Below are 57,778 nucleotides of genomic sequence, written 5' to 3' on the forward strand. Positions count from 1 at the left end.
ACCTAGGGCTTAGACAAAGGACTGCAACCCAGTGCATAGTTGAGGCAGGTGACTGGAGTGGACCCTCGTAATAATAATAATAATGGCATTTGTTAAGCGCTTACTATGTGCCAGGCACCGTACTAAGAACTGGGGAGGATACAAGCAAATCAAGCTGGACACAGTCCTTGTCTCCCGTGGGGCTCACCGTCCAGATGAGGTAATTGAGGCACAGAGAAGTGAAGCAACATGCCCAAAGTCACCCAGCAGACAAGTGGAGGAGCTGGATTAGAACCCATGACCTTCTGACTCCCAGGCCCTTGCTCAGCAGGGGGCAGGAGGAGGAGGGAGAATGTGGGGCAGGGGGATAGTAAATGTGGGAGAGGAAAGAGGCTGTCCCACCCCAAGCCGTGAGCAAGATGCTATTTCAGGAAGCATTCTGAGAAAGTTCTTAGCTGTTTTTTCCTCCCCCTGGCTGATGCAAGAGATAATCAATTCCTTCCCTTCCCCAGGGCCCAGGTTGGGGATTCCATCCCGGAGAGATTTAGAATCCTGGGACTTTCCGTGGGGTCACTTTATCACTCCCCCTGCCTCCTGACTGGGGGTGGGGGTGGGGGGGAATGGCTTCTACACCTAGACATATGGGCCAGATCGAAACTTATTCTTTACCATCTCTCAGGGAGGGGCCACTAGAACCTCCCTCAGTCACCTGCTCCACAGTCTAACTTATCTCTTGGAAAGTTTCTTCTTATTTCTAACCCAAATCCCTTGTCCTGCAGCATATGTCCTTTCATTCTATCCTCAGGAGGGGCCATCAACAGTCGGCCACTATGCTTCATACCAGGATTCTGTGGATGCTGGAAAACTCTTCAGCCTCTCCTCAGTCTTCTCTTTTTAATGATCATTAAGGCATTTATTCAGCATTTACTGGATGCTAAACTCAAGGGCAGTTACAAGATGATCAGATTGGACACATGACCCTCGTGGGGCCTCATGTTCTAAGAGGGAGGGAAAGCAGCAGTTTATCCCCATTTTGCAAATGAGGGAACTGAGGCCTGGAGACATTAATGAGTTGTTCAAGATCACACAATAGGCCAGGGGCAGAGCTGGGTCTAAAACCCAGTTCTTTTTTTTTTGGGGGGGGGGGAATGGTATTTGTTAAGTGCTTTAAATGTGCTGGGCACTCTACTAAACGCTGGGAAAGCTACCAGCTAATCAGGTTGGACACAGACTTTGTCCCATATAAGGCTCACAGTCACAATCCCCACTTTACAGATGGGGTAACTGAGGCACAGAGAAGTGAAGTGAGTTGCCCAAGGTCACATAGCAGATAAGTGGCAGAGCCAGGATTAGAACCCAGTCCCAGCCTGGGCTCTTTCCACTAGGCCTCGCTGATTCCCAGGTCCACGCTTCTTCCACCAGAACATTTGGCCTCCCAAGTTCCTTTAACCTTTCCCTGTAACTAGTCCTTTCTAAAGCTTTAAAAAGATCTCTGGGATCTGCGCCTCCTCAGGGCCTGGGTCTGAAAGGGACCATTTAGCACATGGCTGCAAATGGCTTGAACTGACTTCCTTCAGGTTTGGGGAAGAGACGTTTTCACAGAAAAATTGGTAGCCAAGAGTGATGATGACTCTTCAGGATCAGAAATGACAGCTGAGCCTCGGTTCTGTCATTCATCCATTCAGTCGTATTTACTGAGCGCTTATTGTGTACAGAGCACTGTACTAAGTGCTTGGAAGAGTACAATACAACACTAAACAGACACATTCCCTGCCCACAGTGAGCTTACAGTTTAGAGGGGGAGAGGTCCTGAGTTTTGGGAAAGAGAACTTCTCATAGAAAAATTTGTAGCCAAGAATGATGATGAGTGACTCTTCAGGATCAGAAATGACAGCTGAGACTCAGTCCTGAGATGACCATTCATTCAATCATATTTACTGAGCGCTTACTGTGTGCAAAGCACTGTACTAAGCACTTAAGACTAGTTGCTAGTCTATGGAATGAGTCAGATGCCATTAAGGGAGAGGCAGCAACACCCTAAAATACTGAGGAATGACTTGAGCCCCATGGGAGATGAAAACTCTGATTGCATCCCTGTGAGGTAAGAAGGAGTGGGCATTTTATATCCATTCTACCAATGGAGGAACTGAGGCATAGCAAAGGTAAGTGACTTGCCCGAGGTCACACACAAGGAGCTAGAAGCTAAGACATAGATTTCTTCCTCCAGGACCCCCTCTTCCCGATGTGGGGAGGGTCCTGGTAGTCTCCCCTCATCTATCTGCTTGTTGCAGTCTGGGAACGTGTCTGCCAACTGTTGTTTTGTTAATACAAAAGATTGGTACACACCTTCCCTGCCCAAAACGAGCTCACAGCCTAGAGGGAGAAACATAAATAAATAAATAATTTATAGATATGTACAGATGTGTGTAGATACAAATCTACGCAAACACAAGAGCTTGCCGGCCACAACCCCCAGAAGCGGGGCCCTCCCTGAGCTCTGCGTGCGTAACGGAAGGAACACTGTGGGGTTGGCACGGGGGTGGCTGGTCCCGCGTCTGGGAGAGTGGTTTATTGTTCTATTGTATTCGCCCAAGCGCTTAGTAGAGGGCTTTGCACGCAGTAAGCGCTCAATTAATACGATTGAATGAATTATTCAAGTAGGGCTGAGATCTGGAACACCACCAGTCCCTGGATTAGCCAGCAGGGGACGTTCTGGGCCTTTTAAAGGGACAGTCCCGCCTACAGGGGCTTTGATTGGCAGGTTGAGGTGGGGGTGCCAAAGGCCCCCAGCCCCCTCCCCAACCCTAGAGTGAGGGAAGAAGCAGAGCGCTTTTCAGAGCGCCCCGGGGAGGAGCCGGGCAAGGCCCCAAGTGCGATAGGGACCGTGTCCCATCTGATTGTTTTGTATCCACCCCAGAGTTTAGCACAGGGCTTGGCACATAATAATAATAATAATAATAATAATGGCATTTATTAAGCGCTTACTATGTGCAAAACACTGTTCTAAGCACTGGGGAGGTTACAAGGTGATCAGGTTGTCCCACAGGGGGCTTGCAGTCTTCATCCCCATTTTAAAGATGAGGTAACTGAGGCCCAGAGAACCTAAGTGCCTTACCCAAAGTCACATAGCTGGCAACTGGTGGAGCTGGGATTTGAACCCATGACCTCTGACTCCGTGCTCTTTCCACAGAGCCATGCAAGCATTTACCTGTTATTATTATTATAGTTATTATAATTGCGACTCTGCGCATACCTTGTCTGGTCAGCCCTGTGCTTTGGAGAAGGCCGGTAGGGAGGAGGGTCAGTGAATGTGTACACCTGCTAACTCTGTTGAATTCTACTCTTCCAAGTGCTCTGCACACTGAAAGTACTCAATAAATATCATTGATTGATTGATTGATGGAGGAAGGCCAGCGGGAAGAGGGCAGGGCAGGCCAGGGCTGGAAGCCAGAGAAGGAGCTGTGCCTGGAGCCACAGGCAAATTCTTTCTTCTCCATCGGTCTCAGTTTCCCCAGCTGGGAAATGGAGAGAGACCAGCTCGGGGAGAAGCCATGAGCCCCCGCAGGGAGAAAGAGGCCCCCACAGAGGCTGTTGGGGGGAGCCTGATGCCCCTTGATGGGACCTGGTGGGTTGGAAGAGGCAGGAGAGGTGCAGGGGCGGGGATTTCCCTTGCAAAGTTCATTCAAACGGGTCTGGGGAGAGGGGAGGAGCCATTGGGGTGGGGGCAGGACGGAGAGAAGTGGTGAGAAAATCAGAAAGAGGTGCAGAACTAGCAGGTGGGGCATGGCAGGAGGGGCTCAACCTCAGAGTGTAGCCTCCCCAGCCTGGCCCCTGATCCTGGGCCCTGATAATAATAATAATAGTAATTGTGATATTTGTTAAGCCCTTACCATTTGCTAGGCACTTTACTAAGTGTTAGGGTGGATTCAAGCAAGTCAAGTTGGACACAGTCCCTTTCCCACGTGTGGCTCAGTCTCAATCTCCATTTTACAGATGAGGAAACAGGTCTAGAGAAGTAAAGTGACTTACCCTAGGTCACACAGCAGACAATTGGCAGAGTTGGGATTAGAACACATGACCTTCTGACTCTCAGGCCTGGGCTGTATCCATTACGCCATGATCCCTCACCTGCAACTGCTGACACCTCTGGTTCCTTCTCTATTCCCTGCAGCATTTGGGGGGTAAAACCCCACTTTCCACCATCCCCCCGGGACATACGCCATTTTCTTGTGGATACTAGGCCACCTATTCCTTCCCTGCCCTATGACCCTGTGCCCCCACCCCCGCTGGCAAGGTCCAGGGTCTAAGGACCTCGTTTGCCATGGAGATGGGGTGTGGGGTGGGGGAATAGACCACTCCCCGATGAGGAGGCCAGGCCAGGGGCAGCCCTGGAAGGGAAGGAAGTGGCCACACAAAGTCCCTCCTTCCCCCAAGCTGTTTGGGAGGGAGATAAGGGGAGCAGATTAAGTAAGAGGAAGTGGGCTGGAAACTAGCCTCCTTGGGCAGAAGGCCTCGGACAGCCCTGAGGACGGGGTGGGGGCAATGGGGATGAGAGCCTGGGGCCTGGGCCAAAAGCAGTAGAAGGAGAGTGCTTAGTAGAGTGCTCTGCACACAGTAAGCACTCAATAAGTCCGACTGACCTACTCCAGTCGGGTGAAGCTGAAGATGCAGCTCAACCCAGAGGGGACTAGACTGTGAGCCCACTGCTGTGTAGGGACTGTCTCCATATGTTGCCAACTTGTACTTCCCAAGCGCTTAGTACAGTGCTCTGCACACAGTAAGCGCTCAATAAATACGATTGATTGATTGATTGGTTGATTGATTGATTGAGAGTGAAAGGGGGTTCTATTTGGGGCAGAGATCCTGGAGGCCCAGAAAAAGCCCCAGGGAGGGAGGCTGGAGTGGAGGCTGAATCCGGGAGGCCAGTGGGCCGGAGGGGAGCTTGGGAGCACAGTCCCTGAAAGGAGGAGGTCGGCCAGGGGAATGTTTGAAGGGTGGTGATTGCTTCATTTTCCTAGGGAGGAAGTGTTGAGAAAGGCGGGCAGCAAGCTTTGGTTATTCAAAGCACTCCGTGTCTCCAGCTGTCTGCTAGGCCCCGGCTCCCGGGCTTCCATCATTCCTGCCTCCTTCCCACCCCCCTACCCTCAACAGCTGTTCTGCCCTCCCCTGACCCCCCACCTCCCCCATTTCCACCCAGGATCCAAGCCCCCCAACCCAAGGATGGCTCTCTCTCCTCCCCACTCTGCTTACAAAGGGCCTCCCTCCCCACCCAACTCATCCTGGAGCCTGCAGAGGGTCAAAAATCTCAGGCGGGCCCCCAGTCTGGGACTCCCAGCCCGGTCCCCCCACCCCCGTCCCCGAGCCTGGCCCCATCCCTCTGAGGTTTACGAGGGAACAAGAAGGAAGTCTGAAAGACAGGAAGTGCAGCTGCTGTAGCAGTTCCTACTCTCTCCCCAGGCGACCTGGACTCCCCCCGACCCCATCCCCACACCAACCCCCAGCCCAGGTGCCCCCGGGCAGCTGATTTACAATGCAGATGGTTACCTGGCCGCCCCCTCGACGTTGCCCACCTGCCACTATAAGGAGAACTTGACTTCCGGACTGGGCAGCATAGGGCGGGCAGTGCAGTGTGTGCCAGCCCGGACGCCTCCTCCTACCCGCCCTCTGCTCCCCCTGGCTCAGCCTCCTGGCACCTCTCTTGCCCGCCTGCCCGCCGGCTTGTCCTGGGCCCCCGCCCTCTCTTCCCTTGCCTCTCCCGGCCCAGCCCGGGGTCCCCGAGCCCGCATGTCTCTCCTCAGCCCCATCCTGCTGCCCCTCGAGGTGAAGAGCTACCTGAGCCGGGGGGAGCGATTCATCAAGTGGGACGATGTGAGTATGGAACCGGGGGACCGGGGTGCGAGACACCAGGCCTAGGGCATCAGGGGTTGGGGGCTGGGGTGGACAGTGGGTTCTGCAGGTTGCGGAACTGAGGTCTGTGTGTTGCAGGGTGGGTGGTGAGCCTGAGTGCTTGGTGAGTGGGGGCGAGCGTGTACGGGCCATGTATGATTGATCTGTGGGGACACCTGGAGTGTCCGCACGTACCACTTTAAATGCATTTCAATTGATCGTATTTCTCGAGCGCTCACTGTGTGTGGCGCATCGTACTAAGCGAACACTGTACTAAGAGCACTTGTGTGTGCCAGGAGGTATCTGTGTTACAGGTGCCCCTCTGTGGGGTAGTGCTGTGAACTGAACTCCAGCCTCACTTATATTCCAGGTTTCTGAGTTTCCAGTCGGGGCTGAATCAATCTTATTTACAGAGCACTTCCTGGGTGCAGAGCGCCATACTAAAAATACCCAGGCTCATGGCTTTCTGGTCCGTGAGTCCTTTAGTCTGTCTCTTTCCAGTCCTCAAAAACCTGCCCCAAAATCCTCTTGTCACCCCAAAGCTTGACATGAAAAATTGGCCAGTGAGTGTGTGTCTATAGGTGTGTACATTTCTCTATAGGTATGAATGCAAGCATGCGCATGTGGGTTCAGGTCTGGGTGTGCACATGTTTAGGAACATTTGCACGTATGGGCAGACTTCTGGATGTGTGCAGTTGGTATACAGAGTTTCATAACGAGGGAGAGCTAATCCCTGCCCAGAGATCTCAAAACACCTGACAAATGTTGGCTCCTCCCCGGACTGAGGGGAAGGATGGGGCCTTTACTTTCTGCCCTGAGGAAGGCAGAGGGCTGAGGTTGAGTTGGAGTGGGGCCTGTTGATTCTGGGACAGACTCTCCGGAGGGAGATTCTCCTTGCAGGATTCTGTGGGGATTGAGCAGGAAGGGGGAGGGGGAGGGGAGGGAAATGGGAGGATCTGGAGCCTCTGTTTTCGCTTCCTCCAGGAGGGAGAGAGCAGGGCCTTGGCTCCCTCTGTATCACAAGCCTCCGCACCCTTCCCCTCCGGGTACCCGGCATAAGTTTGGCTTGCAGGCAGCTTCTCCACCGCCCTGCTGAACTGGCTGCAGAGAAGAAGGAAATGGGTGAAGAGGGGGAGGGGAGGGCGGGGGCCTGAGGAGAGGCCACTGTCCAGGGAAATGGGGCTGAGAGGCCACCGGCTTTGCCTGACCTGGCCCGGGCCTGCAGGCTGCTGGGGCCCAGAGTAGACTGACGGACCTGATCACTATGGTAATGCCATCCTGGCTAAGAGATTAGACCTCTGCCATCTTGCCCCACCCAAAGGGGACGAGGTGGCAGAGGAGTGGCCAATGAGAATAGAGTCAGGGTGGCCCAGAGCAGTTCTCCTGGCCCTGATGGGAGTCCTCTTCTCTGGATGAGAGCCACGCCCTGAGAACGCCAAGGGGAGAAACAGTTTCCTTTCAGTTCCTCTGGAAATAGTGCCTCACTGAGGCAGAGCCTGGGCCCCTAGGGCAGCCAGAGCCGACCTCCAGTTATCCAAACCCCAAGGATTCTGGAAAGGGGGCTCCAGGAGGATCCCAACCTTACTCTGTCTTTCCAGACAGCCCTGGAACTGCAGACCAGAGGAATTAATTCTCTTCTCCCTGTGGAATGGGCTTGGATGGCTGGAGGGGTTGGATGGGGTGAACTTGCTCAATCCTCCTCCCTCCTCACATTACCCCTTCCCTGCCAGCTTGGCCATGCCCTGACTGCTGTTGTGCCCTCCTCACTTGCCCCCCAGCAGGCCGGCCGCCCCTCGCCACTGGTCGCCGTGCCCTCCCTACTTCTGTGCCAGTGCCAGAGATGGGGATAGGGCAGAGTTGGGGGAGGGCCCCGGGGAGGGAGTTGTCAAGCTCAACTCAGAGCACGATTGCTTTCTCGCTCTCCAGGACACGACAGTGGCATCTCCTGTGATCCTGCGTGTGGACCCAAAGGGCTTCTACCTGTACTGGACCTACCAGAGCAAGGTGATAATAGTAGTCATAGGAATTATTGAGTGTCCACTGTATTAAGTTTGAAATCACAAAACAAACAACACAATTCCTGCCCAGAAGGAGCTTATGCTCTCCTGGGAGACAGACATAAACCATTTACGAGAGTAATCAAAACAAATGATTGAATGTACAATTGACTAAATATATATATATATATATATATATATATATATATATATATATATACATAGTATACATATATATATACATATATATACACATACATAGTATGTAAGTGCTTGGGGTCGGGGGGAAATCGAACAGCACATAAGTGCTATCGTGTGGCCTAGTAGAAGATTTCACACCTGGGAGTCAGAGGACCTGGCTTCTAATTGTGGCTGGCTGGGTAGGGCCGATATGGGGAAACTGAGGCTTGGACATCTAGAGAATAAGCCACCCAAGAGGTCTAGCCTTCATCTCCTCCAGCCAGGACAAGGGCTCTGAGGATGGAAAGAAGAAAGGGAGAACAGGAGGGGGTCATCCCAGGTCCCCCTGCAGGGCTGGGAGAGGAGCTGGGGGTAGGGAAGAGGTATCTGGAGCAGGTCTGGCTCACCTGGGGAGATCGCACTTGACCAAACCCCTGAGCCTCTCCCTCCGCACCTTTTCTCAGGAGATGGAGATCTTGGACATTACCAGTATCCGCGACACGCGCTTCGGAAAGTTTGCTAAGATGCCCAAGGTGAGCTTGGCGCAGGCGGGAAGAGGTTGACTGGGGCCTGGATGCCCATGCACTGCCCTCCTTCCATGAGGGGGCATCTGTCTACACCCCTTGTATTGGGGGTGGGTTGGGGGCGGGGGTGTCTCATGGGTTCTGCTGATGCCCTGCTTTACTTAGATTTGCCTGTTCCCTGACCCTATTTCGGCAGGTGAGACAGGTAGGGAAATTCAGGGAAGGGAGGATGGGGATGGGGGAATGTGGAGTTGAGGGTGAAGAGAAGGCAGAGCAGCAGAACACCCAACAGTTGGGTCCAGTCTCCTCCCACTGGCCCTGAGAAAGGGGTTGGTGTCCACTGGGACTTCCTGGGGGTTGGCTGGCAAGAAGGAAGGCTATCTCTCTGCCCAAGACTGGCTGTGTCTCTGCTTAAGACTGGCCGTCTCTCCTCCCAAGATTGACTGTCTCTCCACCTCCTCTCACACCTGGCTGTTTATCTAGCGAGAACTAGCTGTCTCTCCTCTCACAACTGGCTTTCTCTCCTCTCACACCTGGCTCTCTCACAGCTCACTGTCTCTCAAGAACTGGCTGTCTCTCCTCTCACCCCCGGCTGCCTCTCCACTGAGGACTGGCTGTTTCTCCTCTCACACCCAGCTGTCTCTCCACTGAAGACTGGCTGTCTCTCCTCTCACAAATAGATGTCTTTCCTCTCACAACTGGCTGTCTCTCCTCTCACAAATAGTTGTCTCTCCATTGAGGACAGGGTAACTCTCCTCTCACAACTCGCTGTTCCTCTGCCCAGGACTGACTGTCTCTCTGTACAGGACTAGCTGTCCCTCCACCCAAGATTGACTGTCTCTCCACCCAGGACTCACCTGGGTCTGTGGCAGCTGAGGAAGTTATACAGGGGTGAGGCTAGGCAGGGTACAGAACCAGAGACACCTAGTCCCTTGGTCACTGCCCCTCCCTCACCCACATTAATCCCTCTCTGACGGACCTCCTGCAGAGCCAGAAGCTACGGGAGGTTTTCAACTTGGATTTTCCAGACAACACCTTCCTGTTGAAGGCTCTGACTGTGGTGTCCGGCCCCGACATGGTTGACCTGACCTTCCACAATTTTGTCTCCTACAAAGAGAACGTCGGCCAGGTTTGTGGGGAGGCAGAAGGAGGGAGTCGGGGAGATGTAATCTCTGGGGCTTGGAGGGAAGGGGTCTAGGGTCTTAGCTGAGGTAATGAGCCCCCAACAATAAGCCTACCCTCTGTCCCCATGCCTGTTGTCCCCTGCAGAACTGGGCCAAGGACGTCCTGGCTCTGGCCAAGGACCCACTGACAGCCAATGCCTCCCGCAGTACCTTCCTGGAGAAGATGTGAGTTACCGCTGACTCCCAGCACTGACCCACAGCCTGGGCCCCTCACACCCTGCCCTCTTCCCCAGCATCTGCTGGACAATCCCCTACACTGTGGACAAGATCTCGGGGTCTGGGCCAGGGGGTGGTCCAGGGTGGGTGGAGGGCCTGGGCCAGGGTCCGGGACTGAAGAAGCCCGCACCTTCTCCTCCAGTCTGGTGAAACTGAAGATGCAGCTCAACCCAGAGGGGAAGATTCCAGTGAAAAAGTGAGCCTGGAGAGCCCAGTGTGACCCCCTGACTCTGCTCCCTCCCAAGACTCACACCGGCTAACCCTGATCTGAACCCTAAATCCCACCAGCACTAATCCTGACCCTGACCATAATGCTGACCGACAATCCTAACCCTCCCCTCTGCCCTCCTTTCCTTTGTTCTCCCCACCTGGTCTTACCCCTGGGCTGGCCCGGCCCCACTATGCCCCTTCCTTGCCCCTGCTCCATTCTCTCCAGGCCTGATCTCCCTCTCTCCATCAGCCTTCCCTTATACCCAACCCCACCTTATTCCATTTCCTCTTGGGCATCTCCTCTGGCCCCTTCCTCAGCTTCTTCCAGATGTTCCCAGCAGACCGGAAACGGGTAGAGGCTGCCCTCAGTGCCTGTCATCTCGCCAAGGGCAAGGTGAGCATATGCCCTGTTCCCATTTTGTCTCCCCTTCCTCCTCCTCTGCTTCCTCCTTCTTCTCTTCCACCTCCTCTTCCTCCCCTTCTCATTCCCACCTCCCTGCCCTACACCGTCACTCTCCTCAGGAGGTCCTTCCCAGAGGGCTGAGTCTTAGAATGGAACTAGAGAAATGCAACCTGGATGATCGATGGGGAAGGAGGTTACAGAAATGGACAACCAGTATGATCAGTCGAAAGGAGGTGTCAAAGAAATTAAGGCTAACTAGCGTGACCGGGGGAAGGAGCCTGGAAAGATGGACACTAAGTACGTTCAGGTTTGAAGCTTAGAAAATCACCAAGGGTATAGACAGGGCAAACATGGAATTGTTGTTCCTCAAATAGCAGAGGACAGGACCAGGGCGGCTTGTGGAACCTGAAAAATAGCAAGTTTTAAACAAATAATAGGAAGCACTACTCTCAGAGAGGGGGAAAGCAGTTGGAATTTGTATTCACAGGAGGTTGTACAGGGTGAACGGATCAGCAGGATCAAGAAACATGGATAAATCATAGGTGAAAAGGCACGTAAAGAATCCTAAGAGGGAAATTTAAGGATGTTAGAAGGTTCCAGAACGATTTGGATAGATTAATGGGTGAGACATCCATGATGGGTTACCGGGAGAGAGTCAGGGGTTTTGGATGGTCCGTGCTGGGTCACTGAGGGAGAGTCAGGGATGGAGAGGGGAGAGTCGGGGGTGGGGGCTGGACTCCATACTCAACCCAGCAGTTAGAGACCCCAGAAAATATTCCTTCCCGCTGGTCTTCTCTCTCTGGTGGTCGTGTTTGCTTCCTAACAATGGTGCCACTCGGTTGACAAGTTCATCTTGGGGGCCGCTATGACCCCCAAATCCAGGTACTTTGGTGTCTGTGGCAGAGCCCTCCCCCGGACAATTTTGGTGTGGATGAGCTGATGTGAATGGCATGTTCCCCCGCCCTTCTTTGCTTGTCCCTTTCATGCCATTCATGCCCAGTGGGAGGCTGGACAGCGGGGGTGCTGAAACCCTAACTTTCCCTACCCTCTTGGGTGCTCCCTCCCTGCCTCAAGCAGTGCAGCAGCTAAGGAGGGAGTCTGCTCCCCACTTTTACCAGCCCCTTGACATGACCCTGTCTTGGCCCTTTTCTGCCATCCTTGCTCTTTTGCCCACCTCTCTACCCATGCCCACGCCCACCCCACATCCAGGCAGCTTGGATTCCCCCACGTTTCCTGCCCTGCATGGTCGGCTTTGCCCACTTCTGAGGGCACTGTGGATGCCTATCCCTCTCCTGAGTATCCGCTCCATCCTGTGGCCTGTGACCCCTGCCCCCCGCTGCCCCTCACCGGTGCTGCTCTGGGGAGCCAAACGTGGGGGTGGAGTGGGGAAGAGGCCTAATGACCGACTCCTTGGCTCACCCAGAACGACTCCATCAACCCCGAGGATTTTCCGGAGCCCGTGTACCGAAGCTTCCTCATGAGCCTGTGTCCCCGGCCAGAGATCGATGAAATCTTCACCTCCTAGTGGGTGACGCAGGGGAGCAGGGGAGCCAAGGGGGTGGGGAGAGGCAGGGGGGCAGGGAGCCGAGGATTAACCGGCCCCTCCGGCCCACAGCCACGCCAAGGCCAAGCCCTACATGACCAAGGACCACCTGACTAAGTTCATCAACAAGAAGCAGCGACACTCGGGGCTCAACTCCATCCTGTTCCCGCCAGCCAGGCCCGAGCAGGTGCAGGGCCTCATTGACAAGTACGAGCCCAGCGGCCTCAATATCCAGCGGGGTGAGGACCCGGCCCCCGAGGCCCCCGGGGAACTTCCCCCAAGGCTCCTTGGTCCCCAGTTTCTCAGGCCCCCAGCCTCCACGGGGTAGTGACCTTTCCCCCACCCCCCCACCACCATGTCTGGCAGGTCAACTGTCCCCCGAGGGGATGGTGTGGTTTCTGTGTGGTCCTGAGAACAGCGTGGTGGACCAGGGCAAGCTGCTTCTTCACCAGGACATGAGCCAGCCCCTCAACCACTATTTCATCAACTCCTCCCACAACACCTACCTGACAGGTCAGATCCCCGTCCCCAGCCCAGCCCCCTCCCCAAACACCCACCTGACAGGGCAGGACTTCTCCTACCCAAGTCTGATGGGGGGACGAGCAGGCCGGACCCTGACTCTCCACTCCCCGATGTGTCCCGGCCTAGCGGGTCAGTTCTCGGGGATCTCGTCCCCCGAGATGTACCGCCAGGTGTTACTCTCCGGCTGTCGTTGCGTGGAACTCGACTGCTGGAAGGGGAAGCCCCCTGATGAAGAACCCATCATCACCCATGGCTTCACCATGACCACCGAGATCCCCTTCCGGGTAGGTAGCGTCAGGCATCGGGGGGCATCGGGGGAACACAATCAGGGGCCGGGGCCCAGGGTACCTGACGTGACGTGATGTCTGAAGTGAGCACAACTGGGGCCACAGTCCATCAGTTCATACTATTTACTGAGCTCCTAATGGGTGCAGAGCACTGTACTGCACTTGGGAGAGTACAAGAGAGTTTGAAAACACAATCCCTGCCCTCGAGGAGCTGACGGTTCAGCAACAGAGACAGACACAGATTAACGTACAGGTAGAAGAGAAAGGAAAGCGATTTTGTAGATGAGTAAGTGCTTAAATAATAGGGTGTGTAAGTAGATATGTAAAGAAACGTGACGGAGGTCTGAGCGCTTGAGTGGGCAGTTGTTGCAGAAATGTGGAGCTGGAAGTTAGCGGGTGGAGAAAAATTAATCAGGGGAGGGACTGCTGGAGGAGATGGGATCGCAGAAGGGCTTTGAAGATGGGAGGGGGCTGGAGTCTGGTGGGTTTGAACGGGGAGGGAGTTTCAGGGAAGAGGAAGGGCATGAACAAGACATTGGGAAAAAGAGAGATGAGAATGTGACTAAGAGGGGAGGTAAGCCTGAGGGGAGTGAAGAATGTGAGCAGAGGTGTCGTAGCAGAAGAGAGGATAAATAAGAGGAAGAAAACTGATGGAGTGTCTTAATGCCAGGGGCCAGGATGCTGCTTCAATCAATCAATCGGTGATATTTATTGAGCACTTACTGTGCTTGATGCAGAGGGGAATGGGTAACCATTGAAAGATTTTGAGGAATGGACAGACAAGGGGAAAATGATGCTTTAGAAAAATGATCTGAGCAGCAGAGTGAGGCATGGACCGAAGAGGTGAGAAACCGGAGGCGGAGAGACCGGTGAGGAGATTAATAGGGCAGTCAAGCTGGGAGATGACAAGAACTTAAACCACGAACTGGCCGTTTGGACAGAGAAGAAGGGGTGGACTGGGACAAACTAACAGGATTGAGAGGTGGACAGAACGGGAGAGTTGAAGGAGGAGGAGAGGGGGGCTAGAAAAAAAACAGATTGGCTGAGAAGGAGGTCACTGGTGACTTCGGGGAGGGCAGTCTCAGTGGTGCGAAGGGGGTGAAAACGCAATTGTTGCGGGGACGTCAAGAAGGAAGTTGGAGAAGAGGAAGTGGAGGCAGCAGGGCGTACAAATGCTGTTGGAGGAGTTTGGACAGAAATGAGAGCCGGGAGGAGGGCTACAGGCAGTCCCAGCAGGCAGGCTGGGGTTTGGACAGGAATGGGAGTGGGGAGAGAAGGGGACAGGTGTCTCAGGACAGCCAGGCAGGCTGGGGTCCCCCAGCGAATGTACCCCTTACTCCCCCACCTCCTCGCCCCCTCAGGATGCAATTGAGGCCATCGCTGAGAGCGCCTTCAAGACTTCCCTCTACCCAGTTATCCTGTCCTTCGAGAACCACGTGGACTCGTGAGTTCCCACTCCACACAGGACCTGTAGTAAACTATTTATTAAGTGCCTGTCACTGTGCAAAGCACTGTGCTAAGCATACACGGGTGAACTACAGAGTGAGTCCCTGGCCCTCAAGGAACTTACAAGGGAAGAGGGGTTTGGTGAAAGGTGCGTAAGGGAAGATGAAAGAAAAATATGAAAGATGAGGATGACGGTAATTACAAAAGGAGCACTAGGATTTCAGGCTCCTCGTACCTCCGTCCAACGGTTACAGAATTCCCAGTTGCAGCCATAGTGGTGGCCTTCCTGATGTCCTAAAATAATAATAATTGTGGTTTTCATTAAGTGCTTACTATAGATCAAGAACTGTACTACACTCCAGGGTAGTTACAAAATAGTCCGTTTGGGCATAGTTTCTGTCCCTCGGGGTCTCACAGTCCTAGTAGAAGAAACAACAGGTATTGAATTCCCATTTTACAGGGAAGGAAACAGTCACAGTCAAATGACTTACCCAAGTCACATGGCAGAGCAAGATTAGAACTAGGTCCTCTGTCTCGTGGGCATGTGCTCTTTCCATACGCCACATCCCACCAGTGTTTGAGTCCTTCCTGGGCTGGAGCAGGGGCTGATGGAGAAGCAGTATGGTTCAGGAGAAGCAGCGTGAACCAGTGGAAAGAGCCTGGGCTTGGGAGTCAGAGGTCATGGGTTCTAATCCTGACTCCACCACTTAGCTCTGTGACATTGGGCAAGTCACATCACTTCTCTGTGCCTCAGTTCCCTCATCTGTAAAATGGGGATGAAGACTGTGAGCCCCACGTGGGACAACCTGCTCACTTTGTATCCCCCCCGTGCTTAGAACAGTGCTTTGCACGTAGTAAGCGCTTAACAAATGCCATTATTATTATTAATTATTATTATTATTATTGGAGCTCCAATGGCATGGGCAGGGCCAGGGCAGTTTCTCTCTCTTGGGGTGGGCACCAGAGGTCAGGTCTAAGGGTAGCGGTGCAGGACTCCCCTGTCTAGAAGATACCCCCAGCGCTTAGAAAAGTGCTTTGCATATAGTAAGCACTTAACAAATACCATTATTATTATTATTATTATGGGGTGGGCAGCTGGACCCTATGGGAGGGGAGGGGAACTGGTTGGAAGTTAGCTAAAGACCTCCCTCCCCATGCCTTCTCTCCACCCGGACAGCCCTCGCCAGCAGGCCAAGATGGCCGAATACTGCCGCACCATGTTTGGGGACATGCTGGTCACCGAGCCACTGGACAAATTCCCTGTGAGTGTGGACCAGAAGAAGGGTTGGGGGGAGACTGTGGGAAGCACTGAGGAGGTGGGGTGGGGGTCCTGAGCCCCCAGGGCTGAGCTTCTAAAGAAGAGATTAAGAGGTGGCAAGGGGCATGGGGAGGAAGGCTGAAGTTTGGCCTTGATAATAATAATAATAATGATAACATTTATTAAGTGCTTACTATGTACAAAGCACTGTTCTAAGTGCTGGGAAGGTTACAAGGTGATCAGGTTGCCCCGGGGCGGTGGGGGGGCGCTCACAGTCTTAATCCCCATTTTACAGATGAGGCAACTGGGGCACAGAGAAGTTAAGTGACTTGCCCAAAGTCACACAGCTGGCAATTGGCAGAGTCGGGATTTGAACCCATGACCTCTGACTCCAAAGCCCGCGCTCTTTCCACTGAGCCATGCTGCTTCTCTATCTCTAATCCCTCCCCCATCCCACAGCTGAAGCCAGGGGTCCCCCTGCCCAGCCCCCAGGATCTCCTGGGGAAGATCCTCATCAAGAACAAGAAGAACCAGTTCTCTGCCAGCCCTCCTCCCCCCGAGGAGGAGGACTCCAGTGGGGAACTTGTGGCCAGCAGTGGCAACCCAAGGGTCCAGGGAGGGGACACTGGTATGGAGCAGGGGCCGGGGTGAGGTGGGGCTCAGGGATGAGGGCTGAGGCGGAGTTGTGGGTGGTGCCCCGAACAGAGATGGGGTTGAGGGGTCCGGTTTGGGGCAGAGGTTGTGAGGGCTGGCACAGCCAGATGCCGATGGAGCCATGCTTGGCAGTGCGGGCCAGTGAGGAAGAGGCCGAGGAGGTGGAGGAGGAAGAGGAGGAGGAGTCTGGGAGCTTGGACGAAGAGGAGATGAAGAAGATGCAGTCGGATGAGGTGTGGGTGGGATGGAAGCTGGGATCCCTCGGACACTTTCCTGCCCCCACCCCCGGAGACGATGCCATCACCCCTCTGTGCCCGGCCTTGCTGCCGCAGTAGCCCGTGTCCCTCTGGTCTGCACCACCCCACGCAGCATGTCCTTCTGTGGACCACAGCCTGACCCACCCTCCTCTGCCCCCCTCCTCCCAGGGCACTGCCGGCCTCGAAGTGACCGCCTACAAAGAGATGTCCAGCCTGGTCAACTACATCCAACCCACAAAGTTCATCTCCTTTGAATTATCTGCCCGTGAGAGAGAGTGGAGGGTCGGAGGCGGGTGGAGGTGGGGAAACCGAGGGTGGGGCAGCCCCCGGGCAGGGCAGGGGCAGTGAGGACTTGGATGGGTCCCAGGCTGGGCCCACCCCATTTAGAATAGACCCCCCCCCCCCCAGCCCAGCCCGACCCCAGCTCTCTCCTTCCCCAGAGAAGAACCGCAGTTACGTCATCTCCTCCTTCACCGAGATGAAGGCCTACGATTTACTCACCAAGGCCCCTGTGCAGTTCGTAGAGTATCCTTGAAGCCATGGAGGGCAGAGCTTGGGGGAAGGGTCCCCCAGGGCCGGGGGAGGGGCTGGGCTGGCCGGGCCCCGGGGTCCCTACCCCTGGAGGAGGGCCGGGAGGGAGGTTGCCTGCTGGCCGGTAGGCCCCCTATACCCAGAGCAGTTACAACAAGCGCCAGATGAGCCGGGTCTACCCCAAGGGTACCCGCATGGACTCGTCCAACTACCTGCCCCAGATGTTCTGGAATGCCGGCTGCCAGATGGTCGCCCTCAACTTCCAGACCCCCGGTGGGTGGCCCGGCTCCGCGGGTTTGGGGGGGGCCCAGACATCCCACCGTGGGAGGGAACTTGGGGAGGTCAACCCGTCCAGTCCCCTGTCTTTGCCACTCGGGGCGGATGGGGTGTGTGGGTGCCCCGTACTTCTTGCCCCGGGTGCACCCCCTCAACTGCCCCTACCGGGCCCCTTCCCACCCCCCGCAGACTTGCCCATGCAGCAGAACATGGCTCTGTTCGAGTTCAACGGCCAGAGTGGCTACCTCCTCAAGCATGAATTCATGCGCCGGCCGGACAAGCAGTTTGACCCCTTCTCCGTGGACCGCATCGACGTGGTGGTCGCCAGCACCCTCTCCATCACGGCAAGGACCCTGGGGGAGTGGGTTCTGCCTAGGGGAGGGGGGGTCCACGTGGGGGAGGGGCAGGGGGGGTGACTTGGAGGGAGGGAGGAAGCCGGCCCTGGGGGACACTCCCCCGCCCCCCCTTCCCGCCTCCACTTCTCAGGACTTGGGGGAGCGTCGACTCCAGCAGGTTCCCGCAGTGGCGGGTTGCTATGGGAACCGCCTCCCCCTCAGCCTCTCTCTTGGTCTCCATGGAAACAGAAGGGGGGGGGGCGCTGGAGCCCGAATGGGGAGGGGTGTGAGGATGGGAGCAGGGGACTGACCTCGTTGACCATGGGAAAAATTGAGGTAGTTTGACGGTACTGGGGGGGGGTGGGGCTCCCAAGTCCCCCTGAATTGGGGCGGCCCGGGGGCAGGACGCCACAGCCCTAACCACCAGGCATCCCGACTCCCTCCCCAGGCCTAAAGCAGAGAGGGGGAGGGGACCTCACGCCCTACCCGCCCTGCGGTGCTGGGCTGGTGACCACCAAAGAAAATCAATCAATCAGTGGTACTTACTGAATGCTTACTATGTGCAGAGCACTGTACTGCATGCAAGGGAGAGAACAATACACCAGAGTTGGTAGACACGTTCCTTGCCCACCACGAGCTAAGCCAGGAGACCCCAGCGAAGGGGCCGGGGGAAACTGAGGCTCGGCCGGGGCCGGTCCCGCAGGTGATCTCGGGACAGTTCCTGTCGGAGCGCAGCGTCCGCACCTACGTGGAGGTGGAACTGTTTGGGCTGCCCGGGGACCCTAAGAGGCGCTACCGCACCAAATTGACGCCCAGCGCCAACTCCATCAACCCCGTCTGGAAGGAGGAACCCTTTGTCTTCGAGAAGGTGGCCTGGCGGGGGGCTGAGGGGCGGCAGGGGGAGCTTCGGGGCCTTCCAGGGACCGGCCACAGGTCACCCGGGGTCGGTCTGGAAGGAGTGTGGGATCGGTGGGCACAGCCCTCCTTCCCGCCCCTTTCCAGATCCTGATGCCCGAGTTGGCTTCCCTGCGGGTGGCAGTGCTGGAAGAGGGCGGCAAGTTCATCGGTCATCGCATCATCCCGGTCAGCGCTGTGCACTCCGGTAAGGGCTGACCGGCCCCTCCCCACCCCGTCTCCAACCTGCTCCTTTGGGTGAGGCCTGGGCCCTGCCCGGGCACCAGGGGCATCTCCAGCTGCCAACGAGATACGTGGCGGGGGTGTCTCCTTGGAGTCACTGGCCCTGGAAGGGACGGCAAGGGGCAGGTCAGATGGGGGGGTCCGCTGAGCACCCCGTTGTGCCCAGCAGGGTACCACCACCTGTGCCTGCGCAGCGAGAGCAACGTGCCTCTCACCATGCCCGCCCTCTTCATCTTCCTGGAAATGAAGGACTACGTGCCTGACACCTGGGCAGGTAAACCCACCTCTCCCCGGGCGCTGGGATTCACAGCGTGGGAGGGGGGTGTCTGCTCCGACCGGGCAGGGGGCCCAGTGCCCACGGTGCCCTTCTCTGCCTACAGACCTGACCGTCGCCCTCGCTAACCCCATCAAGTTCTTCAGTGCCCACGACAAGAAGTTGGTGAAGCTGAAGGAGGCGGGGGATACCCCTCCTGAGGTGGGTGATGCCCAGCAGCCGGGGGCCACGGGGCAGGGAGGCCTGGCGTCGGGGGTATCGGCGACCTCCTGCCCCAGGTGACTCCCCCGACCCCCTGACAACAGCCCTTCCAGCTTCGGACGTCGGCCCCGGCTCAGGCCAATGGTGCATCGACCTCCACGGGCTCTTCCACGGCTCCCTCTTCCAATGGGCCCGCAGGTACCAGGGCCCGGGTCGCGGCTGGCCACTGCCCCCCTCTCTCCACTGCTTCCTGGCATCGGGGCAGCTGGGGGCCCTGGCAGTCCCAGATGCCCACCCTCCCCCATCTGGGCACGGCCCCAAGCCCAGGGTGCCACCTGTCTGCCTCGCGGCCCTGCCCTGAGGAGACACCGATGGGCTCCCCTTCGTCTGCGCCTTATCCAACCCTGCCCTCCTCCCCATCCCACACTGGGGACCCAGCGACCCTGATAGCCGCTCCGTAATTCCTGTATCTACCCCAGCGCTTAGAACAGTGCTTGGCACTGTTATACCATAATTAATACCATTATTATTATTAAATTATTCCAGCCACTCTGGTCTGGGCCAAGGAAGAAGCACCTAGAGAAGCTGCGGGTAAATTCCCCGGGGACAGGGGCGGGGGGCAGCTCTAGGGTCAGGGCTGGGTGTAAACCATGGAATAGAAAGGGGGCGAGTTAGGGAGCAGGGTCAAACTTAGAGAGAGTGCATCGGATTTGGGTTAGGCACAGCGAACCCCGGGAGCCCCAAAGCCTCCAGCATCCCTAGCAGTGGCAAAAAGCCAAAACATGGGGGTCAGGGGCAGGAAACGGGGCTAGGCCGGGGTCAGGGGAAAGGTCTGTAACGACTCCCGGGCCCCCAGAGCCGCAGACGGCCAGCCTGGAGGAGCTGCAGCAGCTGAAGAGCTTCGTGAAGCTGCTGAAGCGGCAGGAGAAGGAGCTGAGGGAGGCGGAGCGACGGGGCGAGCGGCGGCGGGAGGAGACGCTCAGCAAGTTCGCCACCCTGCTGGCCGAGCTGAACGTCCAGGGCGGGGGCAAGAAGCTTTCCTGCGGCAAGAGCACCCGCAAGAAGAGGTACCAGCCGCCGACCCGCGCTCCATCCCTTCCCCTAGGCCGGCGTGGGCAAGGTTTCTTCACACAAGCGCTCTGGGGCTCTGCGGGTGGAGGGTGGGTGGTCGCAGCTCACAGAGGGCTTGGAGACCCCACACTTTTCCTCTGGGGCTACTAGACTAGGGAGGGGGGCGTGGAGGAGTGTTTGGAGAGCTCCACCGACCCACCCCAACTCCTGACATTCCTTCCCCCCCAATCTCCCTCCTTCACCTCCCCATCTTCTGTCATCTCTCTCCCTCCCTCCATTCACTCATGCAGTAGCATTTATTGAGCACTTACTGTGCGCAGAACACTGTACTAAGCGCTTGGCGTAGTGGATAGAACAGGAGCCTGGGAGTCAGAAGGTCATGGGTTTTAATCCCACCTCCGCCACTTGTTTGCTGTTTGATCTTGGGCAAGTCACTTCACTTCTCTGGGCCTCAGTTACCTTATCTGTAAAATTGGGGATAGAGACCGTGAGCCTCACCTGGGACAAGGACTGCGTCCAACCCGAATTGCTTACATTCACCCTAGTGCTCAGTACAGTATCTGGCACATAGTAAGCACTTAACAAATATTATTATTATTACTACAATACAACAATAAACAGACATATTCTCTGCTCACAACAAGTTTACAGTCTGAGGGAGGCGGTGGGGACGGTTAACAGTCTAGAGGGGAGGTTCAGGGCTTCACCCCCACCCCACAACAACTGCCATCTCCCTCCCTTCACCTCCCCCCTTCCCTGAGTGGCAGGGGCCAGCCCACCTCTCAGCGGATCTCTCCCCTTCCTCCCTTGTTGGCTCTCACCTGTCCATGTTGCCACGGGCCGGCCTGGCAGAAGTCTACCCTGGGAGGAGAGCGGCGGGACCTGGCCGGGTGAGGGGTCCGACGACAGCGACGGCCACGTGCGGGAGCAGCTGAGGGAGAAGCTGGAGACGGAATTGCTCCAGCATGGAGAGGAGCACTACCGGGGCTTGCTGAAACGCAAGGAGCAGCACATTAGCGAGGTACGGGCAGCGGTGGGCACAGGCGTCCCCGCCCTGGGCCTCCTCCCCTCCCCAGGCCCAGCCGGGCAGAGCAGGGCCTAGCGGCGGTGTCCCAGGCCATGTGGTCCAGAGCTGGGGGTCCCTTTCCCTTGCCCGCCTTCCCATCCCTTCTGTCCCCGGGAAAGTGGGAGCAGGGTCACAGCCCTAGTGAGCCCCTCCCCACCATCCTCCCCCAGCAAATGGCCAAGGTGACCGAGTTAGCCCGGGAGAGACACACGGCCGAGCTGAAGGCCCTGAAGGAGTCGGCGGAGAGGTACGGGCCAGAACCGCGAGACTCCTCCTCGGCCCACGCCAGTCCACCCCTCCAGATGCGCTGACACCTTCTCCCTCCCCCTTTGCCCCCCGGCAGTGACACCAAGGAGATGAAGAAGAAGCTGGAGGCCAAGAGACTGGAGCGGGTCCAGGCCATGAGCAAGAGTGCCAGCGACAAGATGGCCCAGGAGCGGTAATGGGGTGGGAAGGGAGGTTCCCAGCTTCCCCCCCCCCCACCCCCTCTCCTCTACTTGAGCCAATGCCCAGCCCCGATCCCAGTCTTCCCAGCAGCATGGCCTACTGGAAAGAACACTTGTCTGGGAGTCAGAAGGACCTGGGTTCTAATCCTGGTTCTGCCACTTACCTACTGTGTGACCGCTGGCAAATCACTTCACTTCTCTGTGCCTCAGTTCCCTCATCTGCAAAATGGGGATTCAATTCCGGTTCTCCCTCCTACTTAGACTGTGAAGAGTCCCACGTGAGACCTGATTATCTTGTATCTATCCCAGCGCTCAGCACATAGTGAGTGCTTAACGAATATCACAATCATTATTATTATGGGCCCTCTGGTCCCAGTCCTGAGCCCAACCGCCAACTACCCCCTCCTCCAGCCCCTCTGACTCCGATGCCCACCCTACCCCCATCAGACACCTCAGGGAGGGGAGGTTTCAGGCTTGCTGCCCCACTCAGCTCCCGGTTCCTCCCTCCCTCCTTCAGGCTGAAGAGAGAAATCAACAACTCCCATATCCAGGAAGTGGTTCACATCATCAAACAGGTGGGTGGGTATCAGTGGGAGGGGGAAGGCAATGAGCTCCCTCACCATCCTCCGGGCACGACAGGGGCCTGGGCCTCAGGTTGGCACCATCCCCCCCTACCCCCCGCCCACCACAGCCTTAGTCTTTTCAGGCCCCAGCCCTGGCCTTCCACCTGCTCTAAACCCCCATCGGTGCTCCAGCAAGGGAGGAGGAGGAGGAGGGTGACATCTCCCGAGGGTCAGGGGACCTGAGTACAAGATTGGCAACAAAAGTTGAGTTCCCAGCCCGGCTATGCAAAAAGCATGACCGCTGAGACCTTTGGCCCGGGGTAACCCCTCCAGCGGCGCCTGTCAGAATGGTTCAGAGGTGGTGGACGAGGGGCACTGCCAGTTCTCTGTGGCACGGTGCCTTCCACCTCTACGGGCAACAGCGCAGCTGCAGGGGGTGGAAGCGAGCAGGGGGGTGGGGAGGAGAGAAGCAAGACTCCCAGGCGATTCCACCTTCTCGCCCAGATTACCGACACCGTGGTGAGGCACCAGGAGAAGCTGGAGGAGAAGCAACTGGCCTGCCTGGAGCAGATCCGGGAGAAGGAGAAATGGGTAAAGATTTCTGCCACCCCAGGGCCACCTTGGGCCCCACGAAGGGGCAGCGGGAGAGCCAGAGGCCAGGGAGCCCCCCGAGGGGGCCTGCAGACACCCGACCCTGCAGCAGCTGGCAGGGAAGGACGGGAGCTGGCTGGTCGTGCCCTGCCCCCTGCCTCGCCATGCTCCGCTCTGCCTTGCAGGTTCAGAAGGAGGCGTTATCTGAGTACGAGGAGCGGATGAAGGGGCTGGGGGACGAGGTGCAGGACGCCATCAGGGCCTGCCTGGGGGGCTGCCTCCGCCCCACAGCCCAGCCCAGGAAGCCCGAGGCCCTCGACCCTCCAGGGGATGCCCCTCCCCGGACCCAGCCCCACCAGAAAGAGGATCTGCCCTCCGCCCTGGAAAGTGGGGACACCCAGCTCTGACTCTGCCCTCCCCCAGCTCTTTTCAGAGACAGAGAGAGCAGGGCTAATTACCTCCAGGCCTGCAGGGAGAGGGAGCTCAGCTCCCCCAGCAGGAACATCCATCACTCAGACCACCCTCCCCCTGCCCCTGCCCCCTGGGAGATGGAGATGAGGGAGAAGAGCAGGCTCCCTGGAGCTCAGGCCTCCAAACTTAGTGGGGTGAGGGCCTCCAGGCTCTGCATTGGGGAAATATCGAGGGCAAGAGGCAGTGGAAGTGACATTTCCACCCACCTCAATCCAGATAAGTCTCCCTGGAAAGCTGTTCCTCTCCGGGATCTCCAACGGGCTCCCCTCCTACCACCCCTGCCTGGAAATTACACCCTGCCCTCCGGGTGTTGCCCCCAGTTGTCCCCATCCTCAATGGTCCTGTTAGGGGTCCAGGGGAGGGGGACGAGCACCAGCTATGTCTGTCCAGGGGTCTGATGGGCTGATGCAGACCAGGATCCTTAGCGCCTGATCTAATTCTACCTAGGCTCACAGCTGGGGGTGGGAAGAGGCGATGGAGCAGGGGCTAGCCCTGGCAGAGCTCTGTCTGAATGTCGTTGGCTTATTTATTTTCCTCTTTCTTAAACAATTAAAAGACCCTCGTTCTGTAGTTCAGTCTAGACTCCTTCTTGGTAGGATGGGGGGCGTGGAGGGAGGAAGCTCACCTATCACTCTCCCAGAGACCAGGGTACTTGGAGAGTCGCCGTGGGCCCTCTCCATCCTTCCACTCACCCCACCCTAGGGTGCCAGCTCCCTCTCTTCCCGAGACCCCCAGCCAGACCTTCCTCTGCCTAAACAAGTGTGAAGGGAAATAGATGAGTGGAGAGGGCAGGGGAGGAGGCGCCTCCCTGCCAGGAAGAAGCAGGTTGTTTTCACAAGAGCGGCAGCTGGGGTTTAGGGAAAAATGTAAACAGCTGGATCCCCTGGGTTGGGGGTGGCACTGTCAGCACGGCCGGGCCCTGGGTATTAGTGCCACAGCAGGATCTGCCAGTCTGTCCTATCTCCTCCAGCTGGGGAGCGGGTCCCAGCTGAGACTTTCTGACTTGGGGCTCTGCCCATTTTGAACTTTCCTTCCCCACACCGTCAGAGCAGCTTCCCACCCCTGGGAGCTGCCTTTAATAATACTAATAATAATGATGGCATTTATTAAGCGCTTACTATGTGCAAAGCACTGTTCTAAGCGCTGGGGAGGTTATAAGGCGATCAGGTTGTCCCACGGGGGGCTCACGGTCTCAATCTCCATTTTACAGATGAGGGAACTGAGGCACAGGGTTCGGCTTGTGATGTTGCGGGGGGAAAGGGGGTCAGCTCTGGCGACGGGAGGGGTCTTAGGGCTTCGTCCACGGGTTCAGAAGGTAAAGCCCCCCTTCCTGACTGACTCCTCCCTCGCCCCGGCTCCGAGGTCTCCTATCCACGTGCGACCCCGCTGGGCTTATGCAACTGTGACAGGCTGAGGGGGCCGGGTGACGCGCGGGAGAGAAACGAGGGGGCCGGGACCGTCAGCTCCAGACAGCCGGGAGGCAGGATAGACTCTCCGGGCTCTCCGGGGGGCGGAGTAGCCGCCGGAGCCAGCCTCACAGACCCCTGGCTTCCCCCGACTTCTCAGGCTCGGGGGAAACTGAGGCCCAGGGAGGCGGGGGCACGGCCTCGCCACAGCCGCTGGGGGAGGGGGACTCTGCCAGGACAGGATTTGTTGGGTTGGAGGGGAGATGCCAGGCACCTCCAGAAGCCTTGCCCTCTCTAAATCCTTTGGCCGGCCAGTTGGCCACGAGGCTGGGAATCCTTGGCCACGAGGCTAGGACAGGGAGTGGGGGAGGGACGGCCCTAGGGGTCGGCAGAGCCCCCCACCCCTTTCCCTTCGGAGGGCCCACACCCTAACCCAACGTCGTGCTGACACACTCGGCCCGGGCCGAGGAAGAAGGCCCCGGCCAGCCGGACTCGGCTGGGCCTCCTGGACCCCTTTCTCCCCAGAAACGGAAGGAAGAGCGGTTCGCACAGGGTCCCGAATGCGCTTGGAGATCCCCCGGGAGTGCGAGTCTCGGCTCTTCCTGGCGGCGGCCGCCTAAAAGAAGCCGGGAGCGCCGGGCGGGGGTCCGGCCAGACGGGAGGAGGAGGAGGAGGAGGAGAAGGGGGAGGAGGAGGAAGGTGTCTATGGGCGGAGATTGCACCTCCCAGCCTCCGGATTTGCGAGTATGTGACACTGAGAGTGGGTGACACTGAGTGTGTGTGTGTCTGTGCGACTGCAGGCGTGACAGTCCTGGGGCCTTGGGGAGGGACTGGCGGGGCGTGTGTCCGCGGGGGTTAATTACTTTTCCTAAGCGGCCCCGGGCCTTTCCGGCTTCCCCGGTCCCTCCGGATCCCAAGCTTCGTCCAGATCCCGGGCTTGGGAGTCAGGGAACGTGGGTTCTAATCCCGCCCCCGCCACTTGTCTGTTGCGTGACCATAGGCGAGTCCCTTCACTTCTCTCATCTGTCAAATGGGGACGAGGGCCGTGAGCCCCACGTGGGGACAATCCGATTGCCTTGTATCTACCCCAGCGCTTAGAGCAGTGCTTGGCGCGGAGTAAGCGCTTAACAAATCCCATTATTATTATTATTATTATTGTTATTTCCTCTCCTCCGCCCCCCGGGGGCCGCCGAGACCCCCTGCACCGTCCCGTCGGGTCTCCCAGAGCCTCGGCGCTCGTTGGGGCGGGGGGCGGAGCGGCTCCCGGGGGGAGGGAGGAGGGAGGGGAGAAAGGGCCCCAGGCGCTCAGCCCCCGCCCCCCACCCCCGCCCAGACGCCACCCCAAGGGAGCGAGGAGGAGCCTCTCCCGGGCTCGAGTCGCCCCCCCAGCCCGCGGGGCGGAGGGGCAGGGGGCGTCTCTCCCGCCCCGGCCGGGAGCCCCCGACAGCCGCAGCCGGCGGAGACATCGCCGTGGAGATCCCGGAGCGGCCCCGGGGGCTATAAAGCCGAGAGGCGGGGCTCGGCTCCGGCATCCTCTCGGGCATCCCCTCCGGCATCCTCTCCGGTACCCCTCCGGCATCCTCTCGGGCATCCCCTCCGGCATCCTCTCCGGTACCCCTCCGGCATCCTCTCCGGCATCCCCTCCGGCATCCTCTCCGGTATCCCTCCGGCGTCCTCTCCGGTACCCCTCCAGCATCCTCTCCGGCATCCCCTCCGGCATCCTCTCCGTTACCCCTCCGGCATCCTCTCCGGTACCCCGTCCAGCATCCTCTCCGGCATCCCGTCCAGCATCGTCTCCGGCCTCCCCTCCAGCATCCCCTCTGGCATCCTCTCCGGTACCCCTCCGGCATCCCGTCCAGCATCCTCTCCGGCCTCCCCTCCAGCACCCCCTCCGGCATCCTCTCCGACATCATCTCCGGTACCCCTCCAGCATCCTCTCCGGCCTCCCGTCCAGCATCCTCTCCGGCCTCCTGTCCAGCATCCTCTCCGGCCTCCCCTCCAGCATCCCGTCCAGCATCCTCTCCGGTACCCCGTCCAGCATCCTCTCCGATACCCCGCCCAGCCTCCTCTCCGGCCTCCCGTCCAGCCTCCTCTCCGGCCTCCCCTCCAGCCTCCTCTCCGTTATCCCCTCCAGCACCCCCAGCGCCGATCGGCCTCGCTCCGGGCCGGGGGGCGGGAGGGGAGGGGGTCCCGCCTCTGCGACCCCGGTGACCCTCCCTCCCTCCCCTCCCTCCCTCCCTCCCTCCCCCGGGCCATGCTGAAGCCCAAGGACCTGTGCCCCCGCGCGGGCACGCGCACCTTCCTGGACGCCATGCAGGCGGGCAAGGTGCACCTGGCGCGGTTCGTGCTGGACGCCCTGGACCGCAGCATCATCGACTGCCGGGCGGAGCAGGGCCGCACGCCGCTGATGGTGGCGGTGGCCCTGCCGGACCCGGCGCTGCGGGCCCGCTTCGTGCGGCTGCTGCTGGAGCAGGGCGCCGCCGTCAACCTGCGCGACGAGCGCGGCCGCACGGCCCTGAGCCTGGCGTGCGAGCGCGGGCACCTGGACGCCGTCCAGCTGCTGGTGCAGTTCAGCGGCGACCCGGAGGCGGCCGACGCGGCGGGCAACAGCCCGGTGATGTGGGCGGCCGCCTGCGGCCACGGCGCCGTGCTCGAGTTCCTCGTGCGCTCCTTCCGCCGCCTCGGCCTGCGCCTCGACCGCACCAACCGCGCCGGACTCACGGCGCTGCAGCTGGCCGCCGCCAGGGGGCACGCGCCCTGCGTCCAGGCGCTCACCGGGCCCTGGGGGCGCGCCGCCGCCGCCGCCGCCGCGCGCGCCCGCGGAACCCGCGCCCCCGACGCCCGCGCCCCCGACGGCCGCGACCCCCGACGCCCGCGACCCCGACGCCCGCGCCCCCCGACGGGGGCGACGAGCGCGCGCCCAGCCCCCGCCGCCTGCCGCGCCCCCTGCTGGCGCGCTTCGCGCGGGCGGCGGCGGCGGCGGCGGCGGCGGGGGGGGGGCGGCGGCGGCGGGGGCGAGGCGCGCGCCGGCGGGCGGCAGCGGTCGCTAGGCAACGAGCGCCCCGAGCTGGGCCGCAGCCTCAGCCTGGCGTTGGGCGGCGGGGCCGAGCGGCGGGAGCAGGCCCTGCTGCCCGACCACGCCCACCACCACCACCACCACGACGACCACCACCACCACGACGACGACGACGACGAGAAGGGGGCTTCCACCCCCCCCGCCCCCTCCGGGCTCGCCCCTCATCCCGAGGCCGGAGCCCCTTGGAGGGGCCGCCTGGGCCTGCGCCGCCGCTCGACGGCCCCAGACATCCCCAGCCTGGGCGGCGGGCCGGGGGCAGGGGGCCAGACCCACACGCTGCCCCCCGCCCAGCCCGGACCCAAGCCGCCCTAACGACACCCGCCCCTTCCCCCGACCCCCACCCTAACCCCGGCGCCCCCCAGCTTCTTCCCCAAGGCCCCCATGGATCCCTGCCCCCCCTCAACAGTCAATCAATCGTATTTATTGAGCGCTTACTGTGTGCGGAGCACCGGACTGAGCCCTTGGGAAGTCCAAGTTGGCAACATAGAGAGACAGTCCCTACCCAATAGTGGGCTCACGGTCTACAAGTCCCTGCCCCCCTTCCTTCTCCCACCCAGACTCCCTCTGGTCATCATCATCATCAACTGTATTTATTGAGCGCTTACTGTGTGCAGAGCACCGGACTAAGCGCCTGGGAAGTCCGAGTTGGCAACATAGACAGTCCCTACCCAACAGTGGGCTCACAGTCTAGAGAAGTCCCTGCCCCCCTTCCTTCTCCCACCCGGACTCCCCCCGGTCATTATCATCATCATCAATCGTATTTATTGAGCCCTTACTGTGTGCAGAGCACCGGACTGAGCCCTTGGGAAGTCCAAGTTGGCAACATAGAGAGACGGTCCCTACCCAACAGTGGGCTCACAGTCTAGAAGAAGTCCCTACCCCCCTTCCTTCTCCCACCCGGACTCCCTCCGGCCGTCATCATCATCATCATCAATCGTATTTATTGAGCGCTTACTGTGTGCAGAGCACCGGACTGAGCCCTTGGGAAGTCCAAGTTGGCAACATAGAGAGACAGTCCCTACCCAACAGTGGGCTCACAGTCTAGAAGAAGTCCCTGCCCCCCTTCGTTCTCCCACCCGGACTCCCTCCGGTCATCATCATCATCATCAATCGTATTTATTGAGCACTTACTGTGTGCAGAGCACCGGACTGAGCCCTTGGGAAGTCCAAGTTGGCAACATAGAGAGACAGTCCCTACCCAACAGTGGGCTCACAGTCTAGAAGAAGTCCCTGCCCCCCTTCCTTCTCCCACCCGGACTCCCTCCGGTCCTCTACCCAGGCGCGCCCCTTCCACCACCTCTTCAGGGGCATCATCGGCTCAACCTGTTTCTTCCGGGCCCCCCCGTGCCCCTTCGCATCTGCCCCCGAAGGCGGACTGTCCCCCACCAGGAGACCCCGGGGGGCAGCTGCCCACAGGCCCCCCGCGGGGGCGACCCTTTGCCGCCACTGCCCAGTGACCTGGCTGGTGCGTGAGCCGGATTCTAGGCCGCAGGCAGGCGGATGGTCTCTCAGACCGGAGGAGCGGTCACCAACCAAGGCCTCGGGAGCTCCGCCAGACCCAGGTAGGTTCCCACGGACCCACCATCCCCTAGCTCAGAGTCGGAAGCCCCTTCCCCCTCGTCCCGGTGTCCCGACAAGACAGGCCCCCACCGGGGCCCAGCAGCAGGCCCGGCAGGCAGGGTAGGTTGGTGGGTCTCATAGTTTCTCCAAGACGGTCTCCCGGGCTCCCAAGCCTTCGCATGATTATGAAAGATTGGGACCTACTGCCCCCTCCCCGTATCCGGGTATCCCGGGCATCCCCCGCATGGAGCCCGAGGCGGGATGGGATCCAGAAGGAGGGACCCTCTGCCCCTCCTAGACGCCCTCCTCCACTATGTTTCCACTGGAGGGAGGAGAAAGGTAGATTTCGGGGGGCTGTCCTGCCCCTGCCCTCTCTGGCCCCAGAATTCATTCAGTCATATTTATTGAGCGCTTACTGTGTGGAGCACTGTACTAAGCGCTTGGGAAATACAGTTCAGCAACAGAGACAATCCCTGCCCACAACAGGCTCACAGTCTAGAAGAACATCTTCCTCCTAGCCTTCTCTGCGCATTTGTAGGGTGCCTGAAGTCGGTCTTCTTTTTTTAAAAAAAATGGTATTTTTAAGCGCTTACTATGTGCCAGGCACTGTACCAATTGCTGGCGTGGTTACAAGCAAGTCAGGTTGGACCCCGTCCCTTGTCCCACGTGGGGCTCACAGGCTCAATCCCTATTTTACAGATGAGGTAACTGAGGCCCAGAGAAGTGAAGTGACTTGCCCAAGGTCACACAGCAGACAAGTGGTGGAGCCGGGATCAGAACCCGTGACTTCATGATTCCCAGACTCCATCCACTCCGATTCCTTCACCGCCTCATTCTCCCTCCGGGTGTTTTGGGAAGACTGAGTCGTAGGCCTAGATGGCGGAGCTGGTTCGAGACTTAGGAACCCGGCGAATACCCCCTTAAAGCCCCCCGCCTCGAGTGGGAGCGGGTTGATTAAAGGGTTTATGTGTTTAGCGGAGAGGCAGAGCCCAACCAGCCTCGGGGCCGGAGGGAAATTACATCCTGCTTGGGAGAGAGCCGGGAGGAGACCCTGCAAATCTCCTGTCTCTAGCTGGACAGTTGATGGATGCCAGGACGCCCAGCCCGGAAGGTGACTGTACTGGCCGCCCCGGTCTCCCTCCTCCTTTTCAATTGCACCCTCATCACCGGGCAAATGAATGAGCTAGAGGCAGGCTGCAGAAGGCCCCGTTCCCCTCTCCCTCTCTCCTTCCCCGCTTTGCCCTCTCTCTGTAGCAAGCTGGCATCGGGCTCCTGTGGGAATACAAAACCTGGCAGAGACTTTGCTTTTGGAGCCCGTGCCTAGCTTGGGTGGGAGGTGGAAGGGTAGAGGGGAGCGGAGTAGGGTGGGTTATGGTTTATTTTTTTACTTGGCGGGATGGAGGGGGGATCGGGAGTTTGGGAATTCAACTGCCACTGCGACTGGGATTTTTAGATGACATCCCGCCCTCCCCTGGAGAGCTGGAGATTTGGGACCGGGATTTCTGTAGAAAGTAACACTCCCGACTTCAAGATCCATCTAGTGAAAGTGTGGCTTTAATATATATATATATATATTCTGGTATTTTTTAAGCACTTGATGAGTGCCAGTCATTGTTCTAAGCGCTGGAGTAGATGCAAGCTAATTAAACAAATGTACTTATTAAGCACAGGTGTGCAGAGCGCTGATCAAAGAGCTTGGGAGAATATAGTATAACAGAGTTGGTGGACGCATCTCCTGCCCACAGCAGGCCGACTTGTACTTCCCAAGCGCTTAGTACAGTGCTCTGCACAGAGTAAGCACCCAGTAAATACGATTGAATGAACGAATGAACAAGCAATCAGGTGGGACACGGTCAGTGTCCCCCCCGGAGCTCTCAGTCTTAACCCCCATTTTACAGGTGAGGTAACTGAGGCCCAGAGGAGTGAAGCAACTTGCCCAGGATCCCGCAGCAGACAGCTGGCAGAGTCGGGATTAGAACCCAGGTCCTTCTGACCCCCAGGCCCGTGCTTTATTCAGTAAGCCAGGCTGGTTTTCACACGTTGGCCGCGATGACTGCCGAGGGCCCCGAGGAGCGTCCCACCCCCGAGTCTCCTCTCGTTGTTGCACCCCGAGTTTTCTCGCCCCCCCCCCCCACCCCGGACATACCCCACAGCCGTCAGGAGTTTGGGTGGGGAGGCCAGGAAACGGGCTTCGACGGGGATGGGGATGGTACCACCGCCCCAGCTCGGGGCCGCTCCCGGGCGCCCCCCAGTGGCCGACCTTCTCGTTCCCCCCCGCCCTATTATTTCGGGTCCGCTCTCTGGCGCCCTCCCGTGGCCGACGTTCTCTTTGCTCCCTCCTCCCCCTCTCGGGTCCGCCGTCTGGCGCCCCCCAGTGGCCGACCTTCTCCTCGGTTCCCCCTCCCTATTTCGGATCCGCTGTCTGGCGCCCCCCAGTGGCCGACCTTCTCGCTTCCCCCTGCCCCCTCTCGGGTCCGCTCCCTGGCGCCCCCCCAGTGGCCGACCTTCTCGCTCCCCCCCTCCCCATCTCTGGCCCGCTCCCTGGCGCCCCCCAGTGGCCGACCTCGCTTCCCCCGCCCCCTCTCGGGTCCGCTGCCTGGCGCCCCCCAGTGGCCGACCTTCTCGCTTCCCCCGCCCCCTCTCGGGTCCGCTGCCTGGCGCCCCCCAGTGGCCGACCTTCTCGCTTCCCCCTCCCCATCTCGGGTCCGCTCCTTGGCGCTCCCCAGTGGCCGACCGTCTCGCTTCCCCCTCCCCCTCTCGGGTCCGCCCCCTGGCGCCCCCCAGTGGCCGACCTTCTCGCTTCCCCCTCCCCATCTCGGGTCCGCCGCCTGGCGCCCCCCAGTGGCCGACCTTCTCGCTTCCCCCTCCCCATTTCTGGTCCACTCCCTGGCGCCCCCCAGTGGCCGACCTTCTCGCTTCCCCCTCCCCATCTCTGGTCCGCTCCCTGGCGCCCCCCAGTGGCCGACCTCCTCGTCTCCGTCCCCCGCCCTATTTCGGGTCTGCTCTCTGGCGCCCTCCCGTGGCCGACGTTCTCCTTGCTCCCTCCTCCCCATCTCTGGTCCGCTCCCTGGCGCCCCCCAGTGGCCGACCTTCTCGTCCCTCCGCCCTATTTCGGGTCCGCTGTCTGGCGCCCCCCAGTGGCCGACCTTCTCGTCCCTCCGCCCTATTTCGGGTCCGCTGCCTGGCGCCCCCCAGTGGCCGACCTTTTTTCGTCCCTCCGCCCTATTTCGGGTCGCTGTCTGGCGCCTCCCAGTGGCCGACCTTCTCGCTTCCCTCCTCCCCATCTCTGGTCCGCTCCCTGGCGCCCCCCAGTGGCCGACCTTGTCGTCCCTCCGCCCTATTTCGGGTCCGCTGTCTGGCGCCCCCCAGTGGCCGACCTTCTCGTCCCTCCGCCCTATTTCGGGTCCGCTCCCTGGCGCCCCCCAGTGGCCGGCCTTCTCGTCCCTCCGCCCTATTTCGGGTCCGCTCCCTGGCGCCCCCCAGTGGCCGGCCTTCTCGCTTCCCCCTCCCCATCCCTGGTCCGCCCCCTGGCGCCCCCCAGTGGCCGACCTCCTCGTCCCCGTCCCCCCCCCCCCCCGCCGCCCTATTTCGGGTCCGCTCTCTGGCGCCCTCCCGCGGCCATCCTCCTGGCTTCCCCCTGCCCATCTCGGGTCCGCTCCCTGGCGCCCCCCCGTGGCCGACCCTCCCTCCCACGCTCAGCCCTGCCCCCGGGGCGGGGGAGAGGGGGGCCGAAGATGAGAGCCGGAGGGGCACAAAGTGAAGCGACCGTCGCGGTGGACAGGTGACAACAGCAGCAGCAGCAGCAGCAGCAGCAGCAGGTGGGAGCCTGGAGGATTGCTGGGCTGGACTCCCATTGCCCGCGGGGAGAATCCCGCCCCCCGACCCACTGCACGCCCCTCTCTGACCTGCCCTCTTCCTCGTGGCAGCCCCCCAGAAGGAAGCGCCCGAGCAAACTCCTCGCCCCCCTCTCCCCAGTCTGCACAGCCTCCAGCCCGCTCGGCTGAAGGTCGTGGGAGAGGGTAGAAGAGGCCACGGGGAAGGTGGGCGCTGCCACGTGGTGCTGCCTTGCCACCCTGCCAGCCTGCCAGCTTCTCCTCGCCCCCCGGGCCCCGTGTGGCGCCCCCTGGTGGCGGGGTCGATGCGCCTGTGTCGACGCCTCGGCCGGAGCTCCCCCTTGTGGAGGGGCAGGGCGGCGGGGGGCTGGTCCAGCCCCTCTGGGGGACCCCCTGCTCCCCATCCCCACGGCCGCCCCCCACTCCTCGGCCCACCGGACATCGGACGACCCACCCAGCACAGCCGGGCCCTCCCCACTACTGCACTTTCCACCGGAGCAGGGACCCGGCACTGAACCGAACCGAACTCAATGGTTGGCCCACGCGTGGGATCCGACCAGAACCTTCCCCATCTGCCCTCCGAGCTAAAGCCCCCACGGAGGGGACCCGAGGGCTCGGATGAGTAGTAAATAAATCCACTATGATTTAGGGGCGTGGAGCGGGCTCCTTCACTGACTTGGACTCTGCAGGCAACTCTTCCCTCTCCCCCTCCCCACCACTTCCTCCCGTCCTGCTGTTGGCCTCCAGTTTAGCTTCCTCCTCCTGCTTCCTCTGTCACTTCCCCTCCTTGGGCTAGCAGAGGGGCCGAATCTTGAGGAGGGGGCAGGGCAGGGGTGAAGCAGGCCCCTGCCCCAATAACAATAATTATGGTACTTGTTAAACGCTTACTATGTGCCAAGACCTGTTCTAAGCACTGGGGTAGATACAACCCGTGGCTCAGTGGAAAGAGCACGGGCTTTTTGGAGTCGGGGGTCATGGGTTCAAATTCCGGCTCCGCCAGTTGTCAGCTGGGTGACTTTGGGCAAGTCACTTCACTTCTCTGTGCCTCAGTTACCTCATCTGTAAAATGGAGATGAAGACTGTGAGCCCCCCTGCCCAGCCCCGTGGGTCAACCTGATCACCTTGTAACCCCCCCAATGCTTAGAACAGTGCTTTGCACATAGTAAGCGCTTAATACATGCCATTATTATTATTATACAAGTTAATCAGGTATCCCACATTGGGCTCATACTCTTAATCCCCATTTCCTTTTTAAAGATGAGGTAACTGAGGCCCAGAGAAGTGACTTGCCTAAGGTCACAGCAGACACTTGGTGGAGGCAGGATTAGAACCCGTGACCTTTTGACTCCAAGGTCTGAGTTCTGTCCACTACTCCAAGGCCAGCAATGAGCTAGGTCAAGAGGAAGGGGTCAGATACTGGGTCTGTTAACTCTCCCGAACTCTGCCAGGCACACTGCCCACGCAAAGTAGGAGCGTCCTAAAAACTGACCGAATGTCCTGCCCCCAGCAGAGGTGCCCATTGGTGCCGAGAGGGCAGGCTTGTGGGCCCGGACCACCACCTCCTGGAGGGGGGCTCGGGACCTCCTGCCACACAGCTACTAGATCACCTGCAAATTCTGGGTTCAAAGTCGGCATCTTCCACCTGAGAACCGGATCTCCCCCACCCTCTTTTTTTTTTTTGGTATGCATTAAGCACTTACTATGTGCCAGACCCTGTAGAAAGCACTGGGATGGATACATGCTAATGGGTCGTACATAGTGCTCACAGTCTTAATCCCCATTGTGCAGATGAGGGAAGTTAAAGTGACTTGGCTAAGGTCACCCAACAGAGAAGTGCCGGAGGCAGGATTAGAACTCAAATCCCCTCGACTCCCACGTCTGTGCTGTGTTCACTAGGCCACGCTGCTTCCCTCCCACCTCCTCTGCTCTCCCTTGGGAGGGGACCCAATGCAAGGCACAGGGGACCCCTCTGAGAACACCCATTTTAATTCAAACATGAACAAGTGCAAACGATTCACAAAGATATCTGTCCACGGCCAGACTCCGCTGCCCGTTCTGGCCTGTCGGAGAGAGGCCACCCTGCCCGCTACCGACGTGGGAACGACCAGGCCCAGACCCCCTTCGGGCTCCTGGAGGGCAGCAGCGGCCCCAGCACGGGCAGCTGCGGCTTCTGAGGAAGAAGCTGAAGGCAACTGGGCTCTCGGCAGCGTCTCCCCACCCCCCCGAGACTTGCCCAAGAAGGAACCCGGAGCCCAGAGTGGGGGGACGGGGAGGCCAACCCGCCAGGCCGGGTGCCCCTGCCATCACAATTCACAGCTGAAACTAAGTTCCAGGCCCCCGTTCCTTCCCCTGCCCAAGTCCAGGGTACAGAAACCCACGAGCCACTTCACAAGGTGACCCCTGCAAGGCACCAGTCAACCTCGACCCCCTGGGCTGAGGACCCGAGCCGGGGAGGGGAAGGCCAGGGCCAAGTCGCCACATCCCAAGATTTGACCTCGGCGGGTGGCAGGGGAGGTGGGAGGGGAAAAGGGCCCTCCTTTCCTGAATGAGGTTCCGGGGAGGGCAGGGCCCACACCGCTTTCAGAGGAGTCGGCCTGGCGGGGGTGAGGGGAAGCCCTGCTCCCACTGAGAAGGCCCCTAGGCCCACCTGAGTCCATGATAGGGGAACGTTAAGAGGATCCGAGAGGCAGGCCAGGACGTGGGTTCAGATAGGACACCCCCCCTCCCAGTCCCTCCTCAGGCAGGGTGGCCAAGGGGGAGCCTGGGTTAGAATGGCATTGCTGAGGCCCGAGGTCAGAGGTCGGTCTGAGGCCAGCCAGGTTTCTCAAAGGAAACGGATGGGGCACGGGCCTGCGAGAGGGCGGGCTGGCTCGGCACCCAAGCTGGGCACGGGCAGAGTGGTGCCTAGAGGGCTCTCCTGCTTGCCCCCCTGCCCCCACGCCCCAGTGGGCGGGAGGGCTCCCCCCGAGCCTTTGGGATGAAGGCGGAGGGGATGCAGGCCCCGGGCCGCCCCAGCTGGGAGTCCCGGGGTGGCTCAGCAGGTAGAGGTGCGTTTGCGGTAGAGCTGGATCAGAGGCACCAGGCACTCGGGCAGCCCCGTCTGCAGCAGGAATGGGTGGTCCAGCAGCTCCTGCGCTGTTGCCCGCTGCTGGGGGTCTCGCATAAGCATCCTCTCCAAAAAGTCCCGCAGCACGGGGGAGGCCTGCAGGGGTGGGGAGGCAGAGGGCCCGTAATCACCTACAGATCCACTCTTTCTTTTTTACGGTAATTGTTAGTATTTACCCTGGGCCAGGCACTGCACTGAGCGCTGGGGTAGATACAGGCCGATCTGGTTGGACACAGTCTCTGTACACCCCGGGGCTTATAGTCTTAATCCCCATTTTACAGATGAGGGAACTGAGGCGCAGAGAAGGGAAGTGACTTGTTCAAGGTCACACAGCAGATAAATGGCAGAGCTGGTCCTCCTGATTCCCATGCTCGTGCTCTACCCGCTAGGCCACTCTCCTCCGCGGGCCTGGAAGTCCGAGGACTTGGATTCTAATCCCCGCTCTGCCGCTTGTCTGCTGTGTGACTTTAGGCAAATCACTTCATTTTACCTCATCTGTAAAATGGGAATTAAGACTGCGAGCTCCATGTGGGACAGGGACTGTGTCCAACCTGATTATCTTCAGTGCAGTGCTTGGACCAAAGTAAGCACTTAAATACTATTAAAAAGGATTGATTCGGATGGGGCCCAACCTCTGGGAGCAGTCGGGATCAAGGACCAACTCTGATCCACAGGGGCTTGCCCAGAACCCGGAAACCAGGCCATCAGACCCCGCGTGGCTCAGTGGAAAGAGCCCGGGCTTTGGAGTCAGAGGTCACGGGTTCAAATCCCAGCTCCGCCAACTGTCAGTTGTGTGACTTTGGGCGAGTCACTTCACTTCTCTGTGCCTCAGGTCCCTCATCTGTCAAATGGGGATGAAGACTGTGAGCTCCACGTGGGACAACCTGATCACCTTGTAACCTCCCCATAGCTTAGAAAATACTATTAAAAAAGGATTGATTGGTAAGCGCTCAATAAATGCCATCATTATTATCCTCCCCTCCGAAGCCGGCAAGGGGAGTGTGGGGGCCGGGGCCTTCTGGCCACACGGTGGTGGTACAGCACTGCAGTCCGCCCTCACTCCCGGGGGGGGCAGGGCCTGTGGGCAGAGACTGGCAGATTGGTGGGTAATTATTAATAATAAGAATAATGGCATTTATTAAGTTCTTACTGTGCGCAGAGCACTGTTCTAAGCGCTGGGGGGAAATACAGGGTGATCAGGTTGTCCCACGTGGGGCTCACAGTCGTCATCCCCATTTGACAGATGAGGTAACTGAGGCTCCGAGAAGTTAAGTGCCTTGCCCAAGGTCACACAGCAGACATGGGGCGGAGCCGGGATTCGAACCCATGACCTCTGACTCCAAAGGCTGTGCTCTTTCCACTGAGCCACGCTGCTTCTCAGTTTGCAGGTTTGGGAACGATTGTGCAGACTAGGATGGAGGCCTGTTGATGCCAAACAACTTTTCCCCTCCTCCCTCACCTCGCTACTCTCCTACAACTCAATTCACACACTTCATTCCTCCCCATGCCAACCTATTTACTGTATCTCGATCTCGTCTGTCCCCCTGCCAACCTCTTGCCCACGTCCTGCCTCTGGCCTGGAACACCCTACCTCTTTCTATCCGACGGATCACCGCTCTCCCCACCTCTCCTTACTGAAGGCACACCTCCTCCAAGAGGCCTTCCCTGATCAAGCCCTCATTTCCTCTCCCCCCGCTCTCTTCTGCATCGCCCTGATTTGCTCCTTTTATTGCGGTGGAAAGAGCCCGGGCTTTGGAGTCGGAGGTCATGGGTTCAAATGCCGGCTCCACCAATTGTCAGCCATGTGATTCTGGGCAAGTCCCTTCACTTCTCTGGGCCTCAGTTCCCTCATCTGTAATATAGGGATTAAGACTGTGAGCATCTTGTGGGACAACCTGATCACCTTGTAACCTCCCCAGTGCTTAAAACAGTGCTTTGCACATAGTAAGCGCTTAATAAATGCCACTATTATTATTATTATTCACCCTTCCCCCTCAGGCCCCCATATATGTACACATCTGCAATTTATTTATATCAATGTCTGTCTCCCCCACTAGGCTTTAAGCTCATTATGGGCAGGGAATGTGTCTACCCACTCTGTTATATTGTATTCTCCCAAGCACTTGGTACAGTGCCCTGTACCCGGGAAGTGCTCAATAAGTACCATCATTGCCTGGGAATAGGAACTGGTTACTGGTTAACTGACACAGCCCCAGGGCTCTGGTTGCCCAACTCGAGCCCCTTCCTCAGCGACACCTGTGCCCCCATCCTAGTCCAGGGCACGCGACCACCGATGGGGCCGGGACGCCGCCCAACGCATTTCTGGCCGAGAGCTGGGGCTCGCTTACTGACCTTGTGGGCGTTCCTCATCTTGGGTGGGGGGCTGTCACGGAGCCTCTTCATAGCCTGAACTGGGGAGTCACTGAAGTATGGGGGTTCCCCGTCCACCATCTCAATCACCATGATGCCCAAAGACCAGATATCCACCTGGAGGGACCCGTTGGCATCACTACCCCTCCCCCAGTCGGCCGGAACCCCAGCCCGGGGCCTGGATGTGTTAGACGACCACCCCTCCTTCTCCAGCACCCCGGATGGGGAGGGTGGAAGGGGAAAGCGCTGACAGGGAGTGGAGGCCCAGGGCAGGGAGGAGGAGTACCTCAGTGGTGTAAGGCGTCCTGGAGATCACTTCAGGGGCCATCCAGTACGGGGTCCCCACTAGGGACTTTCGTTTGGGGACATCTTTGCTGATCTGAGCACAGAACCCAAAGTCGGAGAGTTTTACCTGCAAGGGGAGGGGGTGGGAGGACGGGTCAGGAGGAGGCTGGGGGAGGCAGAGGCATCAAGCGGGCCAAGCCCTACCCCGGGGAGGGAGGGAGGGGAAGGGACGGAGGGCCAAGCCCTACCCCGCCCCCCATCAAGGGTCAGGAGGATGGAGTCGCTCTTGATGCCCAGGGGAGGAAGGGACGGAGGGCACTTACCCTCCCATCAAGGGTCAGGAGGATGGAGTCGCTCTTGATGTCCCGGTGAATGACGCCCTGGGAGTGCAGGTAGGCGAGGGCCTGCAGCACGGACTCACACACTGTGGCGATCTGCTCCTCGTTCAGCCTGTGGGGCAAGCACAGGTCCGGGGCTACCTCCGAAGGGGCGGCTGGCAGGGGTGGAGCAGCCCGAGGGGGAAGGAGGTCCGGCCTCATCCCCGCCACTGCTCTCCCGAGGTTCAAATTCCCCCGGGGGGCAGATGCCAGGGCCGGGCAGCACGGTGTAGGTGGGGATGATTCATTCAATCGTATTTATTGAGCGCTTACTATGTGCAGAGCACTGTACTAAGCGCTTGGGAGGTACAAGTCGGCAACATATAGAGACGGTCCCTACCCAACAATGGGCTCACAGTCTAGAGGGATAATAACCACGGTATTTATTAAGCACTTACTATAATAATGATGGCATTTGTTTAGTGCTTACTATGTGCAAAGCACTGTTCTAAGTGCTGGGGAGGATACAAAGTAATCAGATTGTCCCTTGTGGGGCTCACAGTCTTCATCCCCATCTTACAGATGAGGTAACTGAGGCCCAGAGAAGTTAAGTGAATTGCCCAAAGTCACACAGGTGACAATTGGTGGAGCCGGGATTTGAACCCATGACCTCTGACTCCCAAGCCCGTGCTCTTTCCATTGAGCCACGCTGCTTACTATGTGCCAAGCATGTTTGTATGTATTTACTACTCTATTTATTTTATTTGTACATATTTATTCTATTTATTTTATTTTGTTAATATGTTTTGTTTTGTTGTCTGTCTCCCCCTTCTAGACTGTGAGCCCGCTGTTGGGTAGGGAACGTCTCTGTATGTTGCCAACTTGTACTTCCCAAGCGCTTAGTCCAGTGCTCTGCACACAGTAAGCACTCAATAAATACGAACGAATGAATGAATGCTCTGAGCGCTGGGGTCGATACCAGCAAATCGGGTTGGACACAATCCCTGTCCCACATGGGGCTCACAGTCTTAACCTCCATGTTACAGCACTTGGAACAGTGCTTGGCACATAGTAAGTGCTTAACGGATACCATCATCATTATTATTATGTTACAGATAACTGAGGCCCAGAGAAGTGAAATGACTTGCCTAAGGTCACCCAGCAGACAGGTGGCAGGGCCCGAATGGGAACCCAATACCAGCAAATCAGGTTGGACACAATCCCTGTCCCACATGGGGCTCACAGTCTTAACCTCCATGTTACAGCACTTGGAACAGTGCCAGGCACATAGTAAGTGCTTAACGGATACCATCATCATTATTATTATGTTACAGATAACTGAGGCCCTAGAGAAGTGAAATGACTTGCCTAAGGTCACCCAGCGGACAGGTGGCAGCGCCTGAATGGGAACCCAATACCAGCAAATCAGGTTGGATACAATCCCTGTCCCACATGGGGCTCACAGTCTTAACCTCCATGTTACAGCACTTGGCACATAGTAAGTGCTTAACGGATACCATCATCATTATTATTATGTTACAGATAACTGAGGCCCTAGAGAAGTGAAATGACTTGCCTAAGGTCACCCAGCGGACAGGTGGCAGCGCCCGAATGGGAACCCAACACCAGCAAATCAGTTTGGACACAATCCCTGTCCCACATGGGGCTCACAGTCTTAACCTCCATGTTACAGCACTTGGCACATAGTAAGTGCTTAACGGATACCATCATCATTATTATTATGTTACAGATAACTGAGGCCCTAGAGAAGTGAAATGACTTGCCTAAGGTCACCCAGCGGACAGGTGGCAGAGCCCGAATGGGAACCCCATGACCTTCCGAGTCCCAGCCCCGGGCTCTCTCTCCACTCCACCAGGCCGCTAGCCCCGAGTGCCCCCCTACCGGATCTGGGACACGATGTCGGTGAGGGCACCGCCCTGGAGGAATTCCATGAGCACCCACAGCTCTTCGCCCACCAGGAAGCTCTTGTACATCTCCACCACGTTGAGGTGCTGGTAGTCGCGCATGATCACCACCTGGCCGGTGAGGGGCGGGCGAGCCCGTGAGCGGAGGCCCCGCCCCCCGGGGCCGCCCATTGGCCCGTGGCCCGCGGCCCCGCCCGCCCATTGGCCCGCGGCCGCGGCCCCGCCCACCGGGCCCAGCTCCCGGACTCCGCCCCCTCGCGGCACCTCGTTGAAGAGCAGCTCTCGGCGCTGCTGCCTTCGCAGGTCCATCATCTTGACGGCCACGTGGCGACCCGACTGCCTCTCGCGGGCCAGGCAGACGACGCCCGTGGAGCCCTCGCCGATCTTGACGTAGCTGTCCAGCAGTAGTCGGGGGTCCCCGGGGTCCACCACCATCCGCAAGGCCGCCTTGAACTGCTCGTGCGTCACCACGCCCCCGCCCGGCTCCTCGCCCCCCAGCTGGCCCGGGACCGGCCCGGGCTCCTGGGCCGGGTGCGGGCTGCTGGCGTGGGCCGGGGCCGGCCGGGTGCGGGGGGAGCCCGCCGGGGACGGGCGGCCCGGGGGCCGCTGGAGGCTGCTGCCGCTGCCGTTGGGGTCCGCGGGGGCCGGCTCGGCCGAGGGCAGGGACTGCGCTTTGGCCGCGGGGGTGGGCGAGGAGTCCTGTGGGGGCCTCCGGTAGGGGATGGGCTGGAGGGAAGGTGGCAGGAGTGGGGCGGTTAGCGGGGAGGTGGGCGGGGCGGCCTCTGGAGAGCCCCCCCCGGGGACAAGGGATGCTAGGCCCCAGGCCTCCATCTGGCTGAGGCCGGGGATGTAGCAGGGGGCGTCTGGTTGCACTGGGACGGGGCCCTCTGCAGCATGACGCCCGTTGTTGGATAGGGATTGTCACCATCTGTTGCCGAACTGTACTTTCCAAGCGGTCAGTGCAGTGCTTTGCACACAGTAAGCGCTCAATAAATACGATTGAATGAATGAACGACCCGGAACCTCCCTGATTGATGGGCCGCCCCATTCTAGTTTCTCTCTACTTCCCGCCGGAAAGTCATCAAGCCTGCATCCCTTCTGCTTCAATGCCAGACCAGTTGCTCCTGACCTGCCTCAGCACTCACTCTCCCTGTCTTCCCCACCTTCAAGGCTTTACTGAAGGCACGTCTCCTCCAAGAGGCCTTCCCTGACTGAGCCCTTCTTTCCTCTTCTCCCACTCCCTTCTGCGTCACCTCAACTTGCTCCCTTTATTTATCCCCAGCCCCCAGCCCTTGCGTCCATCTCTGTCATTTTATTTATTGCTATTAATGCCCATCTCCCCCCTCTAGACTGTAAACTGGCGTTGGACGGGGATTGTGTCTGTTCTGTTGTACCCTCCCGAACGCTTAGTGCAGTGCTGTGCACACAGGAACTGCTCAATAAATACGGTTGTGTACACAGGAACTGCTCGATAAATACGTTTGAGTGACTTGACACCTGTCCACATGTTTTGTTTCGTTGTCTGTCTCCCCCCTCTAGACTCTGAGCCCGTTGTTGGGTAGGGACCGTCTCTATGTGTTGCCAACTTGTACTTCCCAAGTGCTTAGTACAGTGCTCTGCACACAGTAAGCGCTCAATAAATACGATTGAATGAATGAATGAATAATGGGGATTAAGATTGTGAGCCCCACGTGGGACAACCTGATCACCTTGTATCCCCCCAGCGCTTAGAACAGTGCTTGGTATATAGTAAGTGCTTAATCAATAGCATCATTATTACTTCCAGCCTTCCAGAGGGCTGGTGGGAAGGGGCTCTCCCGCCCTCGGCCTCCAGCCTCGGGGCCTCCACCTCACCTGGCTCTGCAGCTTGGAGCCCGGCCTGCCGTCGGCCCCGGGCGGGAGGAACAGGCTGCAGAAGAGGCGGCGCTTCAGGCTGCTGTCTCGGGCCTGGGGGCTCGGGCTGCCCTCTCGGCCGGGCCGGGCCACCAGACAGGACTGCGGCCTCCGCTCATCCGAGCTCCGCCACGTGGTCTTCCCGGCCCGGCCCGGAGGAGCGGCGGCGGAGGCCGGCGGCGGGGAGGCCCCCACGCGTACCCCACGCCGGTCGCATGGGGCATCACCCCGGAACTCGGCGGGGCCCAGGGACCGGGCTTTGCCCACCAGCCCGTTCGGCCGCGCTTCGCCCGGCCGGGCCCCGGGCCCGCCTCCCCCGTTGCAGCTGAGGTAGGGCCCGAGGGGGCCGTCGGGCCGGGGGCTGCACGGCGAAGGCGGGTCCGGGCTCCGCTCGTCCTCCAAGAGCCCCAGAGACTGGGCCCGCCGCCGGCTCGGGGGGCTCCGGCCTCGCAGGGTGTTGGAGCTGATGACCGACAGCTTCTGGAGGTCGCTGAGCAGCCCTGAGACGTAGCTCTCCAACTCAACCGTGCTGCCCCGCACCACTGTCTGCCGGGACCGAGAAGGGAGGGAGACTCAGCCCTTGCTTGTATCCACCCCAGCGCTTAGCGCAGTGCCTGGCACACAGTAGCAAATACCACAATTATTATTATTATCCAGAGAGCGAGGACTGGCATACTGGATAGAGCCCGGCCCTGGGAGTCAGAAGGTCGTGGGTTCTAATCCCCGCTCCACCACTCGTCCGCTGTGTGATCTTGGGCAAGTCACTTGGCTCCTCCGGGCCTCAGTGACATCATCCGTAAAATGGGGGTTAAGACTGTGTCGAACCTGATTTGTTTGTATCTGCACGGTGATTAGTACGGTGCCTGGCACATGGTAAGCGCTTAACAAATACCCTTATTATTATTGGGGGGCTGCATCGGCCCCGGAGAGTGGGGGGCTGGGGGCTCTGATCGCTTCCCAATCCCTCCCCACCAGCCCCCAGATGAGGTGACCGGTTCCCGGCCATGAAGGCGGCGCTGGCCCCTGATCAGCCTGGAATGTGCCTTGATCCCGCCCTCCCCTTTGCCCTCTGCCCCCGCCGCCCCGGCACAGGAGAGGCAAACGGGTTCGGCCTTGTTCCGCGCCCCTGCGGATGGATGACTGGTGCCCGTGGTCGGGTCGGGGGGAGATGACAGGGGGTCCCCGGGACAGGTCCCCACCCCGGGCCTACCTTCATGGGCTGGAGCTGCAGGCGGGTAATGCGCGACGGGTCGACCACGGGCTTGGGCCGCCGCAGCGTGTCCAGAATGTTCTCCCACTGCGGCGGGAGCCCCACGAACCTGCCCTCCTTCGGGTCAAACGAGGTGTGGACGCGGTGCTGGAAGTTCTGCGGGGCTGAGATCTCCGGACGTTTCTTCTTCTTCTTGCGGAACATGGTGCCTGCGGGCGGAGGAGGGTCGGCTTGACCCGTTGGCAGCCCCCCGGCCCCGGCACCAACCTGGGATTGGTCCAACCCGATTACCTTGAATCTACCCCAGTGCTTAGAATACTGCTTGGCACATGGTAAGCGCTTAACAGGTACCACAATTAGTATTATTATCATCATCATCATCATCAATCGTATTTATTGAGCGCTTACTATGTGCAGAGCACTGTACTAAGCGCTTGGGAAGTACAAATTGGCAACATATAGAGACAGTCCCTACCCAGCAGTGGGCTCACAGTCTAAAAGGGGGGAGACAGAGAACAAAACCGAACGTACTAACAAAATAAAATAAATAGAATAGCTATGTACAAGTAAAATAAATAGAGTAATAAATATGTACAAACATATATACATATATACAGGTGCTGTGGGGAAGGGAAGGAGGTAAGAAGGGGGGATCAGCTTGTAACCTCCCCAGCGCTTAGAACAGTGCTTTGCACATAGTAAGCGCTTAATAAATGCTATTATTATTATTAGTATTAGTATTATTATTATTATGAAGACGGCGATGAGGGCAGGGGCCTCCTTTATCTACCCTAGTTCTTAATACAGTGCCCGTCACATAGTAAGCGCTGAACAAAGACCATTTTTTAAAAAAAATAAGGTGATGGATCATGAGCCCTGTGGACTCTTGCCTTGTGCAAGTCACTTGCCTTGGGCAAATAACTTCTGTGCCTCAATTACCTCATCTGTAAAATGGGAATCGAGTGGGAGCCCAAACAGGGACATGGACTGCGGCCAACCCGATTACCTTGTATCTAACCCTGCGCTCAGAACAGTGCTTGGCACATAGTAAGCGCTTAACAAGTACCACAGTTATTATTATTAAGGCCACCCGGCCCGGGACTCTGGTTGTCCTCCTGGGCTCCCACGCTTATGGGCCGGATTTTCCCGTCCCCTGGGGACCTCCGCCGTGTCCTTGAACCCATCCCTTTTCCCCGATCCCGCTGTGGGGGGCACCCCCCAGGGTCCATGAGCCCTCCCTCCCCTGGCACCAGCTGGGGACGCCCCGCCGCGTCAGGAACCAGTCCCTCCCCACCCCTTTCCCCAACCCCTTCTCGAAGCTGCCCTGCCAACCCGTCAAAATAGGCACCGCGAGAAGCCAAGCCGGGTCTACCAGCCGGGCAAGGCTGCCCCGGTGCCACCCCGGGTAAACGGGACTGGCACCTCCTCCACCCATTCCCTCCGGCCGCCTGCCTGCAGATCCCATCCTCCTCGCCTGAGAGATTTACATGGGGCCTAAGGTGGGAAAAGCCGACCTGGCAGACCCCCCCCGCCACCATATCCAGCCTTTTATGATGATGATGATGATAATGATGGCACTTGTTAAGCACTTACTACGTGCAAAGCACTGTTCTAAGCGCTGGGGAGGCTACTAGGTGATCAGGTTGTCCCACATGGGGCTCACAGTCTTAGTCCCCATTTTACAGATGAGGTAACTGAGGCACAGAGAACTTGCCCAAAGTCACACAGCTGACAATTGGCAGGGCCGGGATTTGAACCCATGACCTCTGACTCCCAAGCCCGTGCTCTTTCCACTGAGTCACGCTGCTTCTCATGATGAGGATGATGATAATGATGCGCCTCCCGGCCCTGTGACGGAGGAGGGGCCCGAGCGGATCCGGCTCCGCCTGGTGTCCCAAAATTAGAGGCAGTGCGGGAAAGTTCCCGCTCCGCTGGTGCCAGATTCAAATTCTGCACTCTCCAAGCTAGTGCCTCAGAGGGAAGGATTCGGGGTGGCGGGGGGGCTGCCTCCGGTCTTGCCCATCCCCCCGTTTTGGGGCCGGCCCCCGGGGCCCCATCCCATAACCGCGAGCCCCCTGCTTCCTGTGTTGGGAATTTCCAGCCCCATCCAGGTCCTGGACTTCGGGGTGCGGCCTCTGGCCTCCTCCCGAATCATCTGCCTTCCAGGGGACCCGAGCGAGTGCCTTAACGTCCCTGAGCCTCAGTTTTGCCATCTGCAAAGTGGGGATGATGACCCAGCGACCTCAAGCTAGCTCTCTTCCTCCCTTCAAGGCCCTACTGAGAGCTCACCTCCTCCAGGAGGCCTTCCCAGACTGAGCCCCTTCCCTCCTCTCCCACTCGTCCCGCTCTCCATCCCCCCCATCTTACCTCCTTCCCTTCCCCACAGCACCTGTATATATGTATATATGTTTGTACATATTTATTACTCTATTTAATTTACTTGTACATATCTATTCTATTTATTTTATTTTGTTAGTATGTTTGGTTTTGTTCTCTGTCTCCCCCTTTTAGACTGTGAGCCCACTGTTGGGTAGGGGCCGTCTCTATATGTTGCCAATTTGTACTTCCCAAGCGCTTAGTACAGTGCTTTGCACACAGTAAGCGCTCAATAAATACGATTGATGATGATGATGACCTCAGAACCTGGAGGGGAGGGACGGGGGGAAGGGACAAGCTGTGGGGAGCAGCATGGCTCAGTGGAAAGAGCACGGGCTCTGGAGTCAGAGGTCATGGGTTCACATCCCGGCTCTGCCAATTGTCAGATGTGTGACTTTGGGCAAGTCACTTCACTTCTCTGTGCCTCAGTTACCTCACCTGTAAAATGGGGATTAAGACTGTGAGCCCCATGTGGGACAACCTGATCACCTTGTAACCTCTCCAGCACTTAGAACAGTGCTTTGCACATAGTAAGCGCTTAATAAATGCTATCATTATTATTATTATCCCTTCCCTCATCACCCTGTCCATTTATTCATTCAATCGTATTTATTAAGCGCTTACTTTGTGCAGAGCACTGTACGTCCCAGAAGGGCTGGAGAGACACGGGGGAGTCAGAAGGTCGTGGGTTCTAATCCAGGCTCCGCTGTGTGACCCTGGGCAAGTCGCTTTACTTCTCTGGGCCTCTGTTACCTCATCGGAGGATTGACGCCGTGAGCCCCACCTGGGACAGGGACTGCATCCAACCCGATTTGCTGGTATCCAACCCAGCGCTTAGTGGAGTGCCTGGCACATAGTAAGCGCTTACCAAAAGCCATAATGATCATTATTAACACGAGAACTCCTCGTAGACGAGGGGCCGCCCGTCGCCCGGCCAGCCTCGCCTGTCCTTCCCCTCTCGGCCCAGCATTCCCGGCGGCCCGCCCCCTCTCCCGGGTCGGAAGGGGATTCGGAAATAACAACAACAACAATAATAATATGTTAAGCGCTTACTATGTGCCAAGCACTGCACTAACTGCTGGGACGGATACAAGCAAATCGGGTTGGACACTGTCCCTGTCCCACATAGGGCTCACAGTCCCAATCCCAATTTTACAGATAAGGTAAACTGAGTCCCAGAGAAGGGAAGTAACTTGCCCAAGATCACACAGCAAAGTGGCAGAGCCGGGGTTAGAAGGTGTTACCTTCTGAATCCCAGACACGTGCCCTATCCACTACGCCATGCTGCTTTTCCTAAACTATGCTCTGCAGGGACCAGCCCCGTGCCAGGGCAGGGGTGAATCTGTGGTTGTCGCCCTGCCCTCTGGGGCCCGATGCTGTGACCTCTGACCTGCTCCTGGGGGCAATGGAGGAGCTGCCCACCTCCCTCCACCCCCCATCCCTAAGCCCGGCAGGCGGGGAGGATGAAGGGGTGAGGTGATAAATTGGCTCCTTCTGGGCCAACGGGTGACCGATATTGACTCGGGACCGATTCCACCCACCCGGCCCGCTGGACGGGCAGAGCCAAGCCGCTGCCCGCTCTGATGCCAACCTCTGGAGCAGCATGGCCTACTGGACAGAGCACAGGCTTGGGGGTCAGAAGGGCATAGGTTCTAATCCCAACTCTGCGACTTGTCTGCTGTGGAACCTTGGGCAAGTCGCTTCACTTGGGTTCAAATCCCGGCTCCGCCGCTTGTCATCTGTGTGACTTTGGGCAAGTCGCTTAACTTTTCTGTGCCTCAGTTACCTCATCTGTAAAAGGGGGATTAAGATTGTAAGCCCCACCTGGGACAACCTGATCACCTTGTATCCTCCCCAGCTCTTAGAACAGTGCTTTGAACATAGTAAATGCTTAACAAATACCAAAATAATAATAATTATTATTCTCTAGGACTCAGTTACCTCATCTGTAAATGGGGATTGAGACTGTGAGCCCCATATGGGACAGGGATTATGTCCAACCCGATTTACTTGTGTCCACCCCAGCGCTTAGTACAGTGCCTGACACATAGTAAGGGCTTAACAAATACCACAGTTATTGTCCAGCGCTTAGTACAGTGCCTGACACATAGTAAGGGCTTAACAAATACCACAGTTATTGTCCAGCGCTTAGTACAGTGCCTGACACATAGTAAGGGCTTCACAAATACTGCAGTTATTATCCAGCAGTTAGTACAGTGCCTGGCACATAGTAAGGGCTTCACAAATACCGCAGTTATTATCCAGCGCTTAGTACAGTGCCTGACACATAGTAAGGGCTTCACAAATACCACAATTATTAGCGCTTAGTACAGTGACTGGCTCATAGTAAGCACTTAACAAATACCATAGTAATAATAGTAACAATTACTATTATTATTACCCCTGCCCGACCCGCAGCAGCCCGGTGCAGGAGTGCTTTGAGGGTCCTCCGGCCCCGTGTCTCCGGACCTCTCACCCACCTCCAAGCGCTTAGTACAATGCTCTGCACATAGTAAGCGCTCAATAAATACGATTGATGATGATGGTTTAGGCCGACAAGACACTTGGCCTGGCTCCATTAGGAGCTAGGTGGAGCCGAAAAGAAATCAGGCTGCGGCAGAGCCATGGAACTGGGCCAAGGGCAGGACATGACAGGGGTCTGGAGAGACCTGGGAATCACCGAGTGTGCACCCAATCAGGTGCCCGGCGCTACCCACCGTACCACCGGCCCAACTCACTCACCTCCCGCTGCTCCTGGCTTCGGCCCTCGCCCTGCAGCTTCGTCAGACTCCCGGGGTCCGGGGGCTGGGGCTGGTCAGCGATGACCCCTGCCCGCCCACCCCACCTGAAATGGGAGGAAATAGATGAGGAGGCGGCGGGGTCCTGGGAGGAGGAGAGAGGGCATCACGGGCAGTGCAGCCCTGGCACCTTGGCAGGGGCATGCCTGTCCCTCCCAGATTCTCTGGGAGTCCCAGGGACCCTGCCGAGGCTCAGAGCCCCTTTCCCGGAGAGAAGGGCGCGGGACTGCCACGTGAAGAAGCGGCAAAGTCGGTGTCCAGTGCCAGCTTTCAGCCTGGCAAGAGGGGGATACTGAGTCGTTGGATAAACCTTCCTTGCCCCCCGACTCGGGACAGGCCTGAGGCCAAGCTCATCCCCTCCCATCTGGGCCCGGGGGGCGAGGGCGGGGAGGGATTCATTCTTCATCATCATCATCATCATCATCATCAATCGTATTTATTGAGCGCTTCCTGTGTGCAGAGCACTGTACTAAGCGCTTGGGAAGTCCAAGTTGGCAACATATAGAGACGGTCCCTACCCAACAGCGGGCTCACAGCTAGAAGGGGGAGAGATGGAGGAAGGGCCCGCTGGCCCAGAGTAGGGATGGGATCGGGGCTCATTCTTTCATTCATTCATTCATTCATTCATTCAATCGTATTTATTGAGCGCTTACTGTGTGCAGAGCACTGTACTAAGCGCTTAGGAAGTCCAAGTTGGCAACATATAGAGACGGTCCCTACCCAACAGCGGGCTCACAGCTAGAAGGGGGAGAGATGGAGGAAGGGCCCGCTGGCCCGGAGTAGGGATGGGATCAGGGGTCATTCTTTCATTCATTCATTCATTCATTCAATCGTATTTATTGAGCGCTTACCGTGTGCAGAGCACTGGACTAAGCGCTTGGGAAGTACAAGTTGGCAACATATAGAGACGGTCCCTACCCAACAACGGGCTCACAGTCTAGAGGGGGGGAGGCAGGCTACAAAACAAAACATGTGGACAGGTGTCAAGTCATCAGAATAAGTAGAAGTAAGGCTAGATGCACATCATTAACAAAATAAATAGAATAGTAAATATGTACAAGTAAAATAAATAGAGTAATAAATCTGTACAAACATACCTTTAGACTGTGAGCCCACTGTTGGGTAGGGACTGTCTCTATATGTTGCCAACTTGTACTTCCCAAGCGCTTAGTGCAGTGCTCTGCACACAGTAAGCGCTCAATAAATGCGATTGATGATGATGATATACAGGTGCTGTGGGGAGGAGAAGGAGGTAGGGTGGGGGGGGATGGGGAGGGGGAGAGGAAAGAGGGGGCTCAGTCTGGGAAGGCCTCCTGGAGGAGGTGAGCTCTCAGTAGGAGAGGCAGGGTCAGGGCCAGGGGTCGGCGAGGGCGGGGCGGAGGCAGAGGCCTGACATGTTTGCACAATTCGGGCTTCACCTGGGCTGCCGGGAGTTTGATTTCAGGGTGGAGCTGGGGAGTTCAGTCCACTCCCCGCCCCGCCCCGTTCACCTCTGGACCCCTGGGTGGGGAGGAGCTGGGGACCCCCGGCTGGCTTGGACAAATCCAGCACCCCGCACACCATGTCTTCCAACTCTAGTGTCCTCTCCCAAACGCCCAGCACACCACTCTGCATACAGTAGGCACTCAATAAATACTATTAATTGATTGATTGAATCAAAACGATCGAGGAAACACATCTTCTCCGCACACCATGTCTTCCAACTCTAGTGTACTATCCCAAACGCCCAGCACACCACTCTGCATACAGTAGGCACTCAATACATACTATTGATTGATTGAATCAAAACGATCGAGGAAACACATCTTCTCCGCACACCACGTCTTCCAACTCTAGTGTCCTATCCCAAACGCCCAGCACACCACTCTGCATACTGTAGGCACTCAATAAATACTATTAATTGATTGATTGAATCAAAACGATCGAGGAAACACATCTTCTCCGCACACCACGTCTTCCAACTCTAGTGTCCTATCCCAAACGCCCAGCACACCACTCTGCATACAGTAGGCACTCAATAAATACTATTGATTGATTGAATCAAAACGATCGAGGAAACACATCTTCTCCGCACACCATGTCTTCCAACTCTAGTGTCCTATCCCAAACGCCCAGCACACCACTCTGCATACAGCAGGCACTCAATAAATACTATTAATTGACTGATTGAATCAAAACGATCGAGGAAACACATCTTCTCCGCACACCATGTCTTCCAACTCTAGTGTACTATCCCAAACGCCCAGCACACCACTCTGCATACAGTAGGCACTCAATAAATACTACTAATTGATTGATTGAATCAAAATGATCGAGGAAACACATCTTCTCTGCTTCTGTCCTGGAACGCCCTCCCTCTTCAGATTCGACAATCACTCTCCCCACCTTCAAAGCCTTATTAAAAAGCACATCTCCTCCAAGAGACCTTCCCCGACTAAACCCTCATTTCTTCTTCTCACACTCCCTTCTGTGCTGCCCTTGCACTTGGATTTGCTCTCTTTCTTCACCCCTCCCTCAGCCCCACAGCATTTTTGTTCACATCTGTAATTTAGTTATATTTATGTCTGCCTCCCCCTCTAGACTGTAAACTCGCCATGGGCAGTGAAGGTGTCTACCAGCACTGTTATATTTTACTCCCCCAAGTGCGCTGCATGCAGTTATGCGCTCAATAAATATGATTGATTGATGGATTAATTCTCCCAGGGGGAAGGTTGAACATGGAAATCCATCCCCACAGGGAGCAGAAAACACCAGCAGGTCCAGAAGGGCTTGGATAGATCCGTGGAGCAATGAGCTGCTGAGTCTCTGGGGAGAGAGTTGGGATGGAGAAGGGAGAGTCAGGGATATTGAATGGGCCATGCTCGGTCACTGGAGGGGGAATGGGGATGAAAAGGGGGGAATTGGGGTATTGAATGATCTACACGAGCAGCCAGTTCTTCCAATTGTGCTGGTGTCCCTTGTCAGAGACCGAGGCCTAATAATAATAATAATCATTCTGATATTTGTTAAGTGCTTACTCTGTGCCAGGCACTGTACTAAACACTGGGGTGGATACAAGCAAATTGGGTTGGACACAGTCCCTGTCCCACATGGGACTTACAGTCAATCCTCATTTTACAGATAAGGAAACTGAGGCATAGGGAAGTAAAGTGACTTGCCCAAGTTCACACAGCAGACAGTGGTGGAGCCAGGATTAGAACCCACGACCTTCTCCCAGGCCTGTGCTCCACTTTGCTAAGATTGGCCAGTGAAGGAATCTGTCACTCAGGGACTGATGCTGTTCTGTTAAGAACCTGGAAGCCCCATGGGCTTGGTCTTCCCTCTCGGCCAAGGCTGAGAAGTTCGGACCTCACCAGGATAAGGTGAGAGGAGTCTTGGAGGCCTTTCCCTCTGCCCTACCAGTGGGGAGACTGAGGCACAGAGCAGGCTCTTGACAAGTCCTCAGTTTCCCTCCCCAGCCCCACAAGCCAACATAGAAGTACTTCCTTCTTGTTGACCCGCTGGAAAATATATGGCTCACTTCCTTCGCCTGCCCTGGGTCCCGCAGGGCACCCGAGGGACCCTCCCACAGTGTATGGGGGGAAATGGAGTGGCCCCAGACTGATCTCCAGAAACCAGTTCTTCCAGTTTCCCCCATCTAGGAGCCAGTTTGGTGGGGGTGGGGTGGGGGGGTGAGGGGGGAGTCCCTCTTGATGGCCCAGTGGAAACTAGAAGACCGTGACGGGCTGTGCCAAAGCCTCAGGCTGGCACCTCTCTTGGCCAGGGTTCCTCATCAGTCGTGCCAGGAACAGGGGAGGGTGGGTCAGTCTCAGGTCAGCCTCACCCCACAGGCCACAAAGCTGGTGGACACAGACAGAACGAGCAGTTCATTGGCAAAATCTGCCCTTTCCTCCCCATCCCAACTGCCACTTGTCGTATCCCAACTTGACTACTGCATCAGCCTCCTTAAACACCTCCCGGCCTTCATTCTCTCCCCACTCCAGTTCATCCTACCGTCTGGAACATTTTTCTAAAACATGGTTCTGCACATGTCTCCCCACTCCTCAACCACCTCCTCTCTGCATTTTTTTCTTTTAGGGCATTTGCTAAGCGCTTACTAAGTGTCAAGCACCGTTCTAAGTGCCGGGGTAGATACAAGCTAATTAGGCCTCATATAGTCCCTGTCCGCACATGGAGCTCACAATCTAAGTAGGAGGGAGAACAGGTATCGAATCCCCATTTTGAAGTTGAGGACACTGAGACGAAGAAGTTAAGCGACTTGACCAAGGTCACATAACTGTCAAATGGCAGAACAGGGATGAGAGGCCAGGTCCTCTGGTTCCCTGTCCTGTGCTTTAACCACTGGACCACATTGCTTCAAGCATTAATTCCTGACCATTGGCTTTAAGCCACTCAATCAGCTCTCTTCCCTCAATTTATCATTGCTCCTCTCAAGCTAACCTACTCACCATGCCTCGCTCTCACCTCTCTCGCTCACTCTCTCCCTTCTGCCTAGACCTCCCTCCACTTTCATATCCGGAAGACCACTGCTCTCCCCATCTTCAAGGCCCTTCAGAAATCACATCTCCTCCGGGAGGCCTTCCCTGACTAATCTCATCTCCCCACCTGGTACTTCAACACTGCTGCATCACCAAAACCTTTGGATACTCACATACCCTCCCTTGCACTTGTATAAAATTATCATTCACATTTCTTTCCTCTGATGGTAAGCTTCTTGAAGGCAATGATTATGTCTAGTAACTCTACTGTGCTCTCCCAAGCACTTAGAACAACCTGCACACGCGGTAATCAATCATTTGTCTTTTTTGAGCACTTTTACTGTGTGCGGAGCACTGTACTAATCGCTTGGAAGAGTACAATGTAATAACATAGAGTTGGCAGACACATTCTCTGCCCACAATGAGCGTACAGCAGTAGGTGCTAAATAGGCATGAATGATTATCCACTGGAGAGCTCAGATGCCCCAAATATGAGAGAAGGAGAGGGTTTTTGGGAGGGAAACTCTTCACTCTACCTCTCACCACCTCCAAACCACCTGGTGTCAGAATCAACTTGTGACCTCTGAATTCTTCTGCCTGGATACCCTTCCCTGCCACCCCTGGGGCTCTCTTTCAGTCATTCAACGCTGACTTTTTTTTTTTAACGGTATCGTTAGGCGCTCTGTGCCAGCACCGTACTAAGCACTTGGGTAGATACAAGCGCATCAGGTTGGACACAGTCCAAATCTCTCAAGGGGCTCGCAGTCTCAATCTGACTCGCAGTCTTAATCCCAATTTTACAGACGAGGAACTGAGGTACAGAGAAGTAAAGTGACGGGCCCAAGGTCACACAGCAGACAAGTGGCGGTGCCGGCACTGGAACCCAGGCCCTTCTGATTCCCAGGCCCGGGCTCTATCCATTAGACCACGCTGCTTCTCATTGAGTTTATAAGGAGATGCTCATGTCACCCTGGCTCTCAGATAAGCGCCCAGGCCTTCAAGGAGATGCGATTTAGTCCTGGTTATCCGTGAGTTGTTGAGGGGTGTGTGTGTGTGTGTGTTGTTGTGGGTGGGGGGTGTTGAACTGTGTTGCTCTTTGTTTAAGGGGCTCAGACTGCCAGATGGTGACGGTGGGGTCTTAAAGGGAGGGGGCAGGTCTTCAGGCATGCATTCAGCAGGTTCTTGGAGTTGCAGCAATTTTTAATTCTGTCCCCAAGACCAATGACTAATCAGGATCTCGGTGCAGCTCAGAACAAGATCCGGCTAGTGCATCTTCTGGGGTTCTCCCATCTCTGTCTTCCTTACTTAATCAATGAATTAATGCTATTTATTGAGCGCTCACTATGTGCAGAGCATTGCACTAAGTGCTTAGAAGAGTACAATATGACAGATTTAACAGACATATTCAATGAGCTTACGGTCTACGGGCGATGGTCTGGTGAGAGGGGCTAGGGCCCAGAGTGGGGTGGTAACTTGCCTAAGGCCACACAGCAAATCTGAGGCTGGAGCCCACTGTTGGGTAGGGACTGTCTCTATATGTTGCCAACTTGTACTTCCCAAGCGCTTGGTACAGTGCTCTGCATCATCATCATCATCAATCGTATTTATTGAGCGCTTACTATGTGCAGAGCACTGTACTAAGCACTTGGGAAGTACAAATTGGCAACATATAGAGACAGTCCCTACCCAACAGTGGGCTCACAGTCTAAAAGGGGGGGGACAGAGAACAAAACCAAACATACTAACAAAATAAAATAAATAGAATAGATATGTACAAGTAAAATAAATAAATAAATAGAGTAATAAATATGTACAAACATATATCCATATATACAGGTGCTGCGGGGAAGGGAAGGAGGTAAGATGGGGGGGCGGAGAGGAGGACGAGGGGGAGAGGAAGGAAGGGGCTCAGTCTGGGAAGGCCTCCTGGAAGAGGTAAAAATAAGTTGAGGGGGGAGGGGAGAAAGAAAAACTAAAAACTCTGCACACAGTAAGCGCTCAATAAATACGATTGATGATGATGATGATGACCAGAGAGCGGGTCTCCTGATGCTCAGGGCTGGAGAGGCCGTGCCCTGCCTGTGCACTTACCCAACCGCCCTGGAGGCCGTGGTACTGGTGAGACTGCCCTCAAACAAGAGATGAGATGAGAAGCAATATGGCCTAGTGTGTAAAGCACGGGCCTGGGACTCAGAAGGACCTGGGTTCTAATCCCGGCTCCGCCACTTGTCTTGCTGCGTGAGCTTGGGCAAGTTACTTAATTTCTCTGTGCCTCAGTTTCATCAACTGTTAAATGGGAATTCAATACCTGTTCTCCCTCCTACTTAAGACGGTGAGCCCCATGCGGGACAGGGACTGTGTCCGACCTGACTTGTACCTAACCCGGCACTTAGAACAGTGTTTGACATAATAGTAAGTACTCAACCAGTACCGCAAAACAAACAAAACTGTGAGCTCATTCACTCATTCATTCATTCAATTGTATTTATTGAGCGCTTACTCTGTGCAGGGCACTGTATTAAGCGCTTGGGAAGTACAAGTCGGCAACATATAGAGATGGTCCCTACTCAACAACGGGCTCACAGTCTAGAATGGGGAGACAGACAACAAAACAAAACATGTAGATGGGTGTCAAAATCGTCATAACAAATAGAATTATAGTTATATGCACATCTTTAACCAAATAAATGGGAACGTGTCTGCTAATTCTGTTGTAGTGTACTTTCCCAAGTGCTTAGTACAGTGTTCTGCCATTGTAAGCGCCCAATAAATGCCATTGACTGATTGTAAGGGAGGTGGCTGGAGTTTACCTGGCACCGCCGTTTGTCTGCATGGGGTGCCCTGCTCATTTAATAATAATGATAGCATTTACTAAGTGCTTACTATGCGCAAAGCACTGTTCTAAGCGCTGGAGAGGTTACAAGGTGATCAGGTTGTCCCACATGGGGCTCACAGTTTTCATCACTATTTTCCGGATTAGGTAACTGAGGCACAGAGAAGCGAAGTGACTTGCCCAAAGTCACTCAGCTGACAACTGGCAGAGCCAGGATTTGAACCCATGACCTCCGACTCCAAAGCTGCTTCTCTGCCTCCCAAGGCTCCCAGAGGCTGAGGCTGCCTGTTGCCTTTTGGGCCCGACTGCAGCGTCCAACGAGAGGTGAAAAGGGCCCGTCGAGGTACTTTCCAAGTGTTCAGTACAGTGCTCTGCACACAGTAAGCGCTCAATAAATATGACTGAATGAATGAACAACTGTATTTTCCCAGATACAGTGCACAAGCATGTGTAAGGCTGTCTGTGTGCGTTCACCACCGTGGATGCGATCTCACCCCCAACCGTTTCTGGGCACCATGAAGCTGTTCCATGCCAAATTTGGGTGACATGAGGCTGAACCTCGAGCTGAGCCGGCTGGGTCTGGTCACATCCTTCCATCTCTGGGACACTCGAGACCCCTGACCAGACTCCCCTGAAAACTGGCCCACCTCAGACAACCAGAATCTGGGCTCAGGGGGTCAGGAATAGCCCGTTCCCTCTGGGGCTGCGTCTGAGGCCGGTGGCATTGCATGGTCCTGCCTCTCCCCAGATGCCCTCCCTGAGGCCCTGGCAAAGAGATCTTCCAGGCAGGCTGCTGGGCTTGGG

The 57,778-nt window shown here is 57.4% G+C and overlaps 3 protein-coding genes across 6 annotated transcripts; 2 read left to right on the forward strand and 1 right to left on the reverse strand.

Annotated features, from left to right (window-relative positions):
• Positions 1 to 5,491: 5,491 nt before the first annotated feature.
• Positions 5,492 to 24,065, forward strand: PLCB2 (phospholipase C beta 2). Of its 3 annotated transcripts, XM_038741015.1 has the most exons (32): positions 5,492 to 5,847; positions 7,792 to 7,869; positions 8,507 to 8,575; positions 9,555 to 9,695; positions 9,836 to 9,915; positions 10,109 to 10,162; positions 10,495 to 10,570; positions 12,003 to 12,103; positions 12,195 to 12,361; positions 12,489 to 12,635; positions 12,771 to 12,928; positions 14,293 to 14,375; positions 15,555 to 15,639; positions 16,095 to 16,263; positions 16,422 to 16,522; positions 16,715 to 16,811; positions 16,987 to 17,071; positions 17,226 to 17,350; positions 17,543 to 17,697; positions 18,392 to 18,556; positions 18,691 to 18,790; positions 18,995 to 19,099; positions 19,206 to 19,300; positions 19,405 to 19,498; positions 19,847 to 19,891; positions 20,157 to 20,367; positions 21,224 to 21,392; positions 21,608 to 21,684; positions 21,781 to 21,876; positions 22,401 to 22,458; positions 22,951 to 23,037; positions 23,223 to 24,065. In XM_038741015.1, exons 1-32 carry the CDS (start codon positions 5,764 to 5,766, stop codon positions 23,442 to 23,444), a joined length of 3,579 nt encoding a protein of 1,192 aa, XP_038596943.1. In that variant the 5' UTR covers positions 5,492 to 5,763; the 3' UTR covers positions 23,445 to 24,065. The 3 variants fall into 3 exon arrangements, with proteins under 3 accessions (XP_038596943.1, XP_038596941.1, XP_038596942.1); XM_038741013.1 differs by lacking the exons at positions 18,392 to 18,556; positions 18,691 to 18,790; positions 18,995 to 19,099; ... (8 more) ...; positions 22,951 to 23,037; positions 23,223 to 24,065 and having other exon boundaries at positions 12,489 to 12,928; positions 16,715 to 16,845; positions 17,543 to 17,692; XM_038741014.1 differs by lacking the exons at positions 18,392 to 18,556; positions 18,691 to 18,790; positions 18,995 to 19,099; ... (8 more) ...; positions 22,951 to 23,037; positions 23,223 to 24,065 and having other exon boundaries at positions 12,489 to 12,928; positions 16,992 to 17,071; positions 17,543 to 17,692.
• Positions 24,066 to 26,290: 2,225 nt separating this feature from the next.
• ANKRD63 (ankyrin repeat domain 63) lies at positions 26,291 to 28,302 on the forward strand. Its single transcript, XM_038741090.1, is given in 3 exon segments — positions 26,291 to 27,748; positions 27,784 to 27,889; positions 27,891 to 28,302. Coding segments are annotated over 3 exon segments (1,098 nt in total). The 5' UTR covers positions 26,291 to 27,168.
• Positions 28,303 to 35,353: 7,051 nt separating this feature from the next.
• On the reverse strand, positions 35,354 to 49,694 carry PAK6 (p21 (RAC1) activated kinase 6). 2 transcript variants are annotated; one of them, XM_038741218.1, is made up of 9 exons: positions 49,608 to 49,694; positions 44,490 to 44,698; positions 43,241 to 43,825; positions 41,651 to 42,112; positions 41,364 to 41,497; positions 39,468 to 39,594; positions 39,146 to 39,238; positions 38,842 to 38,976; positions 35,354 to 36,585 (listed from the first exon to the last, which is right to left on the reverse strand). In XM_038741218.1, exons 2-9 carry the CDS (start codon positions 44,691 to 44,693, stop codon positions 36,418 to 36,420), a joined length of 1,908 nt encoding a protein of 635 aa, XP_038597146.1. In that variant the 5' UTR covers positions 44,694 to 44,698; positions 49,608 to 49,694; the 3' UTR covers positions 35,354 to 36,417. The 2 variants fall into 2 exon arrangements, with proteins under 2 accessions (XP_038597146.1, XP_038597145.1); XM_038741217.1 differs by having other exon boundaries at positions 39,146 to 39,271.
• Between the last annotated feature and the right edge of the window lie 8,084 nt (positions 49,695 to 57,778).

The sequence above is a fragment of the Tachyglossus aculeatus genome (genome assembly GCF_015852505.1).
Source record: "Tachyglossus aculeatus isolate mTacAcu1 chromosome 12 unlocalized genomic scaffold, mTacAcu1.pri SUPER_6_unloc_1, whole genome shotgun sequence".
In the NCBI taxonomy this organism is placed as follows: domain Eukaryota; kingdom Metazoa; phylum Chordata; class Mammalia; order Monotremata; family Tachyglossidae; genus Tachyglossus; species Tachyglossus aculeatus.

Excerpts from the sequence above, each read along its gene's own strand:
- PLCB2 (XM_038741015.1), top strand. The coding sequence starts at position 5,764 with ATGTCTCTCCTCAGCCCCATCCTGCTGCCCCTCGAGGTGAAGAGCTAC. Across the intron at positions 19,100-19,205 it reads CGTGCCTGACACCTGGGCAG|ACCTGACCGTCGCCCTCGCT; the intron begins GTAAACCCACCT and ends CTCTGCCTACAG. Across the intron at positions 19,892-20,156 it reads AGCACCTAGAGAAGCTGCGG|AGCCGCAGACGGCCAGCCTG; the intron begins GTAAATTCCCCG and ends CCGGGCCCCCAG.
- PAK6 (XM_038741217.1), bottom strand. The coding sequence starts at position 44,693 with ATGTTCCGCAAGAAGAAGAAGAAACGTCCGGAGATCTCAGCCCCGCAG. Across the intron at positions 42,113-43,240 it reads GCTCCAAGCTGCAGAGCCAG|CCCATCCCCTACCGGAGGCC; the intron begins GTGAGGTGGAGG and ends CCTTCCCTCCAG. Across the intron at positions 36,586-38,841 it reads AGATGAGGAACGCCCACAAG|GCCTCCCCCGTGCTGCGGGA; the intron begins GTCAGTAAGCGA and ends CCACCCCTGCAG.